Source organism: Camelina sativa, chromosome 20, assembly GCF_030686135.1.
Source record: "Camelina sativa cultivar CO46 ecotype springtype chromosome 20, ASM3068613v1".
Taxonomy (NCBI): Eukaryota; Viridiplantae; Streptophyta; class Magnoliopsida; order Brassicales; family Brassicaceae; genus Camelina; species Camelina sativa.
In genome coordinates this window covers 27,219,491-27,291,579 of record NC_141899.1, presented here as the reverse complement: position 1 = coordinate 27,291,579, position 72,089 = coordinate 27,219,491, and the positions used below count along the sequence as shown (strand labels likewise).

Here is a 72,089-nt window from a genome sequence, read left to right as displayed (position 1 = left end):
CCACTGTCAAGTTGCATACATATGCAAGGAAAGATCCTGAGGTTGGAGCTGGTCACATTTCCTTCACAATCAAGGGGAAGAGGCATGAGCTTTCAATGAAAAAGATAGCCAATGTGTTTGGATTTGAGGTTGGGAGCAATAGGAATTTGATTATTCCAAGGGAAGAACTCTTTGCTGTGTGGGAAACCATTGGGGACAACAAATTCTACTCATCCTCCAATTCCAAGAGCTCAAGAATAAGGAGCCCAGTCCTAAGGTACTTCCACAAAGCTCTTGCCAATACCTTCTTTGCAAGGAAGGAAACTGGGAACATCAATGAGGGGGAGCTAAAGATGATTGACTTGGCTCTCAATGGAATCATCTTTCAAGCAAGAAATGGTACCATCATTCTTGGGAGCACTTTGGAGACTGACCTAGCAATGGTGCTCATAGACCATATGATACATTTGAGAAGTTGGGTAGGCAAGTTGGAAAACAAAGGATCAAGAGGGGCACTAACCATTGGAGGCATCATTACTCCAATCTTACAAGCTGCCAAGGTCCCACTTAGAGGAGAAAGGGTCTCACCAAGATGGATTGACTCAAGGTACCCCACCTCTACTCTCATCTTAGCCAAGGAGATGCATCAAGGAAATCACATCTTCAATTTTGAGCTTCCAACACTTGGGAAGAAGCAACTCATCTTGCCTAACCAAGAGCTCACCACCATTCAAGAAGGAGCCAACATTGACTCTTGGCCAGCTGAGGAGCATTGGTTTGTTGGGATAGTTTAACCTAGAGTTGAAGAAGCTAGGAATGCACAAATGGCTGATGGGGAGGAGCAATTCTACTTTGAAGATTATGAGCCCAACCCAAGATATAGTAGAGGAGTGAGGGAGAATAGCAAGAGGTTGACACTTTTGCAAAGATGGAGCAAGTAGAATGGGAAGAGGTTTGATAAACTTAAGAAGAAGGTGGGCAACATGGCTAAGTCCATCAAGGGCTTAAAGAAGGAAATTGCTGAGCTAAAGAGTGGAAACTCATCTCCAAGCCATTCAAGCCCTTTGAGAAGAAGTAGCTCAACTAGAGCACTTTCAAGAGTTGCAAACCCTTTGGAACCAGCTAGGGCTTCAATGTATGAGTCAAATCAGAGGAAGAGGAGCTCAAGTACCCGCGAACAACAGTTTTCGAGGCACTCGACCGGGTCACTCGAGCGCGCACTCGACCGAGCACCCCCGACGTACTCGACCGAGCACCTTCCCAGATCACCCTATGGCTTCCCACCTCAAGCTGCTTATCCAGGTTATCCAAGTCACCCTCCCATCCCACCTCAATACTACATGGATCCAGCTCTCTACCAGCAGTTTTGCCAGCAGCAAGGTCAACATTTTGACATACGCGGTCCAGCTCGACCCCCCCACTCGGACACGCACTCGACCGAGTCGCGGTCGATCGCCATCATCGAGCTGCCCCACTCTCCATCTCCAAGTCACCTACAAGACCCCAACTACTCCTATGACAGCATGCAGATGGATGTGGACAACTTCTTCCACAATCCCTAAGGTACCACCATCACCTTCACTTGTAAATATCATTGCATTTCATAGTTGTGTTTTGTTTTTAATCTTGAATCAATTTCTTTCACACAGAGGACTGTGTGATTTAAGTTTGGGGGAGGGTTTGAGATATCATTTGATGTTGTGTTTTGTGTTCTTATTTCAAATTTTTAGCATCTTCATATTAGTATTTGCATAAGCATCTCAGGCATAGAAAAACCCTAAAAATTTGAAAAATTTTAGAAAAAATCTTTATAAAAAAAAGAGTGTTCATGTAGTTTGCATTGCATATTAGGATCTTGTTTAGCATGTTTCATGTAGGATTGTATAATATTTGCATTAGGGATCTATGATGAGTATTTCCTTGTTAGCTTGCTTATTCACTAGACTAGGATCAATGCCCAAGTTAATAGTACTTTGATGCTAGTTGAGTAGTTAGAAGCATAAGATTGAACCAAGCTTTGAATTCTTGCATTGCATTTGGTCTAAATTGAAGCATATTGAGATTTGAAACCATTTCCTACTAATAAGAGCCTAATATTGACTTATAATTATCAATGTGTGCAATGCTTTAAACTCATGGATACCATATACATACTTGGATCATCTTTCTCCTTTTTACCACTCTTGTTGATCCAAGTAGCTGATTAAAACATTAAGAATCAGTTCCCTTACCCTTAACCAAACCTTTCTTTCAAGCCATGTTTATTCTTGAGTATGTGAGGCCTATTTTTTGGGATTGAGCTTGGTAGAAAGTGTTAGGTTTGAACTGACAAGAGTAAGACCTTGTGTAGTTCTAGTTTGCATTTTTCAAACTAGATAGGACTAGGTGGTTCACTTGTTGGGTTTGGGACTTGGCTGTTATGAAAAGAAAAGAAAGAAAAGAGAAAGAAAAAGGGTAGAGTCTTTAAGAGGAAATTGAGTTTAAACAAAGTCTAGTAAAAGGATGGGAAGTAAAGTATTGTTGAAAATGGTTCTAGCTTAAGAAAGAAAAAGAAAGAAAAGGAAAGTCTAGCAAAAAGCTTATATGTCTTAAGAATAAGAAGAAAAGAGAACCATAACAAATAAGTAAGAATCCCCCATCCCACTAGATAGATCAAATAAGGTCAATTGGTGACAACTTGTCTGTGGGAAGGTTGTTAAAGGGTGAGGGACCAGGGTTCGAGGAACACCTGATGCACCAATAACCTAGTGGTGGATTATGTGAGTTAATCCACAGTGATGGGTTAGGATCGATGCCCTGCAGGGCCAGCCTATGGGGGCAACTAGCAGTGAGGCTAGTGGGGTCCACGGATGGGTTGTCACATCCTAAGACTTGAAAACCAAAAAAGAGAAAAGGGTGAAAGTGAAAAGAAGAAGTAAAGGGTAGCACTAGGATCATTTGGGTTTAGATTGCTAGGATAAACACTTTGGGTGCCTTTGGGTAGACAAGGTTTTATTCTTGTATGTGTCTAGGTGTTCTTACCTTTAGCATTCTTCTAAAGCTCAATCCATTTTCATGAGAGAACCTTGATATTGATAAGCCCCACTCTAAAAAAAAAAAAAAGAGACCATCATTGTCTCAAAACCTTTACCTCCAAGCCAAATGAATTTAAGCATTGCATAGAATTGATTCATGATCTTGATTAATGAGTGTTAAAGGAAATGGTTGATTTGAATGCATGTGGATGTCTAAGGCTCAAATCAGTAAAGGTTGTGATATGCTTGTCTAAAGTCTTTAAGTAAAGCTCATTCAACTTGCATCATAGTATTAGTAACTTGGACATTGATTCTAGATGGTCTATTTCCAAGCTTTAGGAGCTGAGATTCCATTTTCAAACCTCACTTACCTTCTTATGTCTTGCTTATTTGCTTGAGGGCAAGCAAAGACTAAGTTTGGGGGTGTTGATGTTCATATATTTTACCTTGGTTTCCCTTAATATATTCACATCTTTTGTATCTTTTGCTATCCATTTTGACCATTATTGTGTAGCTTTAGGACCAATCATGCATTATAGTTTAGTTGCATTGCATTTGCATCTTTTCATGCATAAACAGGTGATTTTGGAGCTTAAGGAGCATGGAGGCAATGCTGAGGAGAAGTGAAGCAACCATGAAGGGAAAGCAAGAGAGTTAAGGCTGAAACAACAAGGTCCAGAGTCCAACTTGACCGCACACTCGACCAGACACTCGACCGTCTGCTGAGGAGGACTCGACCGAGTGGAGAACGCACAAGAGAAGCCAGCTCAACCTGGCACTCGACCGAGCACAGGTCGAGTTGACCGAGCCGTTGACTATTTTGTCTTTTAGTATTTTTAGGGCTTCCACCCCCTCTCCAATATAAGGCCTTGTACCTGCAGCCACCAAAAGAGTCCAGCTTTTAGATATTCTCTAAACCTAGTTTTTACCCTTTTGGGAATTATTCTTTTTGCACTTTTTATTTTTCTTAGATTTTGTACTTGTTTTAGAGAGAAAAGACTAGATTATTGTATTTTGTTGGTTTCATAACTTTCAAGATATAAAGATTTCGAGTTTTATTTCTTCTTCGATATTGTAGATCTCTGTTTTGTCTTTCTAATAATGCAAGTTTCAATATTTTCTGGGTTTATGATTTTTGCGTTCTTCATGATGATTTTTAGATCTTATTAGTGGCTTAGGGTCTTAGGGATGGATTAGGCTGGGTAATAGTTATGGTTGCTTAAACTGATCAAGCTTGATTGTTTATATATCTCTTTTAGATTAGATATGCTCTATGCTATTCTTATACTGAGAGGGTAAGAATAGATCTTAAGCTTCTTAACATCACACCAATGTTTAAGTTGCTAGATAAGGCTAATGCTAGAGATTATCATGAAGCATGCTAAGAGATTAGATGTTTTGTTGATTTTTGACTATAATGATCTGTGTTTAATGCCTGCTTTTATATGAGCTTTGCTAGTGAGAGCTAGATTGGGAGTATCTTAGCTTGATTGTTATTGCCAAGAGATTGGATTAACTTGTATTAGGAGATCATTGTCTAGAGATAGCTCATGTTTGATTGAGGTTTGTTGGCTTGTTTAGATAATCATAGCTTGAGACCAGCCCATGAATCCATCCTTAGGACCCTCTTTATCTATTGATTTACTTGTTTGAATCCTGTTTAATCACTTGCTGTTTGTTTACTTTCGTTCTGCTCTATTTTGTTTGATGCTCTGTTTCAGTTCTGTTCATTCGCTTGTCAACTCGACCATGCACTTGACCGGGTGCTAGGTCGAGCTCCAGTTTACTTTCTTGTTTATGCATTGTTATGTTCTTGTTTTCTTCTACTTATTAGTCAATTCTGCTTAGTATTGTTTATTGCACTTGTTCTACAGTTTAATTCAGCATTACTATTGTCTTAATTAGTTGCCTTAGTTCATTGCATTTCATTATTGTCATTAGGTTGTTAGAAACAAATCAACTTGATATTTGGCTTAACTTGAATGCATTGATCACATCTTGACTGCTTACATATCACACTCTTTATGGATTGACATCCTTTATGCTACAACATCATAAGGGTATTGAAACACCTTGCATTCCATCACATCATCTCTGCTTATGTCTTTGTTTGCATGTTTTCATACATTCATTGCATAAGTAGAACCTAGATAAAATCCTTGTTTCATCAGGCAAAGAAGAGAGACACTTATCCATCTTGAGTTCATATGAGAAACTCTATTGTGTGCGATGCGTGTGGAAGGACTGGGGATCGAACCATAAACTGTTGGAGAGCAAAGTTATGTGCTCGAGAACCGGGAGAGATTATGGTATGTTGGGAGTGTCAAGCAATTGGACAGCAAGGGCAAAACTGTTTGACTCGAATCCAGAGACCAGATGGAAGTGGACCAAGTGAAAGTGAAGCTCCTGTGCCTGCAGCCATGACCTATGTGAACCCACCCACTGAACCAAGCACCAGCCAGCCACCAAGACAGTGTGAGTGTAGCTGTAGGATGTGTAAGTTTCTGAGAGGACCCTTGGCACCTGTTAGCCATGTTATAGGGGTATGTATAATCTTTTTGGGGAAAGATAGGAACTTGTCCTGCGGTGTGTATGTTTTTATCTAGGTCTTTAAGACTAGATTTTGAACTCGGATAGCAAGCCAGTAGAACCCTTAATTCTTTAAGTAAAGTTATTATTGGGCGTTTGTGCTAAGTCTTTAGCCTTGTTGTTGTTTGAATGTTGTGTGTGTTGCTTGCTATTTGTTGTGTGGGTTGATTGCTATTTATTGTGTGTGATTGCTTGCTAGTTGTTTTGTGATTGCTTGCTTCTTGTTTGAGTAGTTGCTTGCTAATCGTTGACTGCATTCATATTGGTTTAGATAACATATAGGTTGCATAACTAACCAAACATTTGAGTTGTGATTATTTTGGCATGATTGATTGAGGATTCACCTAAACACCGCAAGAACGCAATCCGACAAATCGAAGATAGCACGAGATTGATTGAGGAAGACACTCGAATCAACTGTGCCAAAGTAGGGAGAATGATATATATATATATATATATATCAAACAAGAGAGCGGTTTAAAAATAATGAGGGCATGATTAGTCAGATGTAAACTGATATGAGGAAGAGAGCAAAGAAATAATGAGACAAAGGCAGAGAGTGAAAGAAGATAATGTGGCAAAGGCAGAGAGTGCAAGAAGATAATGGGGAAAAGGAAGCACACTCTATGCAAAGTGGCAAAAATAGCTAAGTTTCATTGAACAATTTAAAGAGGGTGCAAGGAAATAATGGATGTGGAGAAGAAATCAACACCCTGGAGCCTGACTAAGAACGGAGAACGACTAAGAAAACTCGCGAATGAATGCAGAATATGAAGAAGAAGAAGTCGAAATTGACAAAGCTAAAACATTGTGATAGAAACCAATTGGAGACGGAGAGGTTATGGAACGAGACAATGAGAATCAATCATATCGAGATAGGCAATGTGTCAAGCAAAGACATGAGTAACGGGAGCCGGGAGACACTCATGCATTTTGAGACTCGGAGATCAGTAAAACAAGAATAAAGGGGTGAGAAAGACAAGAATCCAAGAAAACCAAGATACGTCATGTTGATCCACCATGGTTAGAAGAAGACAGAAAGGGATCAAAGAACGGAAAGTATTTACGATCAGGATGAGAGGATAGGTTGGGTAAAGTTATGATGGGATATAAATCATAACCAGGAGAGGTAGGGATTCATGAGAATCAAGCAAGAGCTGGAGATGAAGACGCTTTGATGATTTAGACGATATTATCAAAAAAACAGCCAGTGTTACCCTAAATAATGAGGGTGGTAACAATGCAAGGAAGTTAGAAGGACCCCAAAAGAAGGAAGGGCTAATTAACTCACCGGGAGTAAAACAGCAAAATAAGTATACCAAGGATGGTCAAGATGACGAAAGAGTGCATACCTTGATGGTAAACACCATGATCATCACAACCGGTTAAGGAAACCCTAGAATTCGAGGATGAATTCTTTTAAGGGGGGAAGAATGTAATGACCCATGTCAAGGGATACATACCGGACAAGAAGGGCACGTCCAAAAGGACCGGAGAAAACCTGGGAAGATAGAGAAAGAAGAATTTGGGCAAATGATCGAGTAACTTGAGAAGGAAGCTACCTAGATGTGGAGCGGCTAAAAGCCGAAGACTGATCGTGAACCATGGAATCAACAAGGAAAGGACGAGAGTTGATAAAACTATCGAAGAATCAGAGCAAGAAGTATAAGTAAGGAGAAGGTCGAGTTAAAAACAAGGAAAGACCGTACGTCATGGACGAGGAGACGGACTACGGATGGAAAGACCGTACGTCACGGACAAGGAGACGGAGTACGACGAGGGGACCGTACGTCACGGATGAAAAGACGGTATACAGACGGAAAGGTCGTACATCACGGACGCAGAAATGGACTACTGACGGGAGGGCCGTATGTCGCGGACGAAAGGATCGAGTAAGGTCGAGGAATCGTTTTCTCGCGGACACAAAAACCGACTACGGACGGAAGGACCATAAGATGTGGACGAGAGACCGAGAAGGGGTCAAGGAAATTGACGTTGCGGACGACGGAGACGGAGTTGTGTGTTGCAGGCGGAAGCTTTGGACGTGGGAAGAAAGAAAGGGGAAGCAGAAAAGTTGGCCACTGGCGGGAGGACACGTGTCAAGCGATTTAGTCTCCTCCGCCTGGCGTTTGAGATACACGCGCCACATGCAGCCGAGATTGCACCACTTGGCAAAATCCATGCAAAATAAGAGACATTTGGCAGCTCTCTTCTCTCCACCAAGAGCCCTATTAATAGGATTCTTGAGCTCTCATTTTTAACTAAAAACCCTAAAGACACCAAAACTCTCTCAAATTTTTTTCTCAAAATTCTGGAAGAGAAATCGAGAGATTTCCGAGTAAGGAAGAAGGAGGAAGCTCGTCGGAGCTTGAGGTGAAAAAGGAGGCGAAGTGCTATCGGATTTGCGGTGTGGTGGAGCTCGACTCAATCAAATCTCTGCCTAAATCACTGTGAGGTGTCGGATTTGTTTGTGAGATGTGGTGATTATTTTTTTTTTTTTGTGTGCTGGAGGATGCATGAGCTTGGTAGCTCATGTATCTCTCTTAGCTGTTTGGGTGTTGCATGTCTCACATGTTAGATCTACAGTTAATTTAGCAAAGATCTAAGAATAGACTATCATGCATTCCTTCATTGTTGCATGTAGTCTTGAATGGTTTTAAAAGATCATGCATGCATAAAGAGAAGGGTGATTATGGTTGCTTGCAAGGTCAGATCCAAAATGGATGATCATGCATGCATCCCCCTATGATTTTTTTTCAACCGGTTAAGGAAGAAAAATAAAGTGGTGTGAAGAGTATAAAATGCAATAATTTTTCTTGCATATTTTTTGAGATTAAATTTGGATTGCATGCATGATAGAAAGGGTAGAAAATTTGTTAGCATCACTTGCATGTCATGGAAAATATTTAAGAAACTAATCTTAATATTTCTTGTGAGTTTGATCGGTTGCATGCATGTGATTGTTGTCTTAAGTGCTTGAATAATTTTATTTCTTGCATCTTAAGAATTTTTGGGTGAATTTCTTGCTTGAATTTTCTTGCATGCATTGCTTGATTCTTGCTTGAAATATTTTGTTTTGAGTACTTAATTATTTGTGTCAGTAGACTTAGAATTAGTACTTGTCTAGCTAGTTCTCATGTGTCATGTTGGACTAGCAATCAACTTCTGTCCCCAAAGAGAATGAGGTAGTCCGGCGAGCTAACCTTCGCGGTCTCGTGGCAAGGACAATCGGTGTCTAGTGAGAGACTAGTCTGATCTATTGCGTGACGATGCAAAATGGGTGGTGATCCGGTTGGTAGCCTTTGTTGTTTCAACGTGGTGTGGAATGGGGAGATGGGACAGAAAGTCATTGGGCCCTAGGTTGCGTGTGTGAGATGAAGTATAGTGTGTGCATGCATATGTAACATCACTAGTACTTTCATTCCCTTTGAGTTTTGGGAGTTGTATTGTAATTGCCTCTGGTGGCTAAGTGTCTAGAAGTGTCAAGGGTTTTGGTCATTTCTAGTCTTGCCTTTTGAGTGTTGCTTGATTGCTTGCTTGCTAATTGCTTCCGCTTTGTGTGATTCTGATTGTTTTTTGGGGATAGATGTGTTGGGGTTAGTTGGATAAGAGGAATGCATGTTAGAGAGTCACCCTCACTAACTAATCTTAGATTACTCACTCCTCTCCAGTACTGTTTTTCTTGCAGGGAAAAGTAAGTGGGTAGAGTTGGGCAGCTAGGGAACCGGATAGGATGTTTTTTGCTGTGTGATTGCTAAATAAAAATCCTTGTTTCCTTTGACATGCATTTCTTCCAAAGAAAAAAAATGGATCCAACTGTTTTTACTTGAGTATTTTCGTTTTTAAATGTAAACACTATACTTAAGTAAATCGAGATATTTTCATATATATATATATATATATATATATATATATATATATTCGGACAAGTGGAAAAGTACATGGCCTAGTCCGGGTCAGCACAACGCCGCGCATGTGCCAAGAGTTGAAAAGCCTGAGGTGCGTGCATAGCGGGTAGGCGGCTGCCGGCAAACTGGTCGGGGTACCTAACTCGTTGGTGGAACCTCGGCCAGATTGCGGGCTGTTCTCCTCACGTAATGACCTTAGGGCTGGTCCGCGGTTTTTCCGGCCGTAGGGACGGTTCGGGGGCGTTACAACTACGGCCAAAGAGACAACTCTTCTAGTGAGGGTTAAAGGCGTCCAAGACGAAACAGAGAGGCTAGAGGGAGAAATGATGATGATTTGAGAGGGATCAAGCTGAAAATACCGCCATTCTATGGAAAGAATGATCCAGATGCTTACTTGGAGTGGGCAAAGAAAATGGAGTTAGTCTTTAGGTGTCAAGACTATTCGGACTGCGAGAAGGTTCAAATGGCTGCTACAGAGTTTTATGATTATGCGATCAATTGGTGGGATCAACTGGTTACTAGTAAGATGCGCTGACGAGTCCAGCCTTTTGACACATGGGATGAATGAAAAGCAGTTAAGAGAAAGAGGTTTGTGCCCATCCACTACAACAGAGAGTTGCATCAGAGACTGAGACGTCTAAGTCAAGGCAGCAAGAGTGTAGAGGATTACTTCTAGGAGATGGAGTCTCTTATGATTAAAGCTGATATTGAAGAAGAAGGAGATGCAACTATGGCGAGGTTTCTAGGAGGATTGGCCAGAAATATTCAAAGATCAAATGGAGTTGCAGACCTATGAAGACTTGGAAGAGATATTGCACAAGGCGATTCTGATTGAGGAGAAACTTAAGAGGAAGAGCATTACTCGACAAGTCGTTGGTTCTAGTTCAAAGTCGAGTTACTACAAAGAGGAGAAGTCAAGTTTTCGTCCTAGAACAGAATTCAAACCAAATTTGGGAGCTAAGCCAAATAAAGTTGGACAAGAGTCAAAAGGAAAAGCTGAGGCTATTCACACAAGGAACCGAGATATCTAGTGCTTCAGATGTCATGGGATAGGACACTATGCTAGCTGGATGTCCAAACCAGCGAGCCATGATATTGATGGAGAATGGAGAAATTGAAACCGAGGAAGAGAAAGAATGTGATTCTACTTTATCATTGGAAGAACATGAGGTTAATGCTACAGAGGGGAAATTTTTGGTTACGGGAAGAGATTTGGTGATGCAAGACAAAGTCCAGGAAGTAGAACAATGAGAAAACTTGTTCCACACAAGGTGTTTGGTGAAGGATAAAGTGTGCAGTCTTATCATTGATGGAGGAAGCTTTACTAATGTTGCAAGCACTATTTTGGTGGAGAAGCTGAAGTTAGATACAAAGAAGCATCCCATACCATATAATCTTTAGTCGTTGAATAACCAAAGGAATATGAAGGTTAACCAGCAAGTGTTGATTCCCTTATCCATTGGAAAGTATGAAGATGAAGTGTTGTGTGATATATTTCCCATGGAAGCAAGTCACATTCTGTTGGGAAGGCCATGGCAGTTTGATCGCAAGGTTAATCATGACGGCTACACCAACAAACATTCTTTTGAGCACAAAGGGAAGAGTGATCACACTAGTTCCATTAACACCACAAGAGGTCTACGAAGATCAGCTGGAACTTGGAAAGAACAATATGAGTGAACAACTAAACACTAAAAACCATCACTTCCTAATAGGCCAGCCTATAGAACAATTCCTGTGGAGACAAAGGAGCTGCAGAAACAAGTTAGTGAGCTCATGGAGAAGGGATACATTAGGGAGAGCATGAGCCCATGTGTTGTGCCAGTGTTACTTGGGCCCAAAAAGATGGTAGTTGGAGAATGTGCGTGGATTGCAGAGCCATCAACAATATCACTTTAAAGTATCGCCACCCTATCTCTCGCTTAGATGGCATGCTAGACGAGTTACATGGGTCTTGTGTGTTTTCTAAAATTGATCTTAGGAGTGGATATCACCAAATTCGTATGAAGGAGGATGATGAGTGAAAAACTGCATTTAAGAATAAGCATGGATTATATGAATGGTTTGTGATGCCTTTTAGATTAACAAATACACCTAGTACTTTTATGAGGTTAATGAATCATGTCATGAGAGCATTCATAGGAGTTTTTGTGGTTGTGTATTTTGATGACATCTTGATCTACAGTCGAAGCCTAGATGACCATGTAGAGCATTTGACAACTGTTTTAGATGTTCTTAGAAAGGAACAATTGTTTGCCAATTTAAAGAAATGCTCTACATGGTCATCTAGCCTTGTTTGCACAGATAGCCTTGTTTTTCTAGGATTTGTTGTGAGTGCACAGGGCATTAAGGTGGACAAAGAAAAGGTAAAGACAATTCGAGAGTGGCCTAGTCCAAAGACGGTTGGTGAAGTTAAGAGTTTCCATGGTCTTGTCGGCTTCTATAGGAGATTTGTGAAGGATTTCACCACCATTGCTGCTCCTCTCACTGAGGTTATCAAGAAAGACGTTGGATTTAAATGGGAGACAGCACAGGAAAAAGCATTTCAACTCTTGAAACAAAAACTGACTTCCGCACCTCTTTCTTTACCAGATTTTAAGAAAACTTTTGAAATTGAATGTGATACTTCTGGTGTAGGAATTGGAGCTGTGTTGATGCAAGAGAAGAGAGCAATTGCTTATGTTAGTGAGAAATTTGGAGGAGCAACCCTGAATTATCCAACTTATGACAAAGAGTTGTAAGCCTTGGTTAGAGCTCTACAAACTTGGCAACACTATCTTTGGCCGAAGGAGTTTGTGATTCACATAGATCATGATTCTCTAAAGCACTTGAGAGGTCAACAAAAGCTAAACAAGCACCATGGTAGATCGGTATAGTTCATAGAAACATCTCCATATGTCATTCAATACAAACAAGGTGTTAGTTTAAGCGGAAGTAGAGATAGAAATGTGAGAGTTGAGTGAGTGAAACGAGTGAAGAACAAAGAGAATAATGATATAATGATATTCCATTAGTATATCTTTTACAATGTCAGCTACAACCCTTTAAACAGGAGAACAACTAGGGTTACATACTTTTGAGTCGACAACTTGGTGATAGAGACATAAAGAGAGAGATAGGGGTGATCCCAATAGTGATAGTGACTGGTCATGGTCTCCTAAGACGAAGCCAACCCGTGACTATGTTCCCCCTTATCTCCTAACGGCTACAATAGGCATTCTAGATCCTTCTCATGGGCCTTAGACGACCATGCCTCTATTCTCTTCCATATTTCTTGATAGAACTCGGCCTTATCAAATACTGTACGGACAACCGTACGGACACGACTCAGTCCCAAGGTTGTTCATGATCAATACTCCCCCTCAAGCTTAGCCGAATGAAATGGCTAAGCTTGGAACACATGAAGCACCACCTCATTATAAACCTTAACATAGAAAACCTCATGGGACAAAACTATGTTAAGGGAAAAAGAGTGTGATGTCCATGTGTTAGAGAAGTCGATCATGGGCGTGTTAGGTCTAAAAGCCCAAGTTTGCCATGAATATGTTCGCAAACCTTCGGACATGCAGCCTTGGTAAAGATGTCTGCCAGTTGGTCTTTACTTGGAGTGTAGCATGGGAGAGTTACACCTTCTTCAATATTATCTTGAACCTTGTGGCAGTCTACTTCAATATGCTTAGTTCTCTCTTGGAATACCGGGTTGGTGGTGTTATGAATTGCTGCTTCGTTGTCACAATGCATGATGATTGGCTTCTTTGACTCGCTGCCAAGATCCTTGAGGAGAGCCTTAAGCCATGTCAGCTCGTTAGTTAGCTTCCTCATGGCTCTATATTCGGCTTCAGCACTAGAGCATGACACCACCTTTTGTTTCTTGGACTTCCATGTGAATAAATTGCCTCCAATGAACGTACAATACCCTGTGGTAGATCGTCTATCCAGCATATCACCAGCATAGTCCGCATCACAATAGCCTACGATCTCAGTATTCGCATTCTTTCCCATCCAAATGCCTTGGCCCGGGCTCTCCTTGAGATAACTTAAGATGCATTCCACCATACTCCAATAGTACTTGGTTGGTGCTTTCATAAATTGACTCACATGATTCACAGCATAACACAAGTTAGGTCGTGTAATGGTGAGATAGATCAACTTACCTACCAGGCGCCGATATCTTATCACATCTTCGTATGGTGCATGCAATGGATCAAGTGGAGCATCTTTATCTTGATTCTGCTTGTGTTCCCCCTTTCGCTTGACCTAGTAGCCTTCTTCAAGTGGTGTAGGTGTTGGTTTCACACCAAGTTTACCTGTCTCACTTAAAAGATCAAGAGCATACTTTCGTTGGGAGAGAAAGAGACCCTCCGAAGAGCGATATATTTCAATACCAAGAAAGTATTTGAGCTCACCAAGGTCTTTAATATCAAAAATAGAGTGGAGAAAGGCTTTAGTGTTTTGTATACCGTCCTTATCATCACCGGAGATGATAATGTCATCGAAATAAATAAGGACTACCAAAATACCACTAGAGGTACGATGCGTGAAGAGAGTGTGATCTGCTTCCGATCGCTTGAAGCCATAAGATTTAAGCGTGGAGCTCAACTTGTGATACCAGGCTCGCGGAGACTGCTTCAAACCATAGATAGTCTTGCAGAGACGGTAAACCTTGCCCGGAGCCACCGTGTCTTCGAGTCCAGGCGGTGGATACATGTATACTTCTTTGCGACCGGTGCAAAGGTGTCTGTGTAATCAGCGTCGTACGTTTGAGTGAACCCACGAGCTACAAGGCGAGCTTTGTGACGTTCTATGTCTCCATTGATATGGAATTTGATAGTAAAGACCCATTTGGAACTGACTGCCTTCTTCCCTTTCGGCAGGTCTGCCTCGTCCCAAGTATGATTCCAGACCATAGCTCCAGTCTCATCGGTCACCGCATCAATCAAAACTTGATGTTCTTTTGCTTCGTCATACGTTTGGGGAATGAAATGGTCATCGACTTTCCCAAGAAACACCGCATGATCTGGTGGTAGTAGGGCAAGCGAACACACAGCCTCAATAGGATGAGCGACAGCTTGATTGTTGTAATAAACCCGCTTGATAGCCTTAAGGCGTTTGCTTTTCCTAGGCTGGACTGTCTGAAGGTGTTCGCTTCTCCTAGGCTGAACCGGTTGGGAGATAGGAGAGTCAAGTGTCACACTATCCTCGTTGTCATCCTCATCATCGTCATCATGGACCATTGGCTCTGTTTGTATGACTCTGGTGTTGGTTGTCACGCTCTCGGTGTGATCTACCGTTGATGGTGGTGTGTGATTACTAGCGCCAGGTGGTGTTTCCCTAGGTGATGATGATGTCGAAGCATTTTGGCGATCATCCTTCCTTGGTTCCATGTGAGGCGATTGTGTAGTAATACCAAGATGATCAAGGAGATGGCGTAAGTTGGCTGCACAGTCCAAGTTAGAATGAGATAAGTCTTGCAAGCTTTCCCAATCCATCTTTTGGTAGTACCCGAGACCTTCTATAAATTTCACATCCCGAGATATAAGGGTACAGCCGTTGGTCAGATCATAACACTTGTACCCCTTTTGGCTTGTTGAGTACCCGAGAAACATACATTTGATGCTTTTGCGTCAAGTTTACTTCTTTGTTCACCTGGTATCAAGACAAAACAAACACACCGAAAACACTTAAGTGATCCAAAGAAGGTTTAGTTTTGTTTAATACCTCATAAGGTGACAAGTCTTGTAGGACTTTTGTTGGTGTTCTATTGATCAAGTAACACACCATCATCACAGCATCTCCCCAAAACCTCTTGGTGACATTTGTGTGGAACATCATCGACCGGGCAACCTCCATAAGATGTCGATTCTTCCTTTCTGCCACTCCATTTTGTTGAGGTGTATATGGGCAGCTTGTTTGTTGTAGTATGCCGTGCTTTGCTAATTGTTCTTTTATTTTGTGTCTCGTGTATTCCCCGACATTATCCGATCTTAGTACCTTAATTTTAGCATTGAAGTGATTAGTAACATAATTTTGAAAATTGACAAAGGCATCATAGACTCAATTTTTAGAAGGTAACAAGGTTAGCCATGTGTGTAATGACCCTCACTAAGGGCAGAAAGAAATCCCAAAATAAAAAGTTCTAGGAAATGACCCAGAAAAGACTCATGAAGAAGAAGAAGATAAATGAGGAAGAATGACCAGAAGATGTCCGAGGAAAAATCGACAGGTCGAGAGATAGACGAACCAAGACGGAGTGACCGGAGGAACGATCGGAACCCTATGACCGATCAAGAATCGACAACCAAGGCGGAAAACAGTGTATGTGTGTCGGGAACGGAGTATACCGGCAAGTACCGAGAAGTGTCAGGCGAGTACCGAGAAGCATCGGACGAGTACCAAGAAGCATCGGACGAGTGTCGTGAAATGTCGACAAAAGCCGACGAAATGCCGAGAGAGATCGAGATGTGCCGAGTGAAATCAAGAAGTGTCGGTACGGATCAAGAAATGCCGAGAGAAGTCGAGATGTGCCGAGAGAAATCGAGAAGTGTCGGTACGGATCGAGAAATGCCGAGAGAGGTTGAGATGTGCCGAGAGAAATCAAGAAATCGGTACGGATCGAGAAATGCCGAGAGGGGTCGAGAAGTGCCGAAGAATGCCGAGAAGTGCCGAGAGAGATTGATGTGATCACGGGATCGGTCCTTCGGCCAAGAACACTCGCAGCCCTCGGACACTACCCGGCCACCACTCGGATGCCTCTCAAACTCTCGGACAACCTGCACTGGCGACCAGGAGCTAGCGTAGGCGACCAAAGAGGCATCATTCAACCCCCAAAGATCATCAAGGCAGAGCAAGACAAGTCACCAATGGACATTTCAACCCAAGCTCACCCCCCCCCAATGGCTCATGGCTAGCATCACAAATGAAGAGCCTTGAGTCTTGACCAGCTTTGGGAAGCTTGATTCGCGTGTCTTCACCATCACACTAGTGTGAAGACATCAAAGCCGTTAGAGGTAGCTGTACTCTTTTTCCTGCTTTGGGTTTGTCCCAATGGGTTTACCAAAGAGGTTTTAACGAGGCAGCAAACTCTAGTGCATCTCTACTTCGATCCCACTTGGCTCACGAATTGGAAACATATTGACATGCTTAGGAGCCAAGGAAGTGAAGATTCAATCACCACGTCTCAACCAATGACGTGGCGACCCTACCCCCCTTCCTTCTTTTGAATTTAGTCTAGACTCTTCTATGACCGTTGTTTGGTCATTGCCTTGTTTTATCTTTTGCTTTTACTTTTGAGGACAAGTGTGTGGTTTAGATCAAGGCCACGCCTTCTAGGGTTAAGAGTCTCCATTTGTAAGCCTATCTATATAAAGGCCTAAACCTACAATGTAAAAGTCAGACTTGAAAGAAATAGAAATTTTCCTCAAGAGAGATTCTTGAACTTGTCTCCATCCTTTCATTAGTCAATCTGGGATTTTCTAAGGGAAAGAACCCTAGCAAGCCTTGAACCGGGTTCATGGCTTGTTGGTGACCGTATCAAGAGGAGAGCCAGCCCTCTTGTGTCGTCGCATCAAACCACCTCTATTCCATCGTCCATCTCTTTCGTCCCACCGTCCCAACCTCGAGTTCTCCTTCACCAGCTCTCGAGTCTATCATCGATTCCACTTCGCCAGCCTCGAGTTCTTTACCATCAGTCCTCGAGACTCCCTCGTTCCATCTCGCGTCGTTTCCACCTCCGCTTCCCACCGAGTCCTGCCATTAGCCGTATCCGCTCAGCCGCTTCCGTACGTTCCGAGAAGGCTTCGCGACCGTATTCACAAACCGTTCGTTGGAATCACCTCAACTCTTGTTTCTGTCGTTTGAATCCTCTCTGGATTCGAACCCTTGAAGCTTGGCCGAGGAAAGTCCCACCGATTCCAACTTGACCGAAGCCACACTCTTCCATCGATCCATAGCGGCGTCCGCTGGTCACATCAGTTGGTATCAGAGCTTTAAATCTCCTGACTTCAAGGTTGTATCTTTCTAACCTAGAGACTCATCTCTTATGGTCAAAGTTTGGATCTTGAGCATTTGTGTTAGCTGTGTTAGCTTTATCTTGTCTCGTTGTGTAGTTTGTTCTTTTGGTTTGAATTGGTGTTGAGTTGTGTTGTTAGTTTCGTTTATTGTGTTCTTGCTGTTCTTGTTTTTATTCTTGAGTGTTCTTGGTTTGTTTTGTCTAGATCTTTTAAAGGTTGAATTGCTTTTTGTTTTGTTGTTATAGGGTGTTAGATTCGCTTGTGCTTTGCTTTTGTTGCTTTAGTGTGTTTTTTATCCTTCTCGTTGGTAATTATAAAAGGTGAAAGACATTTGGTTACTACCACTTGCTCTTTCCTCTTTAATTTTTAGCCAAGTCTTTTGAAATTCAAAATTGGTCAAAACCGTGTTGAATTTCTTGTGTGGTTTAGGATTAGTTTCTTGTGTGGTGAGAGGTTAGCCACCTCTAAAGTGCTTTTGGTCAAGACAACAAAAATGTGGACGTGGATGAGTTGTCACCTTGGCTTTTTGTATCTTTGCCATCCAACCGTTGGATGCTCTTTTGCTTTTTGGCTTAAGTAGATAGAGTTGTGTCTCTTGTTTAAGGTCTTCTTTAGGTTGTTTGCATCATCTTGTTAGTTTGTTCCATCTCGTCATTTGATTTAATTTGTGCATGTGTGGGTTTGTTTTTCTTTTATCTAGGTTGTTAGCTTGCATCTTTGTTCATCTTTGTTGCATCATTGTTCACCTTTGTTGCATCATTGTTCATCTTGTTTGCATATAGAACGAAATTACTAGAGTTTTGTTTTAGGATTTGTGTTTTTCTTTTGTTCATAAAGCAACATTTGTCTTTTTGTGCTTTTGCTTTTCTTTTGCTTTTGTGTAGTCTTAGGTTTGAATTTTCGTGAGCTGTCTTCAATCATTGCTTTGGTGAGATAAATATCTCCTTGTGGTCCATTTGAATTTAAAGATACTCACGAATATTCTTTTGTTTTGGCGAGATACACACCTTGCTCGGCCAGCACATCACGTACGGACCAAGACGCGTCAACAACCGAGGATCAACCTTTGGTCGTGTAGCCGCGTCAGCAAATCTTCAACCAACCACCGTTGGTCGTTTGTATCTCTGCCATGCCACCGTTAGCCATCCAACCAAGCCGACCGCCACACCGAAGACTCTCGACAGCCGTTCGTACCATCGACTGCACCTCGTTCCAAGCCGTCTCCAAGATCACAAGCAACATGCGACACTAAGTTCTACACTGAGCTAGCATGGAGTTTGGTGGGAATGAGTCTGAAGTGAGTTCATGGTGTGATGAAGAACTTGGCCTGGAACCGGAGCAAGAGGCCACCGGCGACGAATATTGGTCCGAAGAGGACTATGGCGAGGAGTTAGATCAAGGAGAGCTCGAACGAGGATCGCCAGACTGTTACTGGCCGTCCTTGTCACGAGCTACTCGCATTGAAGAGCCAAGGGTGAGGCTCTATGACGACTCCGATAGTGAAGACTGGGCGATGAACCACTAGAAGCCAAGGCAACGAACCGCAAGGATCAAGGAGCCTATCCCCAAGCCACCCAGCACCAAAGAGGCATTGAACTCGCTCCAACACACGCTTCAAGATCACAATGACAGACACGACCGGATTGAATCGACAACAACCCGTCAAAAGATCGAGAGGAGCTCGCGTGATCACCAAGGCCCCAACCGAAGCGCTCCTACCTGGTCTTCTAGTATGCCCACGCGGAGACAGACTTCACGACACCAATCGGCCTATGTTGAGCAATCAAGCAGGACGTATGCATGCTCAGCTCAATGCCGTGGATCAGTTCCTATGCCAGCTCCGCGAACAAGATGTGACTCGGCCTATGCCGAGAGGACAAGGACTTATGCGTCCCTAGCTCAGTACCGCGAGCCGCCACCACAATACAAGGAACCATCCCGGAAAGAAGTCAGCATCGCGACCATACCAAGTCCGAGAGCATCAAGAAATCATGCACCTCCAGTTCAGGGCCGTGAACCTCTCCCTATGTCAACTCCACGAACAAGTTGTAACTTGGCCAAAGTCAAAGGGTCAAGGACTTGTGCACCTCCTGTTCAGCACCAAGAGTTGCCCACACTGCACAAGGAACCGGTCTAAAGAAGAGTTCGAGCCGAGGACAAGCCAAAACCGGAAGCGCCAAGAACGAGCGTCAGGTCGTGTATCAAGCTAGCTGAGGACGTCTCACCGACGAAACAATATGAGCATGAGTCAGATGAAAGGGGGCACAACTATGGGGCAGGTGGTTTCGTAAAGACAGCAGCCAAGCCTCCCGATCACCAATGACATGCACTCGGAAGAGCTAGCATCTACCATCACGCGGACCAAGACCAAGTCATCATCGTTTCTGACCAAGGCCGACTTGACGTTTAGCCACCACCCTCGGAGCAGGACGTGTTGCAAAAGCCTTCTTTCGGAAGGCGTGACAACTCTCTAGGCGAGACCAAGGAAGAGTCAGGCCGCGTGTTCAACTCCACAACCGGCGAAGGCTTGTTCAAACAAGTTGAGCCAATAAATACGACCATCGAAGGGAATCTCCACTTAGCCTCGTTCGTGACTATGTTGAGGACGCGACCAGAACGAGAATCAGGTAAAGAAGTGGACGTCTATGGAGCTGGAGAGACAATGGAAAAGCCAGCCAAGCCGCCTGACCACCAAGTTTGCATGTCCGGAGATACAAGCCCCAACCAGAGTGCAGATCAAGGCAAAGTCGTGACAGCCCACGATCAAGACCGAACCAATTCAGGACCGCCGCGTCCAGAGCCAACCATGGTATGTGTTTCCACAACTGATACGCGTACTAAGCAATTAGGCGAGGCCAAAGAAGAATCTTCCTGCGCAAACAAAGTCATATACGGAGTTCCCTTGTTAATGGGGAGTTTCAAGCTCAAGGAGCCACCGGAGATGGCCATTGAAGGATGTTCGCACTCGGTAATGTTCATGACTACTTCAAGTAGTAAGCTCCAGCTGGGAGTCGCCTACACCAATCCATCCTTCCCCAATCGTCGCGCCAAGGCCGTTATCGTACAAAATCCTATGGCGACGTGTTCTTTCGGCTTTGGTGCGGACCAAACCTTTGTGTGGCATCCAGGAGAGTCTCAGCAAGCAACCACAGTTCACGAGGGGATCACAGCTCTCAACGCCACTGGTCTTACCGGGGAAGTCTTATCCTTTTCCCTCAAGGCCTTACTGTTTCCTTTTGATCCCGGTAAATTAAACCACGGATGAACTTTTGATGCTGCTGATTTTTGGGTTTTTCCTTTTTGATCCAGGTAATGAGCACAGTTTTGAGGACAAAACTTCTATAAGAGGGAGGGAATGATGTGATCACGGGATCGGTCCTTCGGCCAAGAACACTCGCAGCCCTCGGACACTACCCGGTCACCACTCGGACGCCTCTCAAACTCTCGGACAACCTGCACTGGCGACCAGGAGCTAGCGTAGGTGACCAAAGAGGCATCATTCAACCCCCAAGGATCATCAAGGCAGAGCAAGACAAGTCACCAATGGACATTTCAACCCAAGCTCACCCCCCCCCCCCCAATGGCTCATGGCTAGCATCACAAATGAAGAGCCTTGAGTCTTGACCAGCTTTGGGAAGCTTGATTCGCGTGTCTTCACCATCACACTAGTGTGAAGACATCCCTAAGCCATTAGAAGTAGCTGTACTCTTTTTCCTACTTTGGGTTTTTCCCAATGGGTTTACCAAAGAGGTTTTAACGAGGCAGCAAACTCTAGTGCATCTCCACTTCGATCCCACTTGGCTCACGAATTGGAAACATATTGACATGCTTAGGAGCCAAGGAAGTGAAGATTCAATCACCACGTCTCAACCAATGACGTGGCGACCCTACCCCCCCCTTCCTTCTTTTGAATTTAGTCTAGACTCTTCTATGACCGTTGTTTGGTCATTCCCTTGTTTTATCTTTTGCTTTTACTTTTGAGGACAAGTGTGTGGTTTAGATCAAGGCCACACCTTCTAGGATTAAGAGTCTCCATTTGTAAGTCTATCTATATAAAGGCCTAAACCTACAATGTAAAAGTCAGACTTGAAAGAAATAGAAATTTTCCTCAAGAGAGATTCTTGAACTTGTCTCCATCCTTTCATTAGTCAATCTGGGATTGTCTAAGGGAAAAAACCCTAGCAAGCCTTGAACCGGGTTCATGGCTTGTTGGTGACCGTATCAAGAGAAGAGCCAGCCGTCTTGTATCGTCGCATCAAACCACCTCTATTCCATCGTCCATCTCTTTCGTCCCACCGTCCCAACCTCAAGTTCTCCTTCACCAGCTCTCGAGTCTATCATCGATTCCACTTCGCCAGCCTCGAGTTATTTACCATCAGTCCTCGAGACTCCCCCGTTCCACCTCGCGTCGTTTCCACCTCCGCTTCCCCCAAGTCCTGCCATTAGCCGTATCCGCTCAGCCGCTTCCGTACGTTCTGAGAAGGCTTCGCGACCGTATTCACAAACTGTTCGTTGGAATCACCTCAACTCTCGTTTCTGTCATTTGAATCCTCTCTGGATTCGAACCCTTGAAGCTTGGCCGAGGAAAGTCCCACCGATTCCAACTTGACCGAAGCCACACTCTTCCATCGATCCATAGCCGCGTCCACGGGTCACATCAGAGATGGTACAGATCGAGGAAAGACGGACGAGAGCCAAGAGAAACTGCAAAGTACCAAAGATTGTTGAAGAGTGTCGAAGCAAATGTGGTCGAGGACCGAGTTTTGCCGGACGAGCCAGACGAACCCGACAAGATTCTGGATTTTGCGGAGATTGTTGGCGGCGCAAAAGTGATTCGAGTTTTGTATATAGCCAATGGGAATTCATGCAAATATGAAATTCAATCATTGTGTCTTTGAAAAACACAAGAGTAGGACATAATCATTATGTTTCTAAGTGTTGGCCAATGAGGTTGAGCTATGTGGGAGACAAAGGAGAGATTCTCTTGTTCTTACCAAATCATGGGAGAAGGGAGAAGAATCTTGGTAGCTTGGGCGCCAAGTGTTCGCCAAAGGGAGAGAGAAGGAGGAGCTAGCATGTGCACGCCATGCATTGGCGAGTTGCACCGCCCATCTCATCTATAAAAGGGATGCCACCCTTCACATCTTCATCACTTAGCTCAAAAAGAAAGAAATCTCAAGCTCTCAAAGTCTTGCTCTCTCTCAAGAAGGGTGAGACATTCTCGGAGCCAGGGAGGTGCTGTCGAAGTGAAAAGCGGTCAAGGTGAAGGAGTCGCTGTTGGTATGAAGGAGAGAGGCTGTCTGATCCACGGTGCTGTGAAGTCCGAAAATCAATCTGCTAATCGCTATGAGTTCTGCGGTCTTTGTGTGTGTTAGATCCTTGGTAGGTTGTGTGGGGTGCTGCACGGGTCTTTGGGGCCGTGTACGTACCTATTGCTTGCTGCATTTAGTCTAGGTTCATGGTAGAACTAGATAGATGTTGCATGCGTAAATGGTAGGATTCACGCTAGATTCATGTTTAAATGCACATAGAATTATGCTAGGAATCACCATGCATGATGAGAAGTGATGAGAATTGAACTGCATAATTCATGAGGAATTTGATGCATGTTTAGCAATATGGCTTGCTTAAAATTTGGACCAAGGACTTGCATGTTGAGCAGAACTAATGGATTTTTGTTGCAATAACTACTTGCTTAAAAATCAGATAGATTAGTTGCATGCATGTAGAACAATCTAGGTTGCTTGAATTGTAGTTCTCGCTGCTTGTAGATTGTTGTGTGAATTCTTGCTTGATTTGCTTGCTTGTATGCTTGACATCTTGCTTGAATTTTGGTGTGGTAGTACTAATCTCTTAGCGTTTTCTAACCTATGAGTTGTAGTACTTGTCTTAGCTAGTCTCTTGAATTATATGAGTTATTTTTCTTGAGTCGTAGCTATGACAGAGTGGTCGATTTTCTGTTCCATAAGAAAGTTCATTGTTTCGCGGGGAATTCCCGGTGCACACTCACACGGGACAATGTCATGTCTAGTTGGCCGCTAGAATGACCGCTACTTGACGTCGTAGCTTGTTGGGGCTCATGCTGGTTACCTGGGTGGTTTCAGCATGGGAAGTGTTTTGGAGCAGAACAGATATCGATAGGGCCCTTAGGTGAAAAGAGTCTAGAGTATGCGAGTAACCCTTGTAGTATTCTAGTCGTCTTTGTTGTTGTGGTTGTAAGAGAAAAGAGTCTAGAGTATACGAGTAACCCTTGTAGTACTCTAGGTCGTCTTTGTTGTTGTTGTAGAAGTAAAGAGTCTAGAGTAGCCAAGTAACCCTTGTCTGACTTTAGGTCGTCTTTAGTGTTGAGAGAGGAGTCTAGGTTGATCGAGTCAAGTGTTGTCTGATCTAACCTTTGCTTATTGTTGTTGATGCTTCCGCTAATGCTTTCGTTGCGTAGCTTTGATTGAGTGCGTATCTTTGTTTGATTGCTTGCTTGTTGCCTTGCTTGTTTGGGGTAGATGGGGCGAGAAAAACTAGAATGCATGTTTAGGGAAGGGGAACCAAGGCTCACTGAGTAATCTTAGATTACTCATGTCGTAGTTTCTTGTGTGTGTGCAGGGAGCTTAGTTGAGAGTAGAGCCGGAGCAAACGTAGGGTACCGGATAGGGTTGATTGTTGTGTGATGTTTGTAAAATCCTATATATTTTCCAAAATGTATTCTATAAGTTTTTCCGACTATATATGTATATTGCTTGATAACTTATTTTCAATGTAATAATTTCTTAAGTAATATCATTCGGTTTTTGGGGGAAACATGGCAAGTTGCATCCGATACATTGGCCTTGTCCGGGCCAACACAACGCGCCAGGGCCACGAGGGTTGCAATGCCTAAGCAAACCTCGGCCGCGGGCAGAGTTACGTCCAGGAGGACTGGTCGGCAAGCTGCAGCTTCCGTCCCTCGGCCGGACCACCAGGATGCGATCTCCCAACACGTAGCGTCTCGGTGCCGTCTGTGTCCTTGTCCGGGGCATAGGACTGTTCGGGGGCATTACAATGTGTACTTATATTTCTCATCAATAAAGGTCACAAAATACTTGTTATTATCTCTAGATAGGCAAGGAGATGTCCAAACATCAGAATTTACTAAATCAAAGCAATGCTCATATATGGTAGTGGATTTAGGAAAAACAGACTTGCAATGTTTTCCAAGAATACAAGACTCACAACTTGAGTTATCAAATGAAACACTAGGCAACATTATTTCAAAAGCATGAGAGTGAGGGTGGCCTAATCTAGCATGCCAAACATCACTCGAAACACTACTAAGGTTCAACATAAGCGAAAAAACATTAGGTGGACTTGATGAAGTTTTCTCTAGGACATAGAGATCTCCTCTAGCATCCTCTTCTCCAAGAATCTTTCCAGTCTCAATATCCTGAAAATGTACACTATTAGGTCCAAATATAGTATAACAATTCAAATAATTGGTAGCTCTCTTAACCGATAAGAGATTAGATGTAAAAGGAGGCATATAGAAAGCTTTTGAGTTCTTATCAAATAGTTTCAAGCCTCCTACTCCTTTAACAGGTATACGATCACCATTTGCAATAATAACATTACCCACAGCTAGTTTTATTTTGTTTATAAGACTCAAGTTACTTATCATATGGTGAGAAGCTCCCGAGTCCACAACAAGAGATGTACTAGGTTTAGAGGCCAAGAAAGTGATACCAGAAGGCCTCCAGGTCTGATTTCCTCACAAGATCCCCATAGGAAGCTGCCATAGCCGTAGCACCTCCTTGGTTTTCCGCACCGGTACCTTGACCACTTGGTCCTTCTTGCAAAAGATTGGCCTTGAACTTGGCTGGCTTGAGATGAGGATGAAGGATCCAACATTTGTCTTTGATATGGCCCCTCTTCTTGCAATGGTTGCATACCGCCACTTTCTTGTCCTCATGCTTGTAAACACCCTTGTTGGCTGTGGCTAAGTCCTCCTTACCGCTAAAAAGGCCCAATGAACCTTGTTCCTTTTGAACTTGTGAACATACATCATCAAGTGTACGTCACTTGTCGCCTCAAAGGATGTGCTTGATGAGATCTGATAACATCATTATTTTACCCATTTTAGCTATAGTTTTAGTATGCATTTAGGATGAGTTTGATATGATTTCAATGCTTTAATGTCTATTATCAAGGATTTTAGGTTTCAAGAAGATCTTACAGGTTTTATAGCAAAAAGGATCAAAAGGCAAGGAAAATACGTTTTAGGAAAGATTCAAAGCTTTACAGTAGGTAAAACTTTTGAAGAACTTCCAGAACTAACATTTCGACGTCGTTGGTGTCTGTGGAAATCTGGAAGAGTCATCTTTCTCCTCGAAGTGGAATTAAGTCAATCCATTCAATCATCCGGAAGTTATGCCCGATTTTCCAAGCCGTATCTTAAACCGACGTAAGGAGAACCATCAAGCCAATGGGCTTTTATTGAAGGCCTGACCAGCGACCACCACGGCGGCCCAGTCCATGTCTTTACCACGTTCTAAAACCTTCCTACGCTGCCCCTTGCCATGCACTTAACAAGAGAAGACGTTTCTACCCTTACAAAACTCTAAACCTAGACAAAACCCTATAAATACTCTTCTAAGCCCTAGGGTTTAGTGTGTGCCTTCACCTGCCTCCAAAGAGATCACGACCAGAAGAACAGCCACAAACAGCAGCCCTCTCTCGTCCATCTCTTGAAGCTTTGAAGTTCACCAAACTCTTTTCTAATCTATTTGCTTTGTACTTTGTTTCTAAAGGAAGAAGATCTTACAACTTTGTTTGACAACCATTGAAGTAATATCTAAAACCCTTTTCTCTATTTATTCTTTTATGTTTATAAATTGTTTAAACCTTGCTTTGATGATTCTCTTAAACATGCTAGAGTAGTTTTCTAGTTGGGTTTAAAGGGATAATCAAAGGGGGGAGATGATCTTAGTTTAGGTGGCAATTTTTAGGGTTTGTTAGATTTAAATTCTGTTTATTCTATGCTTTAATTCTAAGTCTTTGCTTAATACTTTAAGTTAGTCTCATGAACTAACTATGATCTAAAGTTTGTATGCTTTGCCAAAAGCTTGCATGTGTGCTTGACCTAGCTTAGATGTGTGGGGAGACATAGGAAGCACATACCCCTTACTTATGGAATTCCATGGATTAGGATCGAACTTGTTTTAAATGCTTTGATCTATGCGTCGTTGCCTGTGACAGTTGAGTAACGGGGTGTAGAGATCTTAGACGGTTAGCTTGAGAACTTTAAGTTAACGGTTCATTAGTGTTTCGTAGTCCGAGTTTTAGATAAACAAACTTACCCTAAACTTTCCAAGATAGATAGATCATTGAACCCCTGTGATTCCCCTTGATGCCCAACGCTTGTCTCATTTATTTACTTGCACTTTTATTTTTGTTTATTTTCTTGCTACAACCGTGACAACCAAAACCCCCTTTTTATTGAGTTCTAGCCTTACTTATTTCCGTTGGATTCCGTTGAACAACAACTCTCTCTCTGTGGGATCGATCCTTAAATACTACTACCGATTAGTTGTGCACTTTCAGCCGTCGTGTGGTCTTTTAAGGTAAAATATTTTGAAGTGAAAAACCACACACATCAAAGCTTTTTTGGCGCCGTTGCCGGGGAGAGATTGTTGTTTACAAGAGTCTAGGAACTAGAGCAACGTCTAGGACACCTTGCTGTTTAATTTTTCTTTTTGTTTTTCATTGTTTCAGGAGACCTTGAGGATGAACCTCGACGCTCTCCCAGTAGATTTTGAGAACCTTACAATTGCTGAGCTCATGTCACATTACCAAGCCACGGACGAAGACCCATCCGGTCTGCAAACCCACTCGCTGCATGGTTCAAGCATTGGTCACTCTCGACCAAGCATTGTAAAAACACTTAGGCGACCTTGTCGCAGTTCTTTCACTCGACCACCTCAAGGCCGAGCACCACTTGGACCAGCTTACTGCCGAGCTGACCGTTCCTACACGCCGTACCACACGGACGTGCCATGCTTTGCCATGGACTAGTACCTTGATCATCAAGAAGTCATGCAAGTCGATGTCAATGAAAACTTTTTCTATGACAATCGAAAACCAATCACTTCAAGGAGCTCTTACAATGAATACAAGCTCATGAAGATGATGGATGAACTCATATCAAGTAAAGAGGAGGCTGATAAAGTTCTTAATGCTAAATTGGACAAGATGAGCATTGAATTTGGAGCTAAACTTGAGACTATCACGAAGGACGTCACACATTTGGAGGAACAAATCAGTGCCATCAACAACCAAGTTTCAAAAAACTTTGAGGATTTACAAGATATATCAACATGGGCTACACCATTGACACCATCGAGAGCCACCTAGAGTGGAAAATAGAAGCCCTATGCAATAAATCCGGTGAGTGCAACAACTGGAGTTATGATCAATTATTTCAACCTGCTGATGCTGAAGAAGAACATGGAGCCTCACTTGATGATCCAACCGATCATAACAAGTCCAAGGAGTGGACTAGAGAAAAAGATTACCCAACCGATGAAGGAAATGCTTGCTTTGAAGAAAACGCAAAGGAGAACCAATATGAAGATTTACAAATAGAGAATATCTATCATCTACTAAAGAAGATGGAGAAGAAGAGCTCAAAGACTTCTACTGTTGCATGACATATCAGTTCCCTAGTGAAGAAGTTAACGAAAACTATAATTTTCGACAACCCCAACACCAAGAAGAAGCTATCTACCGAGGTAACCCTAGAGTCCGACCATCTCCAGCACCATTTGAAGTTTATGAAGATTGGGAAGCTGTCCCAAGTCACCGCCCAAGTCGTTTGCAAAAGCCTTATCCAAGGAGGCCCGATACCAATTTAAACCGCCCCTATCCACGCCAAGAGCCTTATTTAATTTGATTCCCTCACCAAGTCTTTGAAGACAATTTTTCGTAAGTCTGCACAACAAAGAGCTGAAGAAGAGAAGATGCTGGACCTAATAAGTCAATTAACTGATCTTCAAGATGAGACTATGAAGATGCTGCATGAGAAGCTTGACAAAATCGATTTTGATCTTTCAAGGAAGATGGATGACATTGCTGTTAGAGTTAGAAGCATAGAGGATCAAAGATCTAAATATGCTGAAGCCATGGAGAGAAGATTTCATCATCTTGAAGAAGAACAAGAGAGACATCTAAGGAGTGCTCAAGATAATGCTATCAACATTAGAGATTTGGGCAATGAAGTTTCGAACTTAGAAAGGGACCATGAGTCCAAGTATGGAGTTTTATTTAACAAGGATTTAGACATAAGGAGGCATGTGCAGAAGCTTGAGAACCGAGCCTATGAAACTGAGAGGAAGATGTTCGGTCTCGACTTGAACAAAAACGTTTTGGAGAAGTCTTATCCGAAAAGTTTACATTCACGAAGGGAGAGCCATAAGCAGCTTAAGGAGATTGAAGCTGAAGCTGAACAAAAGGAGAAGAACCAAGATCTTGCTGCTGAGATTAAGGATCTCACCTCACCTGTTGCTGGACACAAGGAAGAAGAAGATCAACCCGACGAGGAAGAAGCCGAAGAAAAGGAAACCCTATTCGAAAAAGGAAAACATTCATGTTTCCTTTTAGAAAAAGGAAAATTTTCTTTTACAAAAACTAAAGGTAACCCTATTCCTCCTCTACTAAATCTCGACAAAGGAGAAGTAACCCTAGAAGCCAAAGAACTAGAAGAAGAAGCCGTGGGAGACAAGCTACAAATTTCCATGGAAATTGAGAGCTTCAACCGCAACTCACTCAAGCACTCTCGAGAAGAAGAAGAAGAAGTAAACATTGCAAAGATTTGTTTTGCCACTACCACACCCTATGCTCCACCACTACGAGACCTAGAAAGTCTAGGAGAAGGAGAAGCGGAGCTGCCAACCGCAAATAGTACTCTCGAAACAAGAGAAGAAGACTATGCAAGAGAGCCACCTGATGCCTACATTGGAGAAAGATCCAAGAGAGTTTGTCTAAGGAGAACCCACTCTCCTCACCCTGCTTGAGAAAGCAACTAACGTCGAGCCAACGATGTTAAACAAGAGCGCTTCTTGGGAGGCAACCCATGTCTAGTAAGTTTTTATTTTTAGGATTTATTTTCTTTTACTATTGATATTTTTGCATTTTAGTTTCAGGTTATAAAAAAAAACACAAAAAATAGAAAATAGAAAAGCCAGAAAAAAAAGAGAAGAAGAAGGTCCATGGATTGTCTACACAACTATGTCTAGTGGTAAGTACCACCTACTGACCGGCCATGTTCAACCTGACCGATGCAAGCCGAAGGCGACTGATCATCACAATCCTCATGTGATTGATGCCGAGAGTCCCCACCAGCCATACCAATCGTAGCCAATGCCATGTCATGTACCATGTACCGCATACCGCACCACCGTACCAGCTGCTATGTCCGCGTCTGTTCATCCGTGTACCGCGAGACTAATCCGAACCACCACCATCCTACCACTTACCATCACCATTCTTTTACTTAGGTATGTTTTTATTATTTTATTTTCTCATTATTATTGATGGTTTTAGGTTTTTGTTTCAAGGAGGATGCCTTTAGAGATATATTAAACACAATTCAAATGGACTTAGCCTAGTTCATACTCGATGTCAAGCAACCAAAGGAAGTACACACGGTTAGTCATCACATTTTCATTCCACAGCCGAACTCTAAGACAATTTTGGGTAACCATAAAAATTCTAAGAGTCGACACACATAATTCCATCAAGGTGACATTGTTCTTAAACCCTACACTTTTCCTTATGATTATTAGTCCTCATCTCTTTCTTTTTTCCCACCGAGGACGGTGTGATTTAAGTCTGGGGGGAAGGATGTTCTATCCTATACTAATGCTACTTTCTATTTTGTTGACTTGAGATCTTTTTCCACTTTTTACATCAATAATTTTGACATTTTATCGAGTCAAATTTTTTTATTGAGTCAAAACTAGTAGGGGATTATGATCTTATTATAACGGTTTATTTGATTTGGATTAACACTCTTATGATTCTTGATTATGCTTGACAACAGAACCAAAGTTTGGAAAGACTGTGAGCCGACTCAACAATCCCCCAAGTCCCTATTCGATGGATATTCAGATGATCTAACGTTGTCTCTAATTTTTATAGGACCTAAACCGGACTTACCGGACTTAATCATCAAGCCCAATGAATTGGTATACATTGGACTAGATCTCTACATTCAAGCCACACAAGACATTGCACTTCTTCAAAAGTATGTTCCCCTCTCTCTTCCCTTCAATACTCAAAAAAAAAAAAAAAAAAAAAAAAAGAATAAAAGATGAGATGATTTTGATCAGTTTAGAGAGGTAGGTAAATTACTTGTGATCTCATTATTCTACTCTTGAGTCAAATGATCACAAAAAGCTTGGAAGCGAGGGGTAGGTAAATTACTGATGACCCCAGTATTCGCCTACACCTTTGATTAGAAAAAAAAAAGAAGTGAGAAAAGGGAGAGGAAAGGAATCATATGAAGAAAGTCTTGGCTGGAAGAGAGTATGCAAGCCATTGATCGATTTTCCCTTGGTAACATTTCACTTTTTATTATTGCTTTAATTTATGTAAAGAGATGACAATGGAGATTCTGGAAACTCTAAAGAATTGTGGGATCAAGGAGAGTTGATGATTCTCATGGTGGATTACAAATGGAAGTTCCTAATGTCAAGGAGAAGAAGAGTGCAAAGACAATATCCCCAAAGATAAGTGAATTCCCATTATTTTCAAAACCTCTTTCAAATGATTTATTCTGATTATTTGCTTGAGGACAAGCAAAGTCTAAGTCTTGGGGAGTTGATAACATCATTATTTTACCTATTTTAGCTATAGTTTTAGTATGCATTTAGGATGAGTTTGATATGATTTCAATGCTTCAATGTCTATTATCAAGTATTTTAGGTTTCAATAAGGTTTTACAGGTTTTATAGCAAAAAGGACCAGAAGGCAAGGAAAATACGTTTTAAAAAAAGATTCAGAGCTTTACAGTAGGGACAACTTTTGATGAACTTCCAGAACTCACATTTCGACAGACTTGGTGTCTATGGAAAGCTGGAAGAGTCATCTTTCTCCTCGAAGTGGAATAAAGTCAATCCATTCAATCATCCGGAAGTTATGCCCGATTTTCCAAGACGTATCTTAAACCGACGTAAGGAGAACCATCAAGCCAATGGGCTTTTATTAAAGGCCTGACCAGCGACCACCACGGCGGCCCAGTCCAAGTCTTCACCACGTTCTAGAACCTTCCTACGCCGCCCCTTGCCGTGCACTTAACAAGAGAATACGTTTCTACCTTTACAAAACCTTAAACCTAGACAAAACCCTATAAATACTCTTCTAAGCCCTAGGGTTTAGTGTGTGCCTTCACCTGCCTCCAAAGAGATCACGACCAAAAGAACAGCCACGAACAGCAGCCCTCTCTCGTCCATCTCTTGAACCTTTGAAGTTCACCAAACTCTTTTCTATTCTATTTGCTTTGTACTTTGTTTCTAAAGGAAGAAGATCTTACAACTTTGTTTGAAAACCATTGAAGTAATATCTAAAACCCTTTTCTCTATTTATTCTTTTATGTTTATGAATTGTTTAAACCTTGCTTTGATGATTCCCTTAAACATGCTAGAGTAGTTTTCTAGTTGGGTTTAAAGGGATAATCAAAGGGGGGAGATGATCTTAGTTTAGGTGGCAATTTTTAGGGTTTGTTAGATTTAAATTATGTTTATTCTATGCTTTAATTCTAAGTCTTTGCTTAATGCTTTAAGTTAGCCTCATGAACTAACTATGATCTAAAGTGTGTATGGTTTGCCAAAAGCTTGCATGTGTACTTGACCTAGCTTAGATGTGTGGGGAGACAAAGGAAGCACATACCCCTTACCTATGGAATTCCATGGATTAAAATCAAACTTGTTTTAAATGCTTTGATCTATGCGTCGTTGCCTGCGACAGTTGAGTAATGGGTTGTAGAGATCTTAGACGGTTAGCTTGAGAACTTTAAGTTAACGGTTCATTAGTGTTTCGTAGTCCGAGTTTTAGATAAACAAACTAACCCTAAACTTTCCTTGATAGATAGATCATTGAACACCTGCGATTCCCCTTGATGCCCAACACTTGTCTCATTTATTTATTTGCACGTTTATTTTTCATTTATTTGCTTGCTACAACCGTGACAACCAAAACCCCCTTTTTATTGAGTCCTAGCCTTACTTACTTCTGTTGGATTCCGTTGAACAACAACTCTCTCTCTGTGGGATTGATCCTTAAATACTACTACCGATTACCTGTTCACTTTCAGCCGTCGTGTGGTCTTTTAAGGTAAAAGATTTTAAAGTGAAAAACCACACACATCAAGATCATTAAACGCCGGATTCAGAGTGAGCAGGAGACCAAAGACCTTGTCTTGTTCTTTTCTCTGATTGAGGATGGCCGGGTCAATTGTACTCGGTCGGAGCATCTCAAGTTCGGCCCATAGAGACCTAAACTTCCCAAAATGCTTCGTGAACTCCAAGTCTTCTTGGTGGAGACTGTTAATTTCCTTCTTGACTTCAAACACTCGGTTCAAGTTGGTCACGTTCCCATAGACGTTCGCCAGCGTCTCCCATAACTCCTTGGCCGTCTTGCAGTATGAGTAGGCTTCAAGGATTTGTGCGTCCAGCAAGTTTTGGAGAATGGCAAGCACGGTCTAATCTTCTTGGAACCACTTGACTTCCTTCTCGAGATCAGCCTCCTTGTCTTCTTCCTTTTCCTCCTTACCGTCTTCTTTGATAGCTTTCTTGGGTAGTTGGTCCGTTTCAACATGGATCCATAAACCCCGACCACTAAGTGCGGTCTTTGTGGTTCTTTTCCACAACAAGTAATTTGCTCCTTTGAGCACCACTGGAGTAGCAATTGGTTTGTTGTTATCCATAGCCAAAGTGTTGAGAATAAAAAAAGAGTAGAGAGAATAGAATCGAGAATAGAGAGTATAAGAGTATAAGAATAGCAAAGTAGAAGAAGAGTGAGTTTAGAGAGTCACAGATCGAGAAACTTGCTCTGATACCATGTTAGTTTAAGCGGAAGTAGAGATAGAAATATGAGAGTTGAGTGAGTGAAACGAGTGAAGAACAAAGAGAATAATGATAGAATGATATTCCATTAGTATATCTTTTACAATGTCAGCTACAACCCTTTAAATAGGAGAACAACTAGGGTTATATACTTTTGAATCGACAACTTGGTGATAGAGACATAAAGAGAGAGATAGGGGTGATCCCAATAGTGATAGTGACCGGTCATGGTCTCCTAAGATGAAGCGAACCCGTGACTATGTTCCCCCTTATCTCCTAACGGCTACAATAGGCATTCTAGATCCTTCTCATGGGCCTTAGACGACCAGGCCTCTATTCTCTTCCATATGTCTTGATAAAACTCGGCCTTATCGAACACTGTACGGACAACCGTACGGACACGACTCAGTCCCAAGGTGGTTCATGATCAATACAAGGTAAAGACAATGTTGTTGCCAATGCTTTGTCAAGAAAGTATGTGCTTATCTCTCTTGATGCTAAGTTGTTAGGTTTTGAGCAACTTAAGGAGATGTATGATACTAATTATGAGTTCAAAGAGGATTTCCAAGCTTGTCAAAAGTTTGCTCATGAAAAATACTTTCAGTATGAAGGATTTTTATTCTATCAAAATCGTTTATGTGTGCCTAATTGTTCTTTGAGAGATTTTCTTGTCAGAGAAGCACATGGAGGAGGATTAATGGGACATTTTGGAGTTTCCAAAATGCTTAGTGTTATGCAGGATCACTTCTACTGGCCGCATATGAAGAGAGAGATGTGGAAAGGATTTGCGGACGGTGTGTCACTTGCAAGCAAGCCAAGTTTAAAGTATAACCCCATGGTTTGTATACTCCTTTACCTATTCCTAGTGAACCTTTGACTGATCTTTCAATGGATTTTGTGCTAGGACTGCCTAGAACCAAGAGAGGTAGAGATTATGTCTTTGTGGTTGTCGATAGTTTTCTAAGATTGCACACTTCATTCTATGTCATAAAACTGATGATGCTTGAAACGTTGTTGAACTGTTCTTTAGAGAGGTTGTTCGATTGCATGGTGATAACAGGATTTTCACCCAGGGTATCAATTCCCTATGCAGTTGTAGTACAAAGCGGTATCAATCCAAATGGTTGTTATGCTAGCAGATAATATATGGTCAGAAGCAAGCAAGTCAAGCAAAGCAATAAATAGTTTTTATCTAACAATCCTAAAATTAATAAAAGAAAGAAAATAAACAAGAACCACACGACCTAAGCACTCGATGCAAGCATTCAAGTACCGGATCGGGTGGGGTGATCGAGTAAACAAAGAAAGTATGAACAGCTCGAAGGTATACTCGAAGCAGGTGATCATGTACATGTTTGGGTAAGGGATCGAGTAATAAATAAAAATGTAAACAATCAAAATGCGAAAGCTCCTAAGGATGGGGTAATCGACTCCTAAATGTTCCTGACCAATATGGATGTCCTAAATGCCTTAAGCAAATATTTCCTAGACAATGAATCTCTGAAATCTTGTTAAAACACTCTCGTGATAGAAACAATCAACCTTGATCACTTCCCTACCCAATTCTCATTGGAGAAACATGACCAAGCAGGCAATATGAACTGATTCATTATTGTCAATAAACCCCTTACTCATCTAATCTCTTAGGCTAAGTGAGTAAATCTCTAGCATTGATTGATTCAAGCATTTCATCTACACCTCTCAATGGTAAAACACCCTAGATCTAATCTCACCCTTTCGGTTTGTTGATAGCATTAAGAACACCAATCTAGAAGGGAATTTATAAAACATAAACAATCAAGCTAAGACATCCTAACCGATCAAGAACACAAAATCGTCTATCCCATCCCTAGAAACTTTGTTTCACTACTCAGATTTCATTGCAGAAAACATAAAAGCATAGATAAACAAAAATTGCATTGTATTAAAATATAAAGTAGAAGAGAAGAGTACATAGTAGAAATCCAAAAAGATATCAAAAAAAAGAAGTAAAATAAATCCTAACAAAGATAGAAAAGTGTTTGAGTCGCTCAAGATCTCTCTCAGAAGCTCTCGATCTCTTGTTTGAGGGTATGCAGCATGCTAGGGCGAGAGGAAGAAGGGGGGGTTTATATATGGAAACCCCTTTGACCTAGCTTCCCAGTCCTGCCCAAGGGTCTGCTCGATGGGGTGCACGAGGATGAGGTCGGGTTACTCCTCGGGTAGGTCTTTGGGTTGTTCTTCCTCCTCTTGGATCCTCCTCGATCGGGTTGGGGTTCGGACTGTTCTTCCTGCTCAATAGCTCCTTTGGGTACATGCTCGGATTTGATCTTGTTTTACCCCATTTTAGGCTCTAAAGCACATGTTTTCATCCAAAGTTTGCAAATGCAAGAATGCAACACCCTAAATGACCTAAATGTGAATTCCTACAGTAAATGACCAAAAAATGCTAAGGTAAGGGTATAAACAATGCAAAATATGGACAAAAAAAAATGCTTAAAACATGTAAATTAGAGAGTTATCAGACCCCCAAACTTCAATCTTGCTAGTCCTCTATCAAGGAAGTAGGAGGATGCGGTTTGAAAATGGGGACTCATAACCTTTTTATGCTAAGCGAAGGGTTCAAGCTATAGTCCTTAAAGATAGTTTAATGGTGCTAAGATCAATCAACATACTTACAAATATTTTTCGATGCTTATTACCATGCATCGATCTAGTTCAACCTCCAACCAAAAGTAAAGCCTTGCAATTCCAAAGAACATCTCTTTCACATTCATTTAAGTGTTTGGTGAATTATTGCAAATGGAAGGTGAATCAAGCTCAATCGGTTTCAAGGGTAAGGCTTTTTGGTAAGATGGTTTCAAACAATATCTATGTGTGATTTTCTCTCAAAAGATGGAATGCTAGACAGTTGTGAAAACTATCTAAGACTGAGAACAATTTGGGCATACAAAGCTTAACTATTGATAATCTACCCTTTTCTCATTCACCTATTTTTTTTTTTTTATCAAACCCCCTAGAATAAAACTACCCACAACCTTGATTTTAACTCTTTTTTTTCTTTTATAATCCCTAAGGTCTAAATTTAAACATCTAGCTCTTTTCTTTCTTTTTTTTTCTTTTTCTTTCTTTGCTAAACTCCTAATAATATATATATATATATATATATATATATATTTTTTCTTTCTTTTTCTAGGAGACTCTAGCAAGGTCTTTTTCTCTTTTTTTTTACTTAGAGACTTAGAGCTAATTGAACTGAACCTTAGAGAATTTCTTCTTTAATTTCCCTTTTTATTCCTTAACCCAACCCCAAATAATCATGTCAACCACCTATCTTTCAAAATCGATTCTATTAGCTAGTTCGAATGATTCTAACTTAGCTAAATCAAGAGCCAGTTCTTTGTCGTTCTCAATACTCTCAAGGTTTCACAACCTATAGCACAATGAAAAGGCCTCACTTAACGATTCACAACAAGGTTTGAAAGAAAGGTTTGGGTTCAAGGGTATGAAAAACAAATCGGGTTAAACGAAAAGATTGGTAAAAATGGAGTGCTAACCCGAGTTTAGAGTTACTATGAGCAAGTATTCAAATTCCATAAGCAAGACAATTTAAGTTCAAGTTAAGTCCAATAATATAGAGATGATTCAATGTTCAAGCAAGAGGAGGAAGCATTCAAAAGACACAGGGTTCTAAACAAAGATTTTTCATTTTTTTCCAAAGATTGATCTAGCAACAATGAACTGTGATTAAGGGCTATAGCTTCAATCATAAGGTTTGATTTTAAACAAGGTGGTTTTAATTATTGTCCCCTAAGATGCATATGCAACAATCCAATATGAAGCAATCTAGACTAAATCTTAATATGTAAATGCATTTACATGAACACTCTTTTTTTTATTTTTCAATTTTTTCTGGGTTTTTTCAATGCAAATAGATGCAGACTCAAATGAATAAAACTAGCATGCAAAATTTTGAAATAAGCAAATAAGAAAATAAAACACAATGTTATATACATTCTAGGACCCTCCCCAAACTTAAATTACACAGTCCCTATGTAAATAAAAGTCTGAAAAGGAATCCAAGAATCACACAAAATGAAATAAATCTAAATGCAATGTTATTTACAAAGGTTGGATGAATGTGGTACCTCATGGGTTGGTGAAGAAGGAGGTTGTAGCAGCCTCCATGCTCGCTAACGTGTAGCCAGGGTCGTCACCGGCTTCAACAGGTGTCGGGATTCGCTCATCAGAGAGCTTGGTTATGTACATGGACGACTTGCTTGGACCAGCATCCTAGGGGTTGATCGGGTATGGCATCGCGTAGCTCATCGGGTAGGGCATCGGATTATACGATGGGTATGGTGGAAGAGGTACAGAATGATCACCCATATAGCCACTCGCAGGGTGCATCAAATACGGCATTGGATATGGCATCTGATAGGTCGGAGAGAGTGGACCTGAGTGTTCACCTGAATGTGTGCTCGGTGGGTGCATCGGATAAGGCATCATGTACCCCATCGGGTTAGGCGTCGGATAGGCATCTGAGTGGCTTCTCCGCAATCTGTCGGGTCTGGTGGTATCCTCCTCTGCTTGGGGTTCGTAAGATTATGCTCTGTGAGGCTCTGGAGGTGCTAATCCTTGAATTCCTCCTAGTGGTCCGCTCCTCCCCATCCATGTGGGTGCATATGCCGAAGTGGGGGCTGAGGCACAGCTTGCTTTTCTTGTAGCTCCCTTATCAGACCTCCCATTACCTTCACTGAGCCGGTAAGATCCTTCACCTTCCTAGCTAGGAACTTTTTCATCCTTTTCAGCCATCCGATCCTTTTGTGAGCTTCCCACACCCCAACAGGCTGCTTTTGTGAGCATACATACTCCTCAAAATCATAATCTTCCGAGTTGTCTACCCTTCCTTGCCCAGTCGGCTCTCTCTCTTCAGCTTCGGACTCCTCCTCCGGGTTGTACAGCTCCTCTAAAGGTGGTGTGAAGTCTATGTTGTCCCGTAGCCGTACTTTGGTGCACACGACGTGTAGGTCAAAATCATCTGAGTAGCTACGGCAGCTGGATGCACGAACATGAAGAGCAACATATTGTTTGGCCTCTCATAAGCCAAGTATCTCGCCAGCATGAGGTAGTCGATGTCTAGCCATCTCGGCTCATGTACCACTCCCTTCAAGGGCACATCGCAAGCTAATAAAATTGGTGTGACCAATCCACCTATTGAGATTTCTCCAGCTCCATCTCTTCTCTTGGCTTTCATTGCCCAAGACTTTAGGTAGAGGAACTGATCGAGCAGCACAAAGATCATGCTAGTATCCGCAACATCTCCTACCAGCGGTGTACCATCCCTAGCATTGTCTAAGACTCCACACAAGGCAATGTCTAGCAGCTAGAGCTCATGATCATTCATATTCCCAGTCTCCTTTCTAGTAAAAAGAGTGCAGGCGAGGGACTAGTGAAAATACCTCAAAACGGGCTCCTTATTTGAGCTGATTTAGAGCTTGTAGACTTGTAGGGGACCTTGTCTCCTATTGTCAGCCATAGGGACTTCATCTCCTCCTTGCTCACCTCCATGCTTTCTCCACTCCCAGCCTTGAAACCATACAGCTTCTCCATCTCCTTGAAGGTGAGTCGGTACTCCTTGTTGCGCATGCAGAAAGTGATGAACCCGATCCCCCCATCGGGTAGTAGGGTCGGGTGGTCATCAAAATAGTGCAACCGCAGCGTAGAGAGGAAGTGAACCGTCTTCTCCTCATAAGCTTCGAGGTTGGTTCGCATCATCTGGCCCAGGTGGCACATGTCGAATAGGAACTCGACGTCTCTAGCGATTCCCAACTGCTTCATTGTTTCAGGGTGAGGGAAACGGGTTCCTACAAAGCTCATCTTGTGAAGGACCTTGAAAAGCTTGGCCGGAGTCTCCACCTCTTTCTGCTTCAGCCTCCATGAAGCTTGGCGTGTGCATTCTCTTTGCTCCTCCTCTCGGTCACGGCTCTCCTCCTCTATGTCTCGATCCTCTTCCTCAGCTGCTCTCTCTGCCACCTTCTCAGCCCTTTCAGAGGCTGGTCTCTTCTCTCTTGCAACCGCAGCTCTGCTCCTCAGCCTGGAGGTTTGGAACTCCTCTGGTTCTCCTCCATCGGCATCAGAATCGACCTCCATGGGGTCGGTGATGGTTCTCTCGGACGTAGACAGGTCCCTACGTTGAGGAGATCGGCGAACAACACTCGCCACCGGACTTGGTGAGCAAACTCGGGGATTTGCACGATCGGTTGCTCGAGCTCCTGCTCGGTTGATGGATCGGGTTGAGCATCGGGTTGGAGATGCTAAACGTCCAGCCAACGGTTGGGAATGTGGAACGTCTCCTCTTCCTTGGGTTTCGCGAGGTTCATCGGCATCACCTCCGGTTCTAGCAGTGGCGGAGGTTGATCTGCTCCCTTTCTTTTGGAGGTCTTCATATTTGGGGCCATGGCTGAATCTTTGAAGGTAAAAACAGAAACTAAGCCGAGATTAATAGGGTTAGTCCACAAAGATTGAAAACTCGATTTCTAGGTAGAGAGAAGAAGTTTGCGAGACAAAGAGTTTTAGGGTTTTGAGAAAACTTAGGAGGTTGTGAGGTTGAGTCTCCTTAAATAGAGAGGGTTGGCTTCTTGGGCTTCTCTGAGAGTGGGCTAGGGTTTGTGGAATTTGGACTCCACTCACCACCCAAGTAGGAACACGATCAGGCGCGTCGGGTAAGGATTCGGGTAGAGTCTCGGGTTCCCCAAAATTTCCTTTTTCCTTTTTTTTTAATATATATAAATATGTAAAATCAAAAATAGGACAAAGTAAATAAATAAAATTAAAAGAAAAGAAAAATAAAAAGGATACCTTTGGGACTTCCTCCCAAGTGAGCTTGTTTTAAGTCACTAAGCTTGACTCTTCATGCTCTTCAAGCATGGGTCTTAGGAGGGAGAGGTTTTGGAATCCTCTCCGCTGGAACATACTGGCTCAACCAATCTTCCTGGTCTTGTCCTGGTTCCACAGCAAATGTAGTGTTGACTTCTTTAAGATTCTTGACTCTTCTTTGCTTTGTCTTGGTAGAAAAGACTTGACCATCAATGGTTGGCCTTTTAATTTCTTTCTTGACGCAAAACTCCATCTTGAAATGCTCCCCATGCTCAATTCTGATCTTGCCTTATTTCACGTCAATCACTGCTCCTACCATTGCCAAGAATGGTCTCCCTAGGATCACTGGATCGTCCGGTTCTTTATCCATATCAAGGATCATAAAATCAGTAAGAACTTCCACTCTTCCAATCCTGAGAGGCAAATTTTCCAGGATACCAATGGAATGTCTAATTGTTCTATCAGCTAGAACCAAATACAGACTACTCGGTTTAAAACTGTTGAAACCCATTTTGTTGGCAATTGATAGTGGCATGATGCTGACAACGTGAAATACTAATCTAATCTAGTTTATGCATTCATGGACGTTGATAAGATCTTTCCATTTGCCCTTCCTATCTGATAGAAAAGGATCCCATGATCCTGAACCGATCTTATTGAAGCTCCCAAATCGCACAAGTAGTTGTTGAAAATTCTAAGGCCTATTGAACATGGCAGAGTAAAAGAGCCAGGATCCTCCAATTTCTCCTCGATCGCAGTTCAGGATCTAAGCACACTCCACTCCTGAGAATTTCATACCCAATCTCCTTGACAGCTTCCTTAACCTCAATCTCCAGCTGAGCTGCTTCCTTGGCAATTTCCTCTTGAAGTTCGTGTGGTGGCAAGAGTTTAGGAGGTGGAGCTTTTCGCTTGGCCATACGCTCTGCAAGCGCCTCTAATTGGATGACAAGAGCAGCATTGAACCTTTCCACTAATTCCCCTTCTTCAGCTTGAGGAAGTTGAGGTTGATCTGTCATCTGAACATCTACCTGATGTATCATCCGATCACCATCATCGGGTGTGTATTGGGTTCTGCCTCGGGTGGTTCTTCGGTTTGTGATTCTCGAACCAGTGCTCGATCATCAACTCGATCAGTCTCCTCATGTGAAGGCTCGGGTTCATACTCGGATATGTAGTACTGGGACTCATTTATTCCATAATGATCCATATCCTCCCCATCTTGAACATAGCTGTCCTCAGTGAGGTAGTCCTCATAATCATCATCAAGGAAGATGGCTTGGGCAGTGGCATAATCCTTGGGGTTCTGAACAGCTTTACCTGGAAGCTGGTTGATCTTTGGAGGTGGTTGGTTGTTGTGGTGGCCCTCTAGGTACCTCAGCTTGGTGTTGAGAGAATCATACTTGGCATTCAAGTCATTATATCCAGAATCGATCTTGTTGCTCATTTCCGCGAACCATTTTGCATTGTCCATAGCAGTTGATGTTTGGTTTTGTATCATTTGCTGAATTAGGCCGTGGAGTTCAGCTTCTTGGGATTGGTTCTGCGGGCTTTGCTGTGGTTGGAATCCAGGTGGTTCAATTAATTGGTGGTAATTGCCATAATATTGCTGCTTAGGGGCATAGCCTTGATTGAATTGGACAAAAGGCTTTTTCTGGTTTCCTTGAACTGCGGACGGGTAGACTTGGTCTTGAGGATTTGCAACATTCGGGTTACGGTAGGATAGATTCAGATTTGGTTTGTAGTTGTTGTACCCTTTGTTGTAACCTCCTTGGTTGTTGATGTAGTTCACATCCTCTAGCTGAGCATTCTCCCCATCTTTTTGCAGAAACTGCTCTTCCTCGGAGATTGCATGGACACAATGCTGCTGGTTGAGTAGCCTATCTAGCTTGTCATTGAGTGCTTTCATGTCCCTCTTGTACTTAGCATCATCCTCTCCAGTAGATCGCACAGTACGATCGTACTCCTCATTGTAATGGCCGCCAGATTGAGCCAAGTTCTCCACTAGATCCCAACCTTCATCAAAATCTTTGTTGAGGAAGTTACCATTGCTTGCGGTGTCCAGCAACATCCGTATCTTAGGGACCACTCCTCTGTATAGTGTACTTAGCAATGAAGCGTTGCTGAAGCCATGATGAGGACATCTGGTAGTGTATCCCTTGAAACGTTCCCAAGTTTCACTGAACGTCTCATTGTTTTTCTGAACATAGCTGAAGATGTCATTTTCAGCCTTGCGGTTCTGGAATTGGAGAAGAATTTGGCTAGAAACGCCTTCTTGCATGCTTCCGAGGTGGTGATGGACTCCTTGCGGAGTGATTTCTCCCAGAGGTGCGCTTTGTCTCCAAAGGAAAATGGGAAAAACCGGAGTTTGAATCCATCTTCACTAACTCCATTAATCTTGGTTAGGCTAAAGAGCCTATCAAACTCATCCAAATGGTCCAATGGGTCCTCCATTGGCAATCCATGAAACTTGTTGATTTGTATCATTTGGATGAGACTACTCTTTATCTCAAAGTTGTTGTTTTTAACAGTTGTGGCACAATGCCATTTATTTGAGTATGAGTAGATGGAGCATCCCCTGCTCCTATGTTGGTCCTCACTGGAGAAGCTGGTGGACCATTCTGATTGTTCATTGTCTCCTCAACTGGTGCTGGTTGCGGTTGTTGAACTTGTTGTTGACGGAGTAACCTTGGTCTGTTGATGTTGTCGATGAAAGGACTAAAGTTTTGGCTACCCTTGGATCGTGTTTGCATGCACAATTGGTTTACCGAGTGAGTACACAAAGGTCAACTTGATCCAGGTGATCGAGTGACGGGTCGGGTGGGTACTCGGGTTGTACTTGAAATGCAAATTAAACAAACACGAAAGCAAACAAGTCAGATTCCGAACCAAAGTAGATAGTAGAACTTGATCTAGCAAGTGCTAAAATCTTAAACGTAGCAAATAAAAATCAACCAAATGGCAACGGCGCCAAATTGATAACAGGATTTTCACCCAGGGTATGAATTACCTATGCAGTTGTAGTACAAAGGGTTATCAATCCAAATGGTTGTTATGCTAGCAGATAATATATGATCAGAAGAAAGCAAGTCAAGCCAAGCAATAAATGGTTTTGATCTACCAATCCTAAAAGAAATAAAATAAACAAGAACCACACGACCTAAGCACTCGATGCAAGCATTCGAGTACAGGATCGGGTGGGGTGATCGAGTAAACAAAGAAAGTATGAACAGCTCGAAGGTATACTCGAAGCAAGTGATCGTGTACCTGTTCGGGTAAAGGATCGAGTAATAAATAAAAATATAAACGATCAAAATGCGAAAGCTCCTAATGATGGGGTAATCGACTCCTAAGTGTTCCTGACCAATATAGATGTCCTACATGCCTCAAGCAAATATTCCCTAGACAATGAATCTCTAAAATCTTGTTAAAACACTCTTGTGATAGAAACAACCAACCTTGATCACTTCCCTACCCAACTCTCGTTGGAGAAACATGACCAAGCAGGCAATACGAACCGATTCATTATTGTCAATAAACCCCTTACTCATCTAATCTCTTAGGCTAAGTGAGTAAATCTCTAGCATTGATTGATTCAAGCATTTCATCTACACCTCTCGATGGTAAAACACCCTAGATCTAATCTCACTCTTTCGGTTTGTTGATAGCGTTAAGAACACCAATCTAGAAGGGAATTTATAAAACATAAACAATCAAGCTAAGACATCCTAACCGATCAAGAACACCAAATCGTCTATCCCATCCCTAGAAACTTTGTTTCACTACTCAGATTTTATTGCAGAAAACATAAAAGCATAGATAAACGAAAATTGCATTGTATTAAAAATATAAAGTAGAAGAGAAGAGTACATAGTAGAAATCTAAAAGGATAGCAAATAAGAAGTAAAATAAATCCTAACAAAGATAGAAAAGTGTTTGAGTCGCTCAAGATCTCTCTCAGAAGCTCTCGCTCTCTGGTTTGAGGGTTTGCGGCGTGCTAGGGCGAGAGGAAGAAGAGGGGGGGTTTATATATGGAAATCTAGTATGGATACACTTGAGAAAGGAACGTTTCTCAGCTGAAAGAGAGTCTAAACTAATGACAAGGGCCCATGGTCCATTCAAAGTCTTGACGAAAATCAGGGACAATGCTTACAAGGTTGATTTGCAAGGTAAGTACAAAGTGAGTTGCATTTTTAATGTTTCTGATTTCGCTCCATTTGTTGCAGATGGTCCGGATTTGAGGACAAATCCTTTTGAAGAGGAGGGCATGATATGATAATGGGAAGCAATGAGGATGGTCAAGTGGAAGTTGAGCTTGTAACTGAGGATGCTATGCTTGTACCCATTGGACCAATGACAAGGGCAAGGACCAAACAGCTTGTTGGAGCTGTTCAGTTGATATTTGAAGATATTTGGAGGAAAGAGAACATGGGAAATTATATTGTAGATTATATCTATCAAGTCCAGCCCACTTTGAGCCTAATACAAGCCTAAGAAAGCCCAAAATAATCATTTTATTTTGTGCTCAAAGAGGAGTGACGAAAATAGAGATACATGCACCAAGAGTCACTTTGTAGGAAGGAAACATGCACCAAGAGTTGGGTCTTCATTCAACACAATGACTCCACATGCACACAAGAGTTGGGTTCAATGTAGTATTTTAGGATCGATTCCACAGAGAGTAATAGCTAACACGAATTGAATTAAAAGATAAAAACTATGGCTAAGACTAAATAAGAGTTGGGGGTTTTGGTTTTGGTTTTCCTAATATCTATTGCAAATAAAAAAAGCGTAAATAAAAGCGTTTTAAAACTATAAGACTAAAGCGTTAGGTGTTGGGCGTTTGGGAGTCATCGCAGAGTTTTCATGGTTCTAACCAATATTAACTATCAAGATCTAACAAGTAAATACTAATTTCGGTCTAGGTTCTCAACTAAGAAACACTAATGACTAAAAAGCTATTATCTTAGAATAAAAGTCTAAAGTCTTCGTACTCCGTTACTCAATTTTCGAAAGCAACGATGCATGTCAACCAGCTAGTTAAACAAGTTCGATACATTCACCAAACTCCACAACTCAACTTACGCAGGTTACGATGCGAGGTTTTGGTATAACACTAGTTCGAAGAAGTAGGATAACGCGGTTGGCGATCCCGTTCTCTAGATCAGCACTTGGTGATCAATCCAAGCACATGCGTTCAGAATATGATGTCCCAAAAGAACTCTAATTTAGAACCAAAAATAAGATCTAACAACATAATTGAAGCGAACCATGAATTCCCCTTGAATCACCCCATAAAACCCACCAAATAAAACTACTCGCTCATGATGCAAAGAAATGACATTGATATTATAAAGTATAGCATCAAAAAGGAATCAATAAACAATAGGGGTTCAAAGGGAACTTCTCTATTTGTCATAAAAGTTAGCTCGTCTCCCAAAAGCAATGAAAGTATGGAAGAACTAGAAAGAGTAGAAAGAGAGAGATGGTGGATCTTCCAGCTTCAATGGAACGGCGAGCAAGAGAGCTTCTCTGGTCGTCTAGGGTCTTCTAGGGTCGCACAGCAGGGCGGTTTAAGAGGCAATGAAGAGCACACCTTGAGACCCTACGTCTTGAAGAGTATTTTTAGGGTTTTGTCTTGGATTAGGGTTTGTAAGGCTAAAAACGTATATTCTTCTTGAGTGCAGGAAAAGTGGCGGAGTAGGAAGGTTCTGGAACGTGGTGAAGACTTGGACTGGGCCACCGTGATGGTTTCTGGTAAGGCCTTCAATAAAATCCCATCGGCTGGATGCTTCTCTTTACGTCGGTTTATAACATGTCTTAGTAAAATGGGAATATCTTCCGGATGGCTGAACGGATTGACTTGACTCCACTTCGAGGAGAAAGATGACTCTCTCAGATTTCCAAAGACACCAAACACAATATCATTTCAGTTATGAAAGTTCTTCAAAACTGGCTCTCACTAAAGAGCTTTGAATCTATCCTGAAACATGTTTTCATTTTCTTTTGGTCTTTTTTGCTATAAAACCTGTAAAACCTTCTTGAAACCTAATATACTTGATAATAGATCTTTTATACCTGAAATCTTATCAAGCTCTTCTTAAATGCATATGAAAACTATAACTAATGTGGGTGAAATAATGATGTCAGTTATCGTGAGTGTTTGTGGTTGATGTGGTGCAGTTTTCAATGAGATTTGGTTGTTATTGAAAAGTGAGGGAAAGAGGAAGAGAAGAGAGAGAGAGCCATGTTGAGAGGAGAGAGAAGTTACGTTCCGGAGATGGTGCAAACCTTCAATGGATCTGGTTAGTCCTTCCATGGCTGTGGGAAGCTTCTTTGGTGGTGAAAGAACAAGCCCGGAGTAAATAGTGCTGAAGCAGAGTAAGGAAGTGGAAGAAAGCTGGAGATAAAGGCGGTGTGGAGGAGCCGACTTTGGAGGCTCACCGGCTTGGGATCTCACATTATTTTAGAAAGGTGATGTTATTGGCGTGATCTCTAACAAGTCAAGCATGCATAGCAATTGATGGATTCTTATTCGGAGTTAAATTGAAGGAATTATGCTCGACTTCCTGAACAAGTAATTTCAATTGCTGGTAAATGGGGCAATTTATGATAAGTATGGAACATGTGCGTTTCCGAGTTCCGGTTTTGCGAGGATGGTTCTCGTCGAACCAGATGGAATCAGCTCACGATTAAAGACTCTATGGAAATGTCTCGCTGTCAAGAATATGTAGACGATGACTGAGCTTGATTTGGGGTTATATTCAGTAAGTTATGGACGTTTCTTTCTGGTCCAGTAATTGCAGATCTAGAAGCCTAGAAACAGTTCGTGTTGGCCTCTTCGAGGCAACATTTGAGAGTTCAAAACTTGTCCGATCGTCACGAAATTTTGTACAGAGCTGCATGAAACTACTGGCTAGGTAATGAGCTGTGGGATTGAGTTTGTAACGGTTAGTTTGTGTTTTAATTGAGTGTTTATATAATCTTTTGTTTGGATTGACTTGTGTTAAGTTGTGTTGTTGGTTGAACCAACAAGCTCGGTTTGAGCTGTAACCTCTGTAAGCTTATGGGTTAAAGCTAAGATGGTGAATCGATGGATTCGACAGAGAATTGTTTATGTGGCTGCACGGAGTATAGTATTCCAGCCCACCTCTCTTGTTACTTGGTCATTTAGGGTGGTTGGTTGTGTGACTCAGTAACTAGATGAGGTGGTGTCTGGGATACGTTCTTAAGTGGCTTGTTCGGGTGGATCACAAAGTGGTCAGTTGGAGGAGGAATCAGAGTCTATAAATGTAAAATGCTTGTGGAGCAGAAGTATGTTTGTGTGATTGTTGTTCGTAGCTGCAGAGTATGAGTTAGTTTGATCTAGCTAGTATTTCTGGAAGTTTTTGTAAGGAGCGGTTGATGCCGGTTGTCTCGTTGGAATTATGGGGTTCTAGTGAGATTGTTTTCCGTGTGTCCAAAGTGAGGATTGGGAGTCTAGGTGTGGACGTTTCAGCGGCTTTGGCTAAGGAGCAGGATATGGAGTCTCAGGTGGGAGAGATTATCACATTGAGGTTGTGTGATGCTTCTTAGGAGCCGTTGCATTAGGCGGCGGCTGATCGGCCAGATTTTCTGAGTAGAGTTTGGTTGGCTCAGGAGAAGGATGAGGGGCTAGTGAATGCCTGTAGGGATGTTGGTTTGGAGAATCAGGTCTCTGCCAAGGGTATTGTTGTATTCGATGTATTGTTTAACTTTGCTTCTACATGTCGCCTGATCTTCTAACATCTTTGAACCAAATTGGTTGGTTTATGGATGTGTGTTGATTGACACAATAGTGCATTGATCGACACATCCAAATTCTGGTTTGATCTGTTTGTTTTAAATAGTCAAATTAGAGCGATTTTGGTTAAAAAAAAACCCTAAACCGGGGTCTATAAGTTGGAAGTTAAGTTGAGGGTTTACACAGCCGCTCATTTGTCGTTCCAGAGAGAAAAAAAAAAGAGATAAAAGTGTTCCTGAGAGTTCTTAAGAGTTTTTGGAGATTTCTAGCTGTTTTTGAGAGATTTGAGGCTGGGATCATGTTAGACGCGTGCTAGGAGTGTGTTCTCGTCGTTTTGTTGGTCGAAATCTTGTTATTGCAAAAGTGAGTGCATGATCATGGCTTATCTAAGCTTGAGATTCTCTTATTTTCATGTTTATGTGTTGTGTGGTATTCCTTGCTTTGTTGGAGTGTCTTCTTGGTACTTGAGGCTTTGTGAGACTCCTATGTGACTCTGGAGGGAGTTTGGTGCATTTGGGAAAGGAGATCTGACTTGGAGCTTCGAGGAAAACAATGCTCGGCAGTTGCATCAATCGATGCAAGGAGTGTGTCGGTCGACGCAACCGCGAGGACGGTGCAAGAAACCTAACAAGTATCAATCGATGCATGTGGAGATGTTGATCGACGAGAGTTAGGGTTTTTGGGAAATGTTGAGCATGCATTGATCGACACAAGGAGTGTGTCGGTCGATGTAACCTTTGCCATGTGTCTGTGTCAATCGACTCTAGGAGGGTGTCGGTCGACACAAACCCTTCAGCAGACGGCTGATACTTGCTTTTCCTGGTTTGATTGTTTATTTGTTGTTTGTTGAATGGAGTTCCTCAATTGCTTGTGTGTATAGCCTAGTAGATGGGAGGATTGCCTCACTCAGTATTTGTGATAATACTCATGCGTTTCAGTTGTTGTTTGTGATGCAGGTAAATGCAAATTGTGATCTTGGAATCAAGGCGATGAAGAGGAGGATGCTCTAGTGGCTCGTTGATGTGATGTCTGGCTTTTTTAGGTTGATAGAGTCGAGTCGTTAGAATGTTGCTAGATTGCTGGTTTAATATTTTATGACTTTGTTGGATGATTTTGTGAGGAATTAGTTATTGGTTTAATGATATTGTTTTATGTTATCCGTTGCTGTTTGATTAGACTTAGGTTGTTAGTAAGTATGGATCACTAGTTTAATATTATATTATAAACAAAAAATGGGTCGGATCTTTTGAGATCCCCTCCATTGAAAAGAGGGAACTAAAGCTTCACCATTTTTGTTGTCGCGAACGGATTGGAGTTCTCTCCCGGTGCCTGCAGCTGCTGTTGTAGGCCTCCACTCCGCTGGGTAGAACGTATAGCACTCTAGTGTCTCCTTTAAACCCCATCATCAAAGTGTCCACAAGTAGATTGAACGCCTCCACCATCGCGTGAAACTTGCTAGTCATGTCCTGATTTAGTTTCTGTATTTCTCCCTGTAGATCTCCAACATTATTTCCATGTTTGATACCACCTAGTGTGGTTCGGATCAAACCGATTTAGATGGTTGATGAATTGAAAGCTGTTTTTGATACCATGAAATGGCCCGAATGAAAAATGAGAAAAAAAAAACTCTAATATTAAATTGATAAGGTCTTAGATAGAGTTTTTAGAACACACATTAGAAAATTTTTAGTAAATTGTTATGACTACAGTTTTTAACAAATTTTTAGTAAATTATTTATATAAATGAACACTTTTTTTTTCCTTATAAGTGTTTGTCTTTTATTTAACATAAGTGTTGCAAAGGGTTACAACAGTGGAAAACTCCACTTACAGAACTCGATAAGCTAATGAGCATTACATTATTAGATTATCAAACGAAGATAGATAATCTCCTTTTCATTTACTCAAAAGTAAACATCTTCATAATCATCTTCAAGTTCTCTTTCAGATTTCAAAACACAACGTCAACTGCTATCATTGGGAATGATATTGGAAACGGTCTAAGTTGCACAAAGAAAACAGATCAAACTAACAAAGAACTCATAGATAGAGTAAATCTAGCAGAAAATTCCAACATAAAATAAGATATTAAAAGGGAAAAACCTTAATCTCTCACTTAACCCCCATCCCAGGAACCTTTACACTTAACGCGCAACCTAGTGGAACCATGAGTGCAATCCAATTAACCTGAAATTTATGCTAGACATTCAACTACGAATTTCCTAAGCTTGAAGGAAAAGAAACAACTACGACCGTTTCTCAAACCCAAAACCAACTAACATAGGCAGACGAGATGTTATTATAAGATGGGATAGGATAAGCTTCGACAATTAGAATCATCTTTATTGGGCCATGCCCAAAACAGAAGCCCAATAGTCAAAGACTGCACGTGTTGTTAGGAGACGTTGCACAGTGGACACGTGGACAAATTACCTTGGCTTCGTGTCTTGCTTGTGATGAAAGCAGTATCACCGGCCCCGCCGGAATTCCACCTCCTCATCTCAACCCCATTGGGAAAACCAAGATGAAATAGTTCTGTCCATACTTCTAAAGTTCACCAAAGTCTACAGATCTTAAAACCTATGATTTTAATTTCGATACAACCAAATCAAAATTTCTCCACTGCTACAAGCAAATCCCAATCTTCTTTATCACCAGTCAAGCCTTCTTCAAGATAAAACCCAACCAGAACCGACTAGAGATAAAGCCGAGGAGCAACGAAAAGAATTCGGAACAGCCCGGATGATGAAAACAAATAAAAGAAAAAGGCCAATCTACGGCTGCAAAAAGATAACCAAAAGTCAGCCACACGACGTCAGAGGATTCCGGAAAAGAGCCAGCCAAAGGGGATGAACCACCGATGCCGGACGAGAAATCAGCCACCGTCGTTGTGGTAACCGACTGTGCTGGGCAGATGGCAGCCAACGCTGTCACAAGTGACAGACGGTACCAGACAATGAGTCAGCCAACACTGCTAAGAAAGCTATTGATGCTGGACGATAAGCCAGCCAACACTACTAAGAGAGCAAGCGATGTTGGAAGATGAACCGACTAACACCGTTGGTAAGGTCGGTCGTTACCGGAAAGTAACTCTAAAACTACTTTCTCTTTTTGAAAAATGATGCGAGAGAAAAGAGAAAAAAATAGACTTGGACTAGGGATGTTAATAGTGGGTTTTAACCCAATGGGTACCCGAGACCCATGTAAAAATAGAAGGCCCGAAGATCTGCTTTTTATGTTAAAAATAAGTGGGTTAAAAACGGTCTGGGTACCCAAATTGTAGAATCTCGAACGGGTTTATCTTACTGGGTTATGGGTACCCACAAGACTTTAAGAAAAAAAAAGAAAAACCAAAACTATGTCGTTTTATATTATACAACCTTCACTCTTAACCCTAAAAAATCTCAAAGTTGATTCTCGGTTTCTCTCTATCAGCCACCGTCGTTCTCGAGTCGAGCCATCATCCTCAAGGACCTCGACGGAGTCGCCATCACCACATCCGTAAGAGTCACCATCCTCAACGGAGTCCCATCCCTAGGAGTCGCCATCACCATCCCTAAGAGTCACCATCCTCAACGGTTAGTCAATTTGATAAACACATATAGCCACCATCCTCGATTTGAACATAGACATCGTCTTCCTTGTGTTGATGTCTTGTTTTGCTTTTTCTCTTATCTGGATATTATTACTAGAGTCTAGACAAAAAAAAATTCGGGTACCCACGGGTTTACCCACAAAACTAAAAATCCATTCGGGTTTACCCACTAGAACCTAAAACTCATTTGAGTTTTCAAACTTGGGTTTTTTCTGGGTAGGTTATTTTCGGATTTGGGCTGGGCTGGGTTTTTAAACCCACGACAACATCCCTAACTTGGACAGATGAACACTGACTATTGAATCCTTAAAAAAATCTAAAATCAAAATCTTTACATAATTTAATAATATCTTTCTAACTAAAAAATAATAAAACCAAAACCAAAACTTTGAAAACATCTGCGATACTAGTTTTTGAGGTTTCAACCTCCTTAAACCATACGGTCGATCATCGTATCTTATGAATAAACGTGTATATATCATCATCAAATTCTCCCGAGACTCTTGCCACTATACACCTATACTATACACCCTATATATTAAAAGTGTGATATAAAATGAGACCATAATAATGACCACAACTGTTTTTGTTTATACAAAGTAAAGTACCTCCCAAATACGTGTCTCGTTGCCGACATGTGTGTTTCAAATACGTTTTAAGAAAATACGATGACGTGGCATTTATTAACATCCCAACAAAAAAAAAAATGAAAAACAAATCGAAAGCTTACTTAAAAAAGTTAAAACTCGTAACGCTTTTTCATATATATTCATTGACCGACACAACAACAACAACAACACCTTCATCTCTATCTCTACTCCTGCTTCTCCGATCAAAATCTAGGGTTTTATACTCTCACCGGCGACGAACGAACGATGATTCACCTCCTTTACTCGGTGATCTTCTCCGAAATGGCGTTAATTCTCCTCCTCCTCTTCAAAACGCCTCTCCGGAAGCTAATCATCCTCACCTTCGATCGAATCAAACGTGGCCGAGGCCCCGTCGTTGTTAAAACCATCGGAACCACCGTGTTCGTCGTGCTCTTGTCGAGCGTTTACAGTTTGATTAATATACGACGCCGATCTGAAGATGGTGCTGTTCTAAATCCTACTGATCAGGTCCTCGCTTCCAAGCATCTCCTCGAAGCTTCTCTTATGGGTATTAATAAATCACTAAATTTTTCGATCTCTTGATCCAGTCAGAAATTAATTTTTTAAGGAATAGTTGTAGGATTAAAGAGTGTTATTAGGACGAATCATGATCCTTTAGATCTGATCATATTACAAATTCTAATATGAATCTGATGTGCTTTGGGTTTACTATTCGTTTAGTATTGATTGATGTTGCATAGTTTCAAGAATTGTGGTGTCTTAAAACAGTAATTATGGATGTAGATAGGCCAAAGCTTGATTCCCTTATTCAGTTTCAAAAGGAGTAGATTTCATCATATAACCATTTGAATCTGGTGTGCTTAGAGTTACTCTCTTGAATCAGTAAAAAAACAATTTGTACGTATAGTTATTGAATTGAGGAGTGTGATGAGGTAAATTTGTGATCCTATGATCACTCTAAGAAGAATCTGATATAATTAGGGCTACTCCTGATGTTAATGTACTTTTTACATTTCAAAATTCGTGTTGTTTCTCTCGCTCAGGAATTATCTACTATCATCATCATTAGACTAGATCTGATCGTATTGATGTTATTGCCATCTTAGTACAAATCTTAATTTAGGGTTATTCTCACTTAATGTTTGGTTTCGAATCAAGTTAGGTATGGATTAAGAAATAAGAAATAACAGGATTTCACAACTTATCTCTCGATTATGTTAGTTCTATTAACGTTCTGATATTACAGGATTTGTGCTGTTTCTCTCGCTCATGATTGATCGCCTTCACCATTACATTAGAGAGCTTCGGTTGTTGAGGAAGACAATGGAGACTGCAAAGAAACAGAACAGAGGTTTTGAGGATGGGAAAACTACAAGTGGAGAAGAAGTGAAAGCTCTCGGGGAAGAAATCGCAGCATTAAAGGCAAAGATAAAGACAGTAGAATCGGAGAGCGAAGGCAAAGGCAAAGAACTAAAAGAGGCGAAAGGTGAAACAGAGGCATTGAGGAAGCAAGCCGATGGATTTCTTCTAGAGTATGATAGGCTTCTTGAAGATAATCAGAATTTGAGGAACCAGTTGGAGTCTATTGGCCATAGTCCAGAAGGAAAGAAGGGTATGTAAAAACAAAAATGTAAGGAATTCTGTTTTGTAGAGAACAAAGTAACTTTAGTAAATGTGGCTTTGCTGATTCTTGCTTTATGTATTATGCTATAACGTCTCATCGTTGACCGTGTTTTACTTATATTACAATCTAGTAAGTTTGGTACAACATTATTCACCTGAGATTCCAATATGAGAATAGGCATCGATGTCAAAAGGTGTTTTCAGGTGGATTTGAACTTGAAAGACGATGATTTGCGGAAAGATCTTTTTACCATATACATACAGGTTAACATCACCCTACCTATGTGGACATGACAATTTGTGCCGATCTACGTCGTGCCGGCTTAAATATGTAATGACGGCTTTGCCGGCTTAAATATGTAATGACGGCTTAAATATATTACATGTTCCTGGGCAAATTACAGAAAAAGTGCCCTTTAATATATTTTGGGTTTCTTTGGTTTATATAAATTTTTTTATGCCCTTTCTAGCTTAAAAGTTTTTTTATTTGGGTCTTTTCTAACTTATAAATTTTTTTTGTGCTTTTTTAGCTTACAAATTTTTTTTGTGTCTTTTTTAACTTATAAATTCTTTTTTTTTGTGCTTTTTTTTAGCTTACAAATTTTTTTTTTGCCTCCTTTTTATACGTATATATCCATTTAATCTATGTACCCGGAACAGTCGTACTACCCGTCCTCCTAGTTAAGCCGACACTAGATCTATGTCGTAAAATGCAATTGAGTATTTGACTGAGACTGCCTTTATTCACATTATAGGGTTTAATATAAACAAGCTCTCCATCAATTCTTTGATTTTTTTAACATTATGCAACAAGGATCCCAGTACAGTGTCTTTCACTAGTTTTCTTCTTGTTTTTTTTTTTTGAATAAAATATTAAATTAGATTCAAAAAGAAAAATGTACGTTTTTACAACAGTGTAACTGTTAGCCAAAAATATAAGCTAAAAAGTAAACATTAAAAAGTGTAGGAATTGTTGAGAAACTAAAATCTTGAAGTTAGCCAAAGTTGTAAGGCATTATCATAGCGCCTATCTCCGCTCCTCTGAATCGCTAAGAGCTGATCTGGGACTTGTCTGTCAAGATGTTTGATCAACTGTACTTCTGTAATCGGATGTTTACCATGCCTTCGTCTATTACGTTCACGCCAGAGAGTATAAACCGTAGCCTGAAAAATATAGCGAGCCAGAAATCCTTTTTCTTTATTCGTCCATGCAGCAGAGACTGTCCCAAGTAGTGCATGCCAATTCAAAGAAAACCGAGCCTTGTATATTTTTTTTTGCGAGATTGTCCCAGATACCTGAGGAGACCCCACACGTAAAGAAGAGATGATCCCGAGTTTCGATAGACTGATTGCAGAAAACACAAGTTGGAGAGATTCCCCTGTTCCAGAGAAGCATTTTGTCCCCTGTTGAGAGTTTTTCTCTCGTGGCCAACCAAACACAGAAAGAGAACTTTGGTGTTTCATGAGCAAACTAGACTCCTTTGTGCCACGATACCAGGTCAGGTGTGGTGCGTATATGGAGCCATGTCTCTTTGGTTGAGAACCACGTGCGATAGATATCGTTTTTGCCTTTCCATAAAGAGACATCCCCTGCAGTTGTGCGAATTTGATACTTTAGTGCTAGCGCTTCTTCTATGTGGTTTAGGTGCTCTACTCAGTGCCGTCTCCGACGACGGTTAGACCATGCCTCAGCCACCATCTGATGTTGGCCTATCCCAAGGTCAATGAAACCACGCTCACCTGTTACATCAATCAGACGTCCCAGTGGAGACCAATCATCATACCAGAAGGAGGTTTGGGTACTGTTCTTCACATCTACTCTGCTAAACTGTTTAGCGAGATCATGATATTTGAGGATTTTTCGCCATATCCAGGATCCCCTAGAGGTATTTTGGTTAATAGACAAAAAATTCTCCTTCCGTAATAAAAAGAGTCGACACCACTGAACCCACAAGGAATCACCTTTCGACACAAGCCTCCAGATTAACTTCAGGCAGCAAACATCATTTGTCTCCTTTAATGATCGTAGACCTAGACCTCCTTCAGATTTTTGTGTGCAAACCTCTCCCCAAGCAATCTTAGCCTTATGAGAGTTGAGTTATGGACCAGACCAGAGGAATGCAGAGCAGATCTTACCAATCTCGCGACTACATTGTCGTGGGAGTCGAAATGCAGCCAACCAAAAATTGCAGACACTCCAGAGAAAAGAAGAGATAAGGTTGAGACGACCTGCATAGGAAAGGAAACGAGCCGTCCATGATCCTATTTTCTTTTTGATATGCTCCAGTAAAGGACAATAATCCGCAGATGAGAGTCGCTTGGTTACTAGCGGTAAACCAATATATCTTACAGGAAACTGAGCTACACCAAACTGAAAACAATCTGAAATCTCTTGTTTACATGAATCAGTAACACCCGCGAGGTAGACAATAGACTTTTCCATACTGATCCGAAGCCGTGATCGAATTGCAAAGCTATCAAACACTTCCAGAATCCCCTCGATAGACCGCATCTTACCATCGGAGAGAACCATTAGATCGTCAGCAAAACTCAAATGAGTCAGACCAAGATTCTTGCATTGCGGGTGATAGCCAAAACTCCTCAAACCTGCAGCTCTATCTAGCATCTTAGACAGTACATCCATAGTAATAACAAACAGGTATGGTGAGAGGGAGCAGCCTTGTCTCAAGCCCCTAGAACTGCAAAAATAACTGGCAAGTTCTCCATTAACCTAAACCGAGAAAGATGCTATGGTAACACATAGCATAATCCAGTGAATAAATTCTGAGGGGATGTCCAAAGAGAGTAGGACATTCTCAAGAAAGGACCATTGAACTGAATCAAAAGCCTTGGAGATATCTATTTTGATAGCACATCGACTGGATACAGAGTCTAGATGGTACCCGTTAACCAACTCCGTTGCGAGAAGCAGATTTTCTATAAGAAGACGATCTTGGACAAAAGCGGACTGGTTCCCGAAGATAAATAGAGGTAATATCATTTTTAGTCTATTAGCAAGGATTTTTGAGATGACTTTGTAGAGCACATTACAACATGAGATCGGCCTATAGTCCTTCATTTCAATTGCCTCCAACTTCTTTGGTATAAGAGTAAGAATCGTAGGGTTAACCCCTTTCGGCAAAAAACCTTTCACGAAGAAAGATTGAACCGCTACTACAAACTCTGGTCCAACAAACTCCCAAGCCGACTTGTAGAACTCTGTAGTGTACCCATCAGGTCCCGGGGACTTGTCCTTAGGCATCGAGAAGAGCGCTTGTTTTGTTTCTTCTACAGTAACTTGGCGAGTAAGTTTTTGCTTATCGTCCACGGAACATCGGAAAGAGATTAGGTTTTGGAGCTCATCAATTGAGGCTCCAACATAGTCAGCTGGTTTATGCTGCAAAAACACCCGAAAAAACCTCTCTGCTTCTGCTTTTATCTCATCAGCTTTTGACGTTACACTACCATCCTGCTTGCGAATCTCTCTTATTGAATTCTGCGCAATACAAGCCAAAACTGCTCGATGAAAAGTTTTGTTGTTTTGATCCCCAATCTGCAACCAATACATTTTTGATTTTTGCTTCAAGTATTTCTCTTCTAACCCGGCAATATGTTGGTGTATGCCTTTGCCTCCTCATGCATAGCTTGTGGAGAGGGATTTGTTTGGTTTACTCCTTGCTTCTGACAAAGCGTAAGATATGCATCCTTTGCCTGTTTTACCAGATTTCTTATTCTCTCAGTTGCTAACCGACGTATCAGCCACTTGAGGGCCTTCAATTTCTTCGTGAGCCAAAACATAGACGAAGTGGACAGGAAAATGGGCTCTGTGTCTTTCCAAAAATCTGCAACCAATGGTTTAAAATCCTCCATTTCTACAGTGGCATTTACAAATTTAAACGGTTTACGAGCAGTGGAGTGCACCTCAGTCGACATGTTTAAATTGATCCGACATCGTAAATGATCTGAGCACCCTCCTGCCTCAAAAACATTATAAGATTGTGGAAAAACTAGAGACCAAACATCATTCACTAGCACCAGTTTTCTTCTTGAGTTCTCTAATAATGTGTATTTCGTTTTCTATCTTTTGAGATTAATGTAGAGATAACAGAAAAGAGCAAAATAGAAGAGAAGAATCCTATTGCTGATTTTTCCTTTTTGACATCACATATTCTCGCATCTCATCACTCTAGCTTCTCCAGTTCTGGCATCCTCTCGATGATCGCCTCCAAGCAACGAGTTGATGGAAATTTTCAGTTAAGTGGCAATAATAAGATAAACAAAGCTCGAAAGAGAAGCTTTTTATGCGCACCCGCTTGCTTGTTTCTTGTAGTTCCCCGGCAAGGGCAAGAATGAATTCATCGAGTATCAAGTATACCTTATATGAACTAACCGTGAACCTTTAAAATGAACCAACAAACAATTATAGAAATTTCACAGCAACACATTCACCCATCGGTACATTTCCTTAAAAGAGACACAAGCATGATATGATAAAGCCAAAAAGAACCACAATGCGCATTTCCAAAAAAAAGCCCTTAATATATAAGGAAGAATTAGCTTATCATATTCATAGGTAAAGAAGAAAAAATTACACAATCAATCTGCTACGAACAGAAACGATTCATCCTCTATTTATCCTGAATTATTTGGTTACAATCAAGAATACTAGAAAAAATACCCCTAAAACTCTATTGTAGAATTTCCCCATATCTCTCAAAGCATAAAGGCTCCCTCTAACCAATTGGTCCAAGACTTTTTAATCTCTGATATGCTACGAAGAATCAAGATTCGACGGTATATCCATTACAACAAGAACAGGGAGTCCTAAGCTAAAGTTCAAATCCAATAATAGCTAGAGCCAGTGAAAGAGTAGTTCACCAGAACCTCACACGATAATGCAAATGAAAGGTCAGATAAGCCTATTACTAGTTACATCAAGAAGTTCTTAATGTTGGCATAAGCTTGAAGATAGATTGAGGTGCAAGCTATACTAATCCTACCGAGTTATGGAATTAGGATTAATTCTATTTAGGAGTTATCTAAATATGTTAGTTTACCGGTTTAGAATATGAAAGTTGTCAACTTTAGGGTTGAGCCATTGTTATAAATACCAAGAGAGTGTTTCATAAAGAGGTGCGCGTCTTAGGGTATTCTTGAGAGATCCACAAAAGGTGTGTGGCGTTGCCCCAACAATAAGATAGAGATCTTTTGATGGTATTTGATAACTCTCTAATTTACATGTTTTTAGCATCATTTTTTGTCCATATTTTGCATTGTTTATACCCTTAACTTAGCAGCTTTAGGTCATTAACTGTAGGAATTCACTTTTAGGCCAATTAGGGTGTTGCATTTTTGCATTTGCATACTTTGGATGAAAACAAGTGCTTAAGAGCCTAAAATGGGGGAAAACAAGGACAAACCCGAGCATGTACCGGAAGAAGCCATCGAGCTGCAAGAATAGTCTGAAACCCAACCGATCGAGGATGATCCGAGAGTAGGAAGAACAACCCGAACATCTATCCGAGGAGTAACTCGACCATATCCTCGTGTACCCCATTGAGTAGACCCTCGGGCAGGACTGGGAAGCTAGGTCAAAGGGGTTTCCATATATAAACCCCTCCTCTCCTTCCTCGCAAACGAGCACTCCGCAGACCCTCAAACTAGAGAGCGAGAGCTTCTGAGAGAGGACTGAGCGACTCAAAACTCTTTTCACTTTTTGTTAGGATTTGTTTCATATCTTTTTATCATTTCTTTAGATTTCTATCTTGTATTCTTACTTCTCTACTCTATCGTTTATTACAATGCAATTTTCGTTTATATTTGCTTTTATCTTTCTTGCTATGATTTCCGAGTAGTGTAGTAAAGTTTCTAGGGATGGGATAGATGATTTTGTGTTCTTGATCGGTTAGGATGTCTTAGTTTGATTGTATATATTTAATAGATTTCCATCTAGATTGGTGTTCTTAATGCTGTCAACAAACCGAGAGGGTGAGATTAGATCTAGGGTGTTTACTCACTTAGCCTAAGAGATTAGATGAGTAATGGGTTTACTGACAATAATGAATCGGATCTTAATGCCTGCTTGGTCATGTTTCTCCAACGAGAGTTGGGTAGGGGAGTGATCAAGGTTGATTGTTTCTATCACGAGAGTGCTTTGACAAGATTTTAGAGATCCATTGTCTAGAAAATAGTTGTTTGAGGCATGTAAGACATCTGTACTGGTCAGGGATACTTAGGATTCGATTACCCCATCCTTAGAAGCTTTCGTATCTTAATTGCTATCATTTTTATTCATCACTCGATCCCTTACCCGAACAGGTACACGATCACCTGCTTCGAGTAATCCCTCGAGTTGTTCATACTTCATTTACTTACTCGATAACCCCACCCGATACTCTAATGCTTGCATCGAGTGCTTAGGTCGTGTGGTTCCTTGTTTATATTCTTTTCTTTAAACATTTTAGGATTGTTAGATAAAAATCCTTAATTGCTTGGCTTGACTTGCATTATTCTGATTGCATATTTCCTGCTAGCATAAACAACCATTTGGATTGATAACCCTTTGTACTACAACTGCATAGGGAATTGATACCCTGGGTGAAAATTCCGCTTATCAATTTGGCGTTGTTGCCATTTGGTTGAATTTTATTTTACTACGTTTAGGATTTCAGCACTTGCTAGATCAAGTTCTTTTATTTATATTGGTTCAGAATCTGACTTGTTTGCTTTCGTTTTTGTTTGTATTGAATCTCAGGTACAACCCGAGCACCCACCCGACCCGTCACTCGATCACCTGGATCGAATTGACGCTCGTGTACACACTCGGTCACCTACTTGTGCATGCAAACACGATCCAAGGGTAACCAAAACCTGAGTCCATTCATCAACAACGTCGACAGACCAAGGTTACTTCGACAACAACAAGTTCACCGACCGCAACCAGCAACCATTGAGGAGACAATGAACAATCAGAACGGTCCACCAGCTCCTCAAGCAAGGACCAACATAGGAGCAGGAGATGCTCCATCTACTCATACTCAAAGGAATGGCATTGTGCCACCTGCTGTGCAGAACAACAATTTTGAGATCAAGAGTAGTCTCATCCAGATGATACAAAGCAACAAGTTTCATTGATTGCCAATGGAGGACCCATTGGATCATCTGGATGAATTTGATAGGCTCTGTAGCCTCACCATGATAAATTGAGTTAGTGAGGATGGATTCAAACTCCGGCTTTTCCCATTCTCTTTGGGAGACAAAGCGCACATCTGGGAGAAATCACTCCCCAAGGAGTCCATCACCACCTGGGAAGCTTGCAAGAAGGCGTTTTTAGCCAAATTCTTCTCCAACCCCAGAACCGCAAGGCTGAGAAATGACATTTCCGGCTTTGTTCAGAAGAACAATGAGACGTTCAGTGAAGCTTGGGAACGTTTCAAGGGATACACTACCAGATGTCCTCATCATGGCTTCAGCAATGCTTCATTGCTGAGTACACTTTACAGAGGAGTGGTCCCCAAGATACGGATGTTACTGGACATCGCAAGCAATGGTAACTTCCTCAACAAGGATATTGATGAGGGTTGGGACCTAGTGGAGAACTTGGCTCAATCTGATGGGAATTACAATGAGGAGTACGATCGCAATGTGCGATCTACTGGAGAGGAAGATGCCAAGTACAAGAGGGATATGAAAGCCCTCAATGACAAGCTCGACAAGCTCCTCAACCAGCAGCAGCATGTCAGAGGAAGAGCAGTTTTTACAACAAGATGGGGAGACTGTACAGATAGAGGATGTTAACTACATCAACAACCAAGGAGGTTACAACAAAGGGTACAACAATTACAAGCCGAATCCGAATCTTTCCTACCGAAACCCAACTGTTGCCAATCCTCAGGACCAAACCTACCCATCTGCAGTTCAAGGGAACCATGTCCAATAGAAGCCTTTTGTCCAATACAATCAAGGCTATGCCCCTAAGCAGTTGTATTCTGGAAACTACCACCAACCCATTGCACCACCTGGATTCCAACAACACCAAGGCCCGCAGAACAATTCACAAGAAGCTGACCTACGCGGCCTTATTCAGCAGATGATTCAGAATCAAGCATCAGCTGCTATGGACACTGCAAAAAAATTTGCGGAGATGAGCAACAAGATCGATTCAGGATACAATGATTTGAACGCCAAGTATGATTCGCTCAACACTAAGCTGAGGTACCTAGAGGGCCACCACAACAACCAACCATCTCCAAAGATCAACCAGCTCTCAGGTAAAGCTGTTCAGAACCCTAAGGATTATGCCACTGCCCAAGCCATCTTCCTTGATGATGACTATAAGGATTACCTCACTGAGGACAGTGATGTTCAAGATGAGGAGGATATGGATCACTATGGGATAAACGAGACCAAGCACTACAAATCCGAGTATGAACCCGAGCCTTCATCCGAGGAGACTGATCGAGTTGATGATCGAGCACTGGTTCGAGAGTCACAAATTGAAGAACAACCCGAGGTGGAACCCGATGACCTACCCGATGATGGTGATCGGATGATACATTGAGTAGATGTTGAGATGAAAGATCAACCTCAACTACCTGTAGCAGCAGAAGGGGAACTAGAGGAAAGGTTCAATGCTGCACTTGACATCCAACTAGAGGCGCTTGCAGAGCGTATGGCCAAGTGTAAAGCTCCACCTCCTAAGCTGTTGCCACCACACGAACTTCAAGAGGAAATCACCAAGGAGGCAGCTCGGCTGGAGAATGAGGTTAAGGAAGCTGTCAAGGAGATTGGGTTTGAGATTCTCAGGAGTGGAGTGTGCTTAGATCCTGAGCTGCGAATCGAGTAAAAATTGGAGGATCCTAGCTCTTTTACTTTGCCATGCTCAATAGGACTTCGGATTTTCAAGAACTGCTTATGCGACCTAGGAGCTTCAGTTAGCATTATGCCACTGTCAGTTGCCAACAAGTTGGGTTTCAACAGTTTTAAACCGAGTAGTATGTATTTGGTTCTAGCTGATAGAACAATCAGACATCCGACTGGGACCTTGGAAAATTTGCCTCTCAGGATTGGAAGGGTGGAAGTCCCTACTGATTTTATGATCCTTAATATGGATAAGGAACCAGACGATCAACTGATCCTAGGGAGACCATTCTTGGCAACAGTAGGTGCAGTGATTGGGGTGAAGCAAGGCAAGATCAGAATTGAGCATGGTGGGCACTTCAAGATGGAGTTTGATGTCAAGAAGGGAATTAAGAGGCCAACCATTGATGGTCAAGCTTTTTCCACTAAGACAAAGCAGAAGAAAGTCAAACATCTTGAAGAAGTCAACACCACATTTGCTGTGGAACCTGGACAAGACTTAGAGAATGAATTGAATTAGCCTGCTACAGTGGAGAGGATTCCAGAACCTCTCCCTCTTAGATCCCATGTTTAAGGAACATGAAGAGTCAAGCTTAGTGACTTTAAACAAGCTCACTTGGGAGAAAGTCCCAAAGGTATCATTTGTTTTGTTTTAAGTTTTATCTATTTATTCTACCTGGTTTTCTATTTTTGCATATTTATTTATAAAAAAAAAAAAGTGAAAAAGGAAAAATTGGGGAACATGAGGCTCAACCCGACACCAAACTCGACGCGCCCGATCGTGTCTCTACTCGGGTGGCGAGTGGAGTCCAAATTCCACAGACCAAGCCCACTCTCGGTGAAGCCCAAGCTGCTAACCCTACCCTATTTAAAGGTTTCGAACCCCTCTCCCTCAGCAGCTACGATAAGTCTCTCTACCCTAGAGCTTTTTGTTTTCCTACTTTCTATTCTCTCTCAAACTCGAGTGATCTTTGATTTTTGGGAACTAACCCTATTAATATCGAAGTTTAGCTTTTCTTTCTTCTCAAGGATTCGATAATAGAGCCGAACATGAAGACCTACCAAAGGAAGGGAAGAAGATCAACCTCCGCCGCTGCTAGAACTAGAGGTGATGCCGTCGAACCTCGAGAATACCAAGGAAGAGGAAACGTTTTGCATTCCCAACCGCTGGCTGGACGTTTCGCTTCTCAAACCCGATGCTCAACCCGATCCGGTGCTCAAGCAACCGATCGTGTAGACCACCGAGTTCGTTCACCAAGTCTGATGGCGAGTGCTGTTTACCGATCTCCTCGACGTAGGGACCTGTCTACGTCCGAGAGAACTGTTACTGACCCTATGGAAGTCGATTCTGATGTTGGTGGAGGAGAGCAAGAGGAGATCCAAATGTCTCGGTTAAGGAGCAGAGCTGCGGTTGCAAGAGGGAAGAGACCAGCTTTTGAGAAGGCTGAGAAGGTGGCTGAGCGAGCGGCTGAAGAAGAAGATCAACACACAGAGGAGGGGAACCATGAGCGAGAGGAGGAGCAGAGAGAACGCACACGACAAGCCTCGCGGAGGCTGAAGCAGAAAGAGGTGGAGACTCCGGCAAAATTCTTCAAGGTTTTCTGCAAGATGAGCTTCATTGGTACCCGTTACCCTCACCGAGAAACAATGAAGCAGTTGGGCATCGCTAGAGATGTCGAGTTCCTGTTCGACATGTGCCACATGGGTCATATGATGCGAGCTCACCTTGAATCTTATGAGGAGGAGACGGTCCACTTTCTCTCAACATTGAGGTTGCACTACTTTGAGGACCACCCGACCCTACTACCCGATGGGGGGATCGGGTTCATCACCTTCTCCGTGAGAAATAAAGAGTACCGGCTTACTTTCAAGGAGATGGAGAAGCTGTATGGTTTCAAAGCTGGGAGTAGAGAAGGAATGGAGGTTAGCAAGGAGGAAATGAGGTCCCTTTGGCTAACAATAGGAGACAAGCTCCCCTACAAGTCCACAACTCCAAATCCACCCAAATAAGGAGCCCTTTTTTGAGGTATTTTCACAAGTCCCTCGCATGCACTCTTTTTGCTAGAAAGGAGACTGGGAATGTGAATGATCATGAGCTCCAGCTGCTGGACATTGCATTGTGTAGAGTTCTAGACAATGCTAGGGATGGTACACCGCTAGTTGGAGATGTTGCGGATACTAGTATGGTCTTTGTGCTGCTCGATCAGTTCCTCTATCTCAAGTCATGGGCTATGAAGAGAAGATAAGGAGGCGGAGAGATCTCCATTGGAGGACTGGTCACACTGATTTTAGTGGCTTGCGATGTACCTTTGAAGGGAGTGGTACACGATCCGAGATGGCTGGACATCGACAACCTCATGCTGGATAGGTACTTGGTTTATGAGAAGCCAAACGACATGCTGCTCTTCAAGTTTGTCCATCCTACCGCCGGAGCCACCCAAATGATTCTGCCCAATGTAATGTGCACCAAGGTTCGGCTGGGGGACAACATCGATTTTGCACCACCTTTGGAGGAGCTGTACAATCTGGAGGAGGAATCCGAAGCTGAGAAGAGAGAGGCAACCGGACAAGGACAGCGAGATAGCTCGGAAGATTTTGACTTTGAGGAGTATGTTTGCTCTCAAAAGCAACCCGTTGGAGTGAGGGAATCCCATAAGAGGATCGGATGGCTTAAGAGGATGAACAATTTTTTGGTGAGAAAGGTGAAGGATCTTACCGGTTCGGTGAAGACTATGGGAGGTCAGATCAAGGAGCTTCAAGACAAGGCAAGCTGTGCCTCAGCCCCTACCTCGGCATACGCACCAACATGGATGGGAAGAAGCGGACCGCTAGGAGGAATTAGAGGACTGACACCTCCAGAACCTCACAGAGCATCTTCTTATGAGCCCCAAGTCGAGGAGACTGTCACAAGATCTGAAGTCTCGCGGAGAAACCATTCAGACGCCTATCCGACGCTAACCCGATGGGATACACGATGCCTTATCCGATGCACCCATCGAGCACACAATCGGGTGATTACTTAGGACTTTTCCCTCCGCCTTACCAGATGCCATACACAATGCCGTATACGATGCACCCTGCGAGTGGCTATACGGGTGATCACTCTGGACCTCTTCCACCATACCCATCGTATTACCCGATGCCCTACCCGATGAGCTACACGATGTCCCCCTCGATCAACCCCTCGGATGCTGGTCCGAGCAAGTCGTCTGTGCATATCACCGAGCTCTCTGACGAGCAAATCCCGGCATCCGCTGAAGCCGGTGACGACCCTGGCTACACGTTGGCGACTATGGAGGCTGCTACTACCTCCTTCTTCACCAACCCATGAGGTACCACTTTCATCCAATCATTATAAATAACATTGCATTTAGTTTCATTTCATTTTGTGTGATTCCTGGATTCTTTTTCCAACTTTTATTTACACAGAGACTGTGTAATTTAAGTTTGGGGGAGGGTCCTAGAATATTTTTAACATTGTGTTTTATTTTCTTAATTTTCTTATTTCAAATTTTTGCATGCTAGTTTTATTCATTTGAGTCTGCATCTATGTGCATTGAAAAACAAAAAAATTTTGAAAATTTAAAAAAAAAAAAAAAAAAAGAGTGTTCATGTAGTTGCATTTACATATTAAGATTGAGTCTTGTTTGTTTCATATAGGATTGTTGCATATGCATCTTAGGGGACAATGATTAAAACTACCTTGATTAAAATCAAACCTTAGGATTGAAGCTATAGCCCTTAATCACAGTTCATTGTTGCTAGATCAATCTTTGAAAAAAAATGATAAATCTTTGCTTAGAAACTTGTGTCTTTTGAATGCTTCCTCCACTTGCTTGAACATTGCAACATCTCTATATTATTGGACTTAATTTGAACTTAAATTGTCTTACTTATGGAATTTGAATACTTGCTCATGGTAACTCTAAACTCGGGTTAGCACTCCATTTTTACCAATCTTTTCGTTTAACCCGATTCGTTTTTCCTACCCATAAACCTAAACCTTTCTTTCAAACCTTGTTGTGGATTGTTGAGTGAGGCCTTTTCATTGTGCTATAGGTTGTGAAACCTTGAGAGTATTGAGAACTACAAAGAACTGGCTCTTGATTTAGGTAAGTTAGAATTTGAACTAGCTAATAGAATCGGTTTTGAAAGATAGGTGGTTAGCATATTTATTTGGGGTTGGGTTGAGGAATAAAGAAAAAAAAAAAAAAAGAAGTCCCAAAGGTTAGAATCAATTATCTCTAAGTCTCTAAGTAAAAAAAAAAAAAGATTTTGCTATATTCTCCTAGAAAGAAAGAAAGAGAAAAATATATACATATTAGGAGTTTAGCAAAGAAAGAAAAAGAAAAAAAAGAGTAGAGAGCTAGATGTTTAAAGTTTAAACCTTAGGGATTAAAAAAAAAAAAAAAAAAAAAAAAAAAAAAAAAAAAAAAGTGGATGAGAAAAGGGTAGATCATCAAGAGTTAAGCTTTGTATGCCCAAATTGTTTTCAGTCTTAGATAGTTTTCACAACTGTCTAGCATTCCATCTTTTGAGAGAAAATCACACAAATATATTGTTTGAAACCACCTTACCAAAAAGCCTTACCCTTGAAACGGATTGAGCTTGATTCACCTTCCATTTGCAAGAATTTGCCAAACACTTAATTGAATGTGAAAGAGATGTTCTTTACTTTTAGTTGGAGGTTGAACTAGATCGATGCATGGTAATAAGCATAGAAAGATATTTGTAAGTATGTTGATTGATCTTAGCACCATTAAACTATCTTTAAGGACTATAGCTTAAATCCTTCGCTTAGCATATAAAGGTTATGAGTCCCAGTTATCCGAACCCCGTTAACAAAGCTTGTGTCTTGTTTAGCAATTATGCTCTTACATACACATGAACATTCTCGTCATTTAAACATATAGATGTAGCCATATATATGTACTTTACTTAACAGACCGATATAAACACCTCAAACTGAATTTCGTGGTCCACAGAGAATAAAAAGACAGAAACCTGTTTTTTGGTACCTTGTGGAAATTAAACACCAAATCAAGCGCACAGACATTGCTGAAGAAATGGTCCAAAATCTCGACGAACAAGTGGATGCATTCAAGGTAAGCCAACTCATTGTCCGTTATGCATGTCCACGCACAACGAGAAAAACAAACCAGCGTAACGCCTATATATCACCTTATGTGTTCTAAACTGCAAAACAATTATAAAACAAAAAGTCACCTAAAAATGTTAACAAAATTAGAGAATGATACATAGCATATAAAGATGATTCTAAACCTTAGTAGAGAATGTGACCAAAATTCTCAACATAAATAGCATGTAAGCATGATTCAAAACCTTAGTCTGATTGTTTATTTTGTCAACAATTTAACACCATTTCAAGAACAAATAAATGACAGACCTCCACAAAATTGGTGAATTTAGAGTCGCGATTCACCTCTTATCGATGAACCTCGTATTCGACTTTGTGTTTCTCGGACTCTTCGAGAGGAACATAGAACAAACCTGTTGCGTAAATTGAAACCTGCATCATAGGTGCATTTAACAAATGGTGGAGAAGGGCTCTTCCAGTTTTGTTCGGTCGAATGTGGTGTCTCCGTGTGATCCTTCCCACTTTTAGATGGAATATTCCATAGCCACTCATGGACTTCAGCTTGTGCTTTAAGAATTGAATTACAATAGTAGGACTATCCCTTATTTTCTTAAAGATTAAATTATTTCTTGATTTCCAAAAGCATCATAATAACCGTAAGGGTAATAATTTTATGTTCCTATGCAATGTAAATAACTAAATATTGCATAGATGAATTTTCTAAGATAACATAGATTAATAGAAATAATAATCCGTTACATACAACAAGTGTCGTGAATCTTGCTTTGCCTCTTGCTTCACGATATAAGATTAGCTTACTCAAATTCATATCTAGACATCACTAGGGGTAACGTCTTTCCAACTGTACGGTTTCTTTTAACACTTTTCTGCATTTGTTAGTTTTCTAACTAAATCTCCAATCCTTTTTAGTTACCTAATTCACTCAACATAGATACTACATACGGCATGAAGTACCAAATTGCATTTAGTCAAATGGTTTAAAATGTTCACCTCTGGGGCTTTTCCAAAATCTGAGTCCGACTTCAAATATTCACGCGCTAGTAACAAGTTGTTAAATAACAACAATGTTATAAAGGTTTAAATTGCCGCCAAATGCTTCCTATCCATCGACGTTTTCTGAAGATTATATTTTGCAATGTGGATAAGTCATGATAACAAATATTATTATCAACCACCTCCACAAAAAGAATAATGTTTGTTTCTTCAGTCTTGTTTCATCTCCTTTTTTTTCTTTTTCTTTTTGAGCTTCAAACAACCACCTACTTCCACTTCTTTTTAACCACTTTAGTTTCGTTTTAAAGTGGTCTTTGATTATTTGGATAGGCATTTAGGTGCAATCCAACTTTGAACTGCTTCCTAACTTTTAAGTTATGACTGATCTTGCTTCATTTCTACTCTCAGGTAGTTGTACCTATTTTAACGAATTAGTTATCAAGAGAAACAAACAAAAAAGGAGTGTTATCTCTTACACGCAACTAACTGAATGAAATAAAGAAACCAACAAATTTACCTTTCATACAAGCATTCCCACTAATTGTTAGTTCATGTCAACCAAATTCTAGAAGCAGGAAAGAGAGAAGGGAAGAGCTGACAAATGTTATGCAAGTAATTAACAATTTTTTTGAAAACAGAGCTTCTTCCTCTTCTTCTTCTTCTTCTTCTTCTTTTTATTTTAACGGCTTTCCTCAGAACGCGTCTTCCTCAACCTCCCACGAGTCATCCTGATTGTCTCCTCCATCACCGTCTCTTTTGGACCTTCAGGATTCGGATTTTCATTTCCTGATTCTGCTTCTCCTTCCACTGATTCTATCTGCATTGGTTCCGCTTCCATTTGGGTGGTTGATTGGGTTGGGGTCACAGTCGGGGAAGAGAGTGATTTTTGTGCTATCTGAGTGATACCAGCAGTTTTGGTATCTGTGACTGGTACAGATGTCACTTTTGGTCTAGGTCTTGAAGGGCCTGCTGCTTTACCGGTTGGCTCACTACCTTCATTTTCACTTGAAGATGAGCTAGACGACGAGGGCAATGATGCTTCGTCAGATTCTGGTTGGGGGATAGGGGCTTTCTTAGGCTTAGCAGGAGCCTGATTAGCTCTACCTCCACGTTTCTGGATCACAAACGAATGCGAATATGACAGATCATTGAATGCGAATTCAGTAAGGTATTGTCTCATCAACGAATTGACTGATTCTCTAGGAAAAAATGCAGCAAGTATTGATAAACTCATAGCAGATTCTTAAACGTACCTGAGGTGGCTGCGGCCTTGGAGTTGATTGTGCAGCAACATACTGTAAAATCTCGACGATTCTGGTCTGGCCATAGCTTGCAACTCGTTGCCAGTATATAACAGCCATATCTCCAGCTCTTGTCCTTAGCTCCAACAAACTATGGTCTATGTCATTCTCATGCTGTGAGAGATACGGCCTAAAGAAGGACTCGTAGACATATGTAGTACCCTAAAACAATCATCAACAAAGAATCATGTACACCATAAAAAGACTCTTATGTTTTTTTTTTCAGAATCATATATATACACACTTACCCTGGTTTTAGGATACCACAGGTATATGAAGAATGCCAACTTAGCTTCACTGTACATTGGAACCCTTGACGAGAGAAAATAAAGACAAAACAATCATCAAACAGAGGAAAAACATTGTTGCAGTTGGAGAAAACTAAGCAGCTTTGGTTTAGAGTGCCAACCATGAAACAAACGCATCACCAACTCTCTCAAAAACTGTCAAGCAAGCAACCAATATCCTGTGATTGATAACGAGTTACTTAAAAATAAGTCATTTCTGACACACAAACTCCAAACGTTCAACCTTGCGAACGGGAGAAGACGAAGAAAAAGGCAATTAATAATACATACCAGTACTGGCACCAAAAGCGAAGCTGCTCAATTTCAGGCCTATTCTTTTCAACAGTCTTGTAGCATTCATACGCAGGGTAAGCATAACCCAACACCATCCTGCAACAAATATATGAAATTTAGAAAGAGCTAATCAACAACAGAAACTGCCACATCCTTGTTTAAGCAAAGAAATATAAGGATAGTATGATTCTCTTACACCAATCCTCTTGTAAGAAACGATCCAATCATCTTGAAGAAACTGAAAGCAAAAAAAAAAAAAACATCAATTAACATGGAGGAGAATTCAAGTGGTAACCGAAATAAAGTAAAATCATAAGCTGATTCAACAAGCTGTATTCTCCACTACTCGAAATTTTCAAATAAAAGGGTTAATCCGATACTCCAAAATGCTAACTACTGAGTAAAACCTTCAATATATGAGCTTAGCTTTGGAAAAATCACAATAGAAGTAGTGAATTTGAGCATATTGAACACGTTTGGTGACGAAATCAGCTATTTCATAATCCCTCTCAGATCGGGTACAAATCAGATAGATATGTTACAGAGAAAAAAACTAAGGAAAACAAAATTAAAGAACTAAAATCTCAATCACAAAACACAAGAATGATTTATCAATACGCAAGAACTAGATGATGATTGAAGCAACAAAAGTTAAATTAGAGAGCTATAGATACGACGACTTGTCGAATTTTCAGTATAAGAAAACGAACACCGAATTCGAGAGATCGGGGAAGGTAAAAGTTACCGGCGGAGGAAACTGTAGTCTGCAGAAGAAGAACCAACTGTGTACGGCGGCGGCGAGAGTAAAAAAATGATCAGCGTTATCTGAAATTTAAAAATCACCTCTCTCTTTCTCTCCTCCTCTCTTCGGATTTTTGCTTTTAGAATCACGCCTCTTTGAAAAATATATGGATTTTTGAGTCCCGTAAATATAAAAAGCAATTTTGGGCTAATAAAATATTAGGTTAAATTTCTTTTTCTTTTTTAACAATATTCTACCACACCGTTAGAAGCTAGGTATTTTTGTTTTTAATATTAATGTTACATCATCTTGACTTTTTTACTTCAAAGTGAAGTTTGGTGAATAAACCACACATTCCACGTTAGATTTTTGGGAAAATATCAAAAACAAAAAAAAAGTATGAATTTACCAAAACAAGATTTTAAAAAGGAACAAAAAAATCTTTGGTAGTTATAGCACCA

At 41.4% G+C, this 72,089-nt stretch overlaps 2 protein-coding genes and 2 non-coding genes across 4 annotated transcripts; 2 read left to right on the top strand and 2 right to left on the bottom strand.

Moving 5' to 3' along the window:
- The first annotated feature begins 42,568 nt into the window (after positions 1 to 42,568).
- Positions 42,569 to 42,674, top strand: LOC147919446 (small nucleolar RNA R71). The gene has a single exon (XR_015594276.1). It is a non-coding gene; the product is annotated as a small nucleolar RNA R71 (small nucleolar RNA).
- An 8,073-nt stretch (positions 42,675 to 50,747) lies between these two features.
- Positions 50,748 to 54,183, top strand: LOC104771375 (uncharacterized). The gene is made up of 3 exons (XM_010495891.3): positions 50,748 to 51,272; positions 51,640 to 52,957; positions 53,657 to 54,183. Exons 2-3 carry the CDS (start codon positions 52,675 to 52,677, stop codon positions 54,028 to 54,030), a joined length of 657 nt encoding a protein of 218 aa, XP_010494193.1. The 5' UTR covers positions 50,748 to 51,272; positions 51,640 to 52,674; the 3' UTR covers positions 54,031 to 54,183.
- Positions 54,184 to 61,395: 7,212 nt separating this feature from the next.
- Positions 61,396 to 61,502, bottom strand: LOC147919445 (small nucleolar RNA R71). Its single transcript, XR_015594340.1, has one exon. It is a non-coding gene; the product is annotated as a small nucleolar RNA R71 (small nucleolar RNA).
- Positions 61,503 to 69,476: 7,974 nt separating this feature from the next.
- Positions 69,477 to 71,888, bottom strand: LOC104771373 (HVA22-like protein i). The gene is made up of 7 exons (XM_010495889.3): positions 71,632 to 71,888; positions 71,083 to 71,124; positions 70,884 to 70,982; positions 70,715 to 70,771; positions 70,554 to 70,617; positions 70,258 to 70,467; positions 69,477 to 70,118 (listed from the first exon to the last, which is right to left on the bottom strand). Exons 2-7 carry the CDS (start codon positions 71,112 to 71,114, stop codon positions 69,684 to 69,686), a joined length of 897 nt encoding a protein of 298 aa, XP_010494191.2. The 5' UTR covers positions 71,115 to 71,124; positions 71,632 to 71,888; the 3' UTR covers positions 69,477 to 69,683.
- Positions 71,889 to 72,089: the final 201 nt, after the last annotated feature.

Coding starts and splice junctions, on each gene's coding strand:
- LOC104771375 (XM_010495891.3), top strand. CDS start 52,675: ATGATTCACCTCCTTTACTCGGTGATCTTCTCCGAAATGGCGTTAATT. Junction 52,958..53,656: donor CCTCGAAGCTTCTCTTATGG/GTATTAATAAAT, acceptor CTGATATTACAG/GATTTGTGCTGTTTCTCTCG.
- LOC104771373 (XM_010495889.3), bottom strand. CDS start 71,114: ATGATTGGATCGTTTCTTACAAGAGGATTGGT. Junction 70,983..71,082: donor TTTCTTACAAGAGGATTGGT/GTAAGAGAATCA, acceptor TATTTGTTGCAG/GATGGTGTTGGGTTATGCTT. Junction 70,772..70,883: donor CGCTTTTGGTGCCAGTACTG/GTATGTATTATT, acceptor TATCAATCACAG/GATATTGGTTGCTTGCTTGA.